This window comes from Rhyacophila brunnea, unplaced genomic scaffold, assembly GCF_057557595.1.
Source record: "Rhyacophila brunnea isolate RB1 unplaced genomic scaffold, BYU_Rbru_1.0 scaffold_4, whole genome shotgun sequence".
Taxonomy (NCBI): Eukaryota; Metazoa; Arthropoda; class Insecta; order Trichoptera; family Rhyacophilidae; genus Rhyacophila; species Rhyacophila brunnea.
Window position 1 is genome coordinate 55,275,041 of NW_028233068.1, and position 72,089 is coordinate 55,347,129.

The following is a 72,089-nucleotide window of genomic DNA, read 5'->3' on the forward strand; positions in this document are numbered from 1 at the left end:
ATTTGATGATGACATCGATTTGATTTAAAATATTGTTTCCCTACAAATAGTGTTATTAAAACAATAATTGAGCCATTTTTCATGTGGGTATGTCATTTGAAAAAAAGAGACGTAGACACCCGCTCTGAATGTGGGTCGACCCGATAGAGAAACGATTTTTATATGCCTGACCCACACAATACATAAAACCTTGGAAAACACCTACGTGCCGAACGGGCGCCGAAAATACACGAAGATATCCGACCTTAGCAGGGGAGGACGAGAAAATTTAGGTGGAAAACTAAACTAAATTAAAAATAATTACAAGATAAAAATAACTTTTTATATACAACGTTTTTCAATTTTCTGTTCAATCATATAAACTTGACTTTACTAGCTTAAACGATCCAAAAAATTTGTACTTGATAGAAATAATACTGAAATGTCACATTGATTTCCATAGTAACGCAAGTATATATTAATAATTTAGTTGCTAGGACCCCAGACCCCTAGCTACCAATAATGGTGTCGAAATAACTTTTCATACACAACAGAATTAACTGAAAATGAATTCAATTCTACTTAAAGATGGCTAAAAGTATTAAAAAAATGCATTGGCATTGTGTCCTGATATATTCTAAAAGTTTCAAATGTCTAGCTAGTCGGGAAGTTAGTTAAAAATCGATTGCAAGATTTGTAACCACCGGACAAATAAGAATACGAGCTATGAAAAACGTTGTAAAATACATACTCTAGTTACGAACTGGTGTTATGAAGGATCTTTTAACAATATTATTTACACGTGTATTTCATTATTATGAGTATTTATCAGGATGTTTCTGATATTATCCCACTACATAAAAAAGCTACGCAAATATTTAATAATAAATACATTTAAAAAGTTTGCTTATGTAACTTCGAATAATAGCCACATGATAAATATTTACGTAGGTACCTATAGTAAAAATAAATATTTCCTGTAGGTATCTACTTATACATACACACTAACCTCGCTAAAGGGTGATTTTTTTTATAAATTGAATGCTCGATGATCGGGTTTTAAAAATATGTATTAGGATTTATGAATCTTTATTATTTTACTTTGTTGTTCTTTAGCTGCTTTCATAATATATTTCTAAGTTAGGTACACTTGGATTATATGAAGTATCGTCTGCTACGTCAAAGAATAGTAGCATAAAAAAACAAAACTTCATTTAACCAATCATTTTAAATATGGTATAATAATATGACATGACATCAAAGGTTGGTTAGTGTATATCGTAAATTTATACGAAAGTAAGATGTAGTCAGACTATAGATGATGTAGTAGCTTAAAAGCAAAATGAAATAATTTTTTAGACATAATTCATAGGAATATTATATTTTAAATGTTTTTCATTCACAGTCTATGGCTTTGTCAAATTAACTAGAGTAAAAAAATAGAAATAGCATTTAGATACCTACGTAACACCATACAATACCTTTGTTCATTGGTATATTTAAAATTGATTTTTTAAGTATATATGAATGCCATATTAATAATTACAAGATAAAAAGAACTGTTTATATACCACGTTTTTAAATTTTCTGTTGAATCATATAAACTTGAAAATTCTATCTATTAATAAAAACTTTCTATTGTACTTGATAGAGATACAGAATAAATAATATAGAATATTGAAATGTCATATTGATTTCCATAGTAACGTACGTATATATTAATAATTTAGTTGCTAGGACCCCCTTAGCAACCAAAAATAGTAATTTTCCATACAAAACAGAATTTACAGAAAATGAATTCAATTCTGCTTAAAAATGGCTATACATATTAAAAGAATGCATTGTCGTCGTGTTCTGATATATTCTAAAAGTTTTAAATGTCTAGCTAGTCGGGAAGTTAGTTAAAAATCTTCAATCGTCTAATACAAATCTTGGACAAACAAGAAAAAATGTGTACTGGACACACAAGAAAAAATCTGTACCGGACAAACAAGAATACGAATTAATAAAAACGTGGTAAAAAGTCAGTGTTTATGAGCTATGGGAGCAATTAACTGAGAGTGGAGAACGGAATAGATTGCAGGAGTTCACTTGAAGCGACTATCTAGCCTACGACTAGCTGTAGCATTAAAGTAGAAGATTAATTTATTATTATCATGGTTAAAAATATTCTAGAACAAATCTGACAATATTATTTATCACCCATTATTAATTGTGTTTAACTTATTTAACTTATGCAGTGTTTTATTTTTCAGACTTCTCTGCAAGTTTTAAATTAATAATAAAGATAAGCGAATGGTTAATAGCTGCAGCTTGTGAAAAACAACATTGATGTGCAACAGAAATATAGTGAAAACGGCAATATTCGCAAACAGTGTACGGGTTATTGATGATAATATTAATACTATCGACCGAAGGTACTTGAATTTAAATTCTAATGGATTTAAGTTTTGTACTATTCCATTTGAGTCGTTTATAATAGTTTTTACCTGCTTTGTATTGATTTAGTATATAAGTTAGAGTTAAGCGTGCTCGTTGTCAGTGTGTATTTGCCTTTGGTGAGAGTAAACTGCGCCTGAAGATGCCGAAAGGCGAAACCCGGGTCGCAAAAACGACTCAAATCGAATAGTACAAAACTTAAATCCATTAGAATTTTTATTGATGATAGATGAAAAGTTTATTATTAATATAAAAGCGTTCGTGTTTTTCAGGAAATTTTCTCCGGACGCCTTTTTTTCAAGCGCCGCCGCACCAATACTACCTCGAATTTTTATGTTTTTCCATATATCTAAAAATATATTTTATTTTCATAGCCCCGAACGACGCGGCGCACAGTGGGTACATACAGGATATATATGGCCATAAAGTAATAGCTAAGGTTTTATTCAGACATATAAAAGAATCGTCCCATTTGAAGTGATTTATTCTTACTTTGCGCATTTTTATTAGAGAATTTTTAAAAATAACGAGCATTTGAAAAAAGACACGACGTCTTATTTGAAAGAACTCGTTAAATCGAATTTACACAGCGAATAAAATTATTGATTGAATACAGAGGAATGATTAAACGCATTTTTCATATATTATAACGATTACGTATATAATATATATTATATATAATATGTCCGTAGTAATGCAATTAATAACGTATTCAAAAAAATATTTTCTCTCACTGCTGTATTGAAGAAAATTAAAAATCACTGCGATTTTACAAAATAATAAATGTGTAAAACCATTTTGGTTAACCACAAATAATATGTAAAAATAAGGGATATTAATTCTAATGGATTTAAGTTTCGTACTATTCCATTTGAGTCTTTTTTTGCGACCCGGGTTTCGCCTTTCGATATCTTCAGGCACTGTGTACACTCACCTAAAGACAATTAATATACACTGATAACGATTACTGTTAAATCTAACTTATATAACAAATCAATACAATAAAGTACATAAGTAAAAACTTTATCACCTACCTATTAAATCAATAAAAAAATATATAACAGGTATATATTTAGTGCTTGAAGATGCCGAAAGGCGAAACCCGGGTCGCAAAAAACGACTCAAATGGAATACTACAAAACTTAAATCCACTAGAATTTAAATTCAAATTCTATCAAGTATCTTCGTTCGACAGTATTAATATAATAATTAGGGATATAGTGTTAGCCTCGTTATATATTACATATAGCCAATTCAATTAGGCACAACAGTGAATGTTGCTTGTTATCAATTCCTGAACAATGCAGTACCTAACCATAGAAAGTTCTATTAAATGTAACGATGTTTTACGTTTGTAATGAAATTATTGTCCGGGCGACAAATTTACCAGTATGTTATATGGCGTATATTTCGTCGTTTAGTGTTTGTTGGGTACCATTGTAATATGGGTACCTAATCAATCGTTAAACAACATGCCAGCCCATCGCCATTTCACCAGTTTGGTGACAACTGTAATTTGGCTTATATTTAGGTTTCTGATCTGATCTTACACATACCTTTAGATGCCATATAACGCTGTGATTAATTTTATAGACTGATACAACTTTAACAAGACCAGTGGTGGCAGTGAATTGCAATAATTTTAGTTCTCCAAACTATCGGCTTTATATAATTCAAGTTGTCACAGTTCAAATCTGTATTACAATAACTAATATTAAATTAACAACATGCATAGATAAGAACTATTTCATCACCGGTTGAACCAATAGATAGAATAGACGATACTAAATGTGGTAGTAATGAGTATATATTTAACTTATAACTTTTACTATGATCATTTAATTAACAAGATAACAGCTATATGGACATGTATGACAAAATATGTAATAAGTATCTATCGACTTATAATGCTTTCTATGTTTCAATAATAATTTTAGCATAATTTAAGAACTCGTTTGAAAAGAGTATTCTAGTATCCGATACTAGATACATATTCGATGTTAAAGGGTAATGTATAATATTTCTAAAATGATTCTTGTTGAACATGTAATTATTCTGCTGTATGTACGAACCCATCGTTAAGTATTAATTGGTTGCGGAGTTACGTTTCTGATCAGCAGATTGCGGGTTTGAATTAGAAGTAAAATTGATCATAACTGAGTTTTTAAATCGAGGATTATCTTTTTGTATCCGGTGTACTTGATAATATATGTAACACTGAGATATTACAATTTAATACATAATAAAAAAAGCTGCTGTTTATTTCCATATATTATGATTTTATTTCACAACATCGTTGTGTAAAGCAGTACGCCTTTACTATCCAGTTTTATTTTCGGAGAAGTTCTAAACATCGACTGGCAGTACTATAATATTATGAAGTTATGTTATACGATAATATATTATTATCATCCCTTACGATTCACTGTCGAGGAAGTGTAAAAATTGGCTTCTCTCACTGTGGTGAAAATTTTGAGGGTTGTAATTCAGTAAGGGTGAATGGACGATTTGTCCAAACCTGTATAACTTACTTAGGGGTGTAAGTATTTTTTTCCGTCTAGGGTTCAAAGTAAGTGGACGGTGCTTTACAAATCGCATCCCTTAGAAGGGTGTATTTATGAAAAAATACAACGTATTTAAAAATTAACCACCCTCTTTAAATTCTGCGTTTTTATTATTTATAGATACATATATTTGTTTCACATTATGAATTTAATGAAAATATCACAACATTATTATCAGATTACATCAAAATTGATGCGTGAGATAAACAGTAACCCTCATCTATGATGATGATTCATTTACGCTAGCTTAATCATTTGAATTTTTATGCGCCCGTCAATTAAATGCGTGGTCGCACATAACCTATTTTGGGTGAAAGCTGTGTATCAAGCTCACCAGGTTCCTCATGTACGGCTGGTCAATGATGCACTTCCTAGAGATGTAGACATTTTTAGCGACGCATTATGTATTCTGTTTTTAAAATTCTATTTTATTGTTTAATTTTTTTTTTTTGAATTACTGTTGTTTTTTTAATTTTATTTCTTTTTCTCATAAAAACAAAATCTGTTAATACAAAACCTTCACTCTGTGGAGACCCATATAATCCTATTAGGATCAGACATGGTCGAAAAAAAAAGAAAAAAAAATGTATCCAAAAATACTGATTCAATGAGGAAAGCTGTCTTTCGGAGTAATAGCTTCTTGATTTTAAGACAGATTAAGGTTTGTTTTCAAATTTCATGATATGGACAGCATAATACTTTTGAAAGTATTAAGCATAAACTGTCGTAGATTAGGTTATAGTCGGGTCGGAAATTTTTTCAAAAATGTTGAAATAAGGAGATGTTGACATCATTTTCAAGCAATGGATGGATGGGCGGACCGCCCTGCAGCGGACAGTGACTGATGGATCGGTAGGCGGGATGATGACTTTTCCAAAGTGCAACGAGCCCCTTTGTGCATCCGAATTTATTATAGTACAGTAACTCACGAACACTGTATAATATACTTTACAGTCTTTACACGGTGGTGTCATCACTTGGTGACAGTAAATATTACGATTTCTTAGCATCTCATAATAATTAATTCATCTATTATTATTTATTCGAAGCGAGAATTTTTTTATCAAAATTATGATATTGTTACGAAAATTTGTGTAGGTACCTACACTATTTTTTATGCTTTCACATTATGATTAGATACTATATATATATATTTTTTTAAATTAATATATAAGGAATCGTTTAGATACTCTAATATTTTTATCGTTGTTATGTTAAGTTTTATAAATGAATATTGCCTCCCGTATTTTATAGATTTCTGGGGTTTCATCGTAATTTTCATCGGTAATCGCTATTATTATATTTCAATCTTCGTCTTCTTTATTGCAACTCTACCTTATGCAGGTGTATTGTATTTTTTTATTTATCGATAACGACCATAGATTTTTTTTAAATAATTTTAAATAACAATTAAGTAAGTATATACAACTTAATAATTAAAAAATACGTAACTAAACATTTATATAGTAGAAAAATTAACCACCTAGTTTTCTGCCTAATTTTCAATCATTATGCTTCAATATTACCCTACCCTATTTAGTAAATTCACCTAGGTTAATTTTAGAAGGGGCCATTTTTGTAGCAATTTTCTTAGCATGTTTCACAAACCATTCCGACCATTAGAAGGACGCGCTCTGGATTATGTACATTCTGGGCAGTGAAGTACTGATTTTAAAAAAATAGAACGTTTTATAATGTTTAAGAAAAAAAAATATACCCACGCTTTACACATTATAATATCAATTTTGTTTCTACGAACTATTGTAACGAAAGAATTATTATAAAATTTTCTTTTCCGCTGCTAAACTGACAATACAACTATTAAAATAGGGATTACTAACATTTTTCATCCTCTGCATCTCATAAAAAGGTATATTTACCCACAAAAATAAGTAATAAATAAATAAGTTTTTTAAAACCACATACATCACAGAACTGCGGGTGAATAAATAGAGATAAAAAATATGCCTTTATCGATCAATTAGGAAAAAATTTTTTACTGTAAAACAATTCAAATTTGTACTTCTTTGTGATTTGTAATGAGTAAGAATTAACGATTTTAAGAAAACATGAGAAAATCTTACTGATGTGACTGAAAAAAGAACTGCATCTACATTTACACAAATATATCGTCGCAAATGGAATGCTTTATATAATTTGGGAAGATATTAAAACTCTTCCTAAGCCTACTAATCACGATTCAGTCATTTATATTGTATTATAAATTCCTTATAAGAAACCAGAATTTTTATTTTGAAAAATTTTCAGATTATTATAATGAGATCACATACTTTATTTACATTCTTTTTGCACCTCTCAAAAATAGCTGCGCTAAAATAATAAAATTGGACATTTAAGTTGTTTTTTTCTTCTAATAAGAAAATATTTAAATACATTATAAAAATATTTCCCAAAAGAAACATTATAATTTTGGCAGTTACCTACGATTATAACTCGACGATTCCTTGTTGCTCAAAAAAACCCTTTGCTACCAGCGGTAATCTACGCTACTGATATATATTCTTTATACATACCCACAACCCTCAGTAAGTATAGGAATAGCTGTTAATTAGTTGAAAATTAACTACGTATCACATGAAGATAGATTAAAAATGCTATAATTATTATTTAATATAAAATATTATGCAAGAAAAAACTTTCATATGAAAGGATAAAAAAAAAATCAAATGTATGTACTCCAATGGTTATATCGGTTATATAGGTATCTACGTAATATGATTTTAATCTATAATAGAAAATCGTAGACGCAACCATAATAAACTGTTTAACTTACCCAAAGGCGAAGTCTATCAATGGTATTCTACTTGTGAGTATCCCTTTTGGACAATGAATGTTCGTTGACAAAATGCATATAATATCACTGAATATAATGCATTCTGAGACTTGGGTAGTGGGTATCTTAAAAAGTGATCACGTTTTATGCCTAAAGGGCGAATTCTTAAACTAATGTCTGCTACCAGTACTGACGTATGAGTGTTAAACATTGACCCATTAATGTTAGATCAATTCAAATATTAAGATTAGCGTAAAAACGGCAGTGAAATTTTAATTAGGTAGGTATTTGCACTATATAATGATAAAAATATAACTTCAATAGTTCAAAATACCGTTTTTAATGACCTCCATGGCCGCAGGTTGCACAGCCTAGTTTTGATCCTTTTACAGTATTGAATAAAAGATGTAGTTAAGTTATATTAGAAATTATTTCTTATTGTCTTCTGGTTTAAATACAAAAAAAACCATTCATTGCATTTAGATATAACCGGCAGATATACGGTCGTGGTGGGGTTTCTGGGACCCCATAGGTTCGCCCAACGTCGCGCGAGAGGGAAAATAACGCCACAGTGTCTTGTAAGATAAATGAAGCGTCAGTTCTAATGACTCAAGATCCTGGCAATCCAAAGATAACATGAGGGTGGAATACGCCGCCCTTGAAATAATCAAACCGACTGGAATAACTTTCGATTAGTACAAAGACAATGCATGACATTCATTTCCATGTTTGTTAAGTGGTCTGTATTATATTATCATTAGAGTGCAAATAACTAATTAATTAATATGTATTAGTTATAGGCCCAGAATAATAAAATTATTCAGTGTCTTGAACTAGTGCAAGAATATTTTGAATAAAAGGTAAGTAATAGTATACTTATATTTAAATTCATAATTTATTGTTATCATAGTATTAATATATACCTTTTATACCTGACTTTAACTCATCGGTAGTTTAATGAAAAGATATTCATAAAGTCCAATTGAATTGAACAGAATATTAAAAAAAAACATATGTAGATTAGAGTTATCTCAACAGAGTTTACGAGTAATCGTCATTAGCTATTCTCTTATCCCAATATATTTATATCCATGTTACGGACGCAAACATCCATTGAAAATACCACGTAACAAGCCCATTTATTTTTTTATATTATGTTAGCGTTTTTTGCAGTAATTTTCATTTGGGGTTGATACATAACAATGCATTAAATACCAATAATTTCCCGACAAGTGTTTAAAATGGATGAAACAATATAATATTAAATCTATTTTGAGAAATATAAAAAAATATAATTGACCTACTTATATTATTTAAAAATAACATGACTGCCTAACTGCCTATAGTATTAATGACAGATAATTTTGGGTGGACACGTAGAAAGTATAGACGGAATTAGAATCTTAATATACAAATTGATCCAAGTTTACGATTACTATCCACTGAAAAGATGAAAGAATACCAGGGACTCATCTTCGCAAAAATATAAATAAAATTGACCTACGGTATATAACCAGACAAAGAAAAGAACAGATTAAATTAATTACAAAATAACCAACGAATAACTTATTTAATATACATTTAATGCATCTCAATGATCTCTTAAAAATTTTCTATGATAAAATAAGATAATTTAATTTAGAAAACTTTGGCAGTAAAATACAGCATGTTATGAAAATGATTACGGTTGCGGTAGAAAATGGCGATCAAATTATGATTGTATGAGACATCTTAACGTGTCGAAACGGAACCGAAAAAAACCTTTTGGCCCGAACCTAGGGTACAGAGTAGGGGTGGTGGTGGGTGTTGGGTGGTAGGTGGGGGTGTTGGGGCGCACACGTCATGTCTGAACGAAAAAAATCAATAGCCTCAGACGGGGTGGCGGGAAATCCTGCGTCGACTATGTCTGGCAATCGCAAAAAAATTTTAATAGTCGATTTATTTATTGGATTAATTAATGGAAGTATTTTAAGTCTAGTTATAGGTATTAGTACATACATTTATTAGACAAAGCATCTTGAAACAGAAAATAATATTCGCTGCCTGTGAAACGGGGGTAAACGAGATGATGTTATTGTGTATACTTATTAGTATATTATATTTTAATAATACCATACTTTGAATAAATAAACGCATAATCGAAGAAACATTAATTATTATTATTTTTCGTATTTTAATTTATATAGAAATAAAACAAAGCGATTTATTTTATATTTCATAACTAAATATAAATTAATACTATCCCAATACCATTGGCAAAAACATAAAATTAAATAAAAATGTTTTGTAATCAAATCAAAATTAACTGAACCTAAAAACTATTAATAAAGACTACGGTTTACGTTTTTAAGCGTCATGGCTTTTGGGTCAATCAATGGGTAAAATCTAATGTCGAGTATGCTTTTAATTTAAACATTCTACTGAGACCAACGTTCGATGTCATGTATTTTCTTGAACAGTTGTCGCATTCACACGTAACAGTTTAATTTAGTAGATTAAATCTTGCGAATGGTCTTCAAATGTGTCTGAAACGTCAAAACCGAAAGTAAAAAAAATAATATAGATACGGTTGCAATAATAGGAAAGATAAGGTGAGGACGTCTGCTTCAATTACTCTTTTATAAGAATAAATCTAAGCATTGATTTCAATAGTATAGATATAAAAATATAATTGTTATTTATTCAATTCTGTCATCGACGCACGGTTCATCCGAGCAGACAGACACGCGACAAGACGTTCGCTCGCTCTAACTCAAGCATTTTTATACGCGCTTTTCCATACAAAAAAATATACCCCTCCCATTCGCACATTGCCAAAACTACTTCGTGTATGAAATAAGTTTTCATATGAAAAATACATCAATACACGTGTAAAACTTAAACACACACTGGTGTGCGTCACTTATACATGTAGGTACTAAAATTACACTAGCATAATATAGGAAACTGTAACGTCGATAACACACATTCAACTATAATAACATACATACATGTGGTTATAAAATTATATGTATTTGAAATTGGAAGATAACATTTTAATGATACAAGTACCTTCATATAGCTAGTTAATTATTTAATGGGAAGCTTCAACTTGCTCGTAGGCACACGTTTAAGTAGACATAATAAATGAAAAATTTAGCGTAACATCTGCCAAATTATTAGTTTGTCGATCATTTAGAATTTAGATGGCCCACAAAGTATGAATCCATTTAAAAAAAAAAACACTTCATTGACTGCTAATATCCAGTTGGTAACGTAATTATACTAACTATAAATGTACCGCATTGCCAGTAACATTCATTGATTTGGGCAGAAAATAAGAGAGTAGGATGGATACCAAGGCAAGACAGAGCGATACAACAGGCGCGATCTTAACAAACCAGAAATGATAACATATTAGCCATGTCTACTTCCTGCGGATGGGAAGTATCGTATATGTGCATATTAATTATTGTTCAGTGGGTTCACTATTGTAGTACTACGCGCCCATAGAGAAGATAGCATACTAGAGTCGGTTTTTTTTGTAATAGAATCAAATAAAGTGAATCTGAAAAATATATTCAAATTGTGAAAACTGTTTATGGATTATTTTTTACTACAATAATCGAGTTAAATAATAATGATTTAGGTAAGTACCTAGTATTTCTTTTATTGTGTTAACTGTCAATAGGTAGGTACATGGTGGAACTGCATTGTATTATTGATTAATATGATTAATAACAATAATATTAGTAGTACATATTCCACTTTTTTATTTATTAAATTTGGACCGGTTTCGTCCGCCGATGTTGAAAATGTCCCTTTGAGACGGACGAAACGGTTCAAATGTATTAAATGAAAAAGTGGAAGAAGTACAATTTTTTTTTGCGTTTTATTAATATTTATCAATAATATCTAGTATTTATTAAAAAGTCGCATAAACAGTACTTAGAACTACGAGGGCGTAGTGATGCAGTGTATTTTGTGTTTCATTTAAGACGACCTCTTCATGTCCACCTTCAAAATTAATGATGAAAGTTTTTACGAGGGAAATGCTTGGTAATAAATACTAAGTATATTAAGTTTGTTTAAATACCATTCACTATTTAGGGTTCATATGCTCCACCTGGGTTGGTAATTTAGAGAAATGAAAAAGTTTTTTCAATATCTTCAAGGTTTTGGGTATGCCAGAGATATTCTTAAGCTTCCGATATGTAGACATGTATAATACTATATTGACGAACAACTTTCTGAAAGAAAAGCTGCTTGAGTTAAGACTAGTTTTATGACGCGACACTTTATGGTACGAAAGCTACTTCTATGGAATCTTCGGATCAAAACTTTTAGAACACCCTGTGATTCGTAAATATTCAGAACTTCTCAAACTTGCACTTCAAGAAGTGAATTCATAAATTGAACCATATTTTTTTTACCATGTCCGATCCAAATTGTATGGGCTTCCACAGAGTAGAGGTTTGTATTAATAGTTTTATGAGAAATGGATGTTAAACACTTGCCCAACCTCTTAGGTCCATAGTATTACTCTGAGGTTCATACTCAAACACACATTGAAAAAAACATGTATAGTTGCCAGAGCACGAATTCGACCCTGGGATCCACGACTTTATAAGCCGACGTGTTAGCTGCTCGGCCATCGTGCTCTCTTCTTTAAAAAAAAAAGAAACAGGAATTTGAAGTAGTTGGGGTAGAACTGTGTAAACTAGGGTAACGTGGGTGGTTTAATTTCTGAAATCCGCACTGTCAGACGGCAGCACCCGCCTTTGTAGAGATGGACATCGGTATATTGTCGAGAAAGAGCAACACGGTTTATATGAGCTTTCCATGACCTTTTTTCTTTTAAATGCCTTTGAAAGTCTTTCCTGTTATAGTTTGTCATGTGTCATGAACTCTAGGGAAAAAAAGTCCTTCGTCACACGAGAAAAAAAATTGCCATTTCCTTACTAGCAGATTTATCCACTTTGACCTTTTTAGGCCACCCACGGTGGCCGGGCAGCTTAAGCGTTGGACTGTAACGCTGTGGGTCCCAGGTTCGAATCCTAGGTCTGGCACATAGTACACGTATTGTTACACACAAGTACACATGTTGTTTTTCAATTTGTGTGTGAGTCAGGGAATGGACATAATAGGTTGAGCAAGTGGCTGACATCCATTTCTCCTAAAAACAAATTCTGTTAATACAAACCTCTACTCTGTGGAGGCCCATATGATCCTATTTGGATCGGACATGGTCGGGAAAAGTATTTTGCTTTCACCGAATATGCTCAATTTTTGACTCAGAATTTCTGAAATTCTGTCTTATATTTTCTAGTCATTGATTAAATTATGGGCAGATAGATAGTCTTCAGCTCCAAGTTTTCCTCGCAGCATTGGTTGGTGCCTAGTATCCATCTGAGAAGGTTTCAGTATTCATGTGACAAATCTCTCGCTAACTTTGGATATGACCAAGATTTCATGAATTATTAATTTTCAATTTTTACTTGCCGAGATGCCGATTTTTTCAGCTCCAGTCGTTTGTTTGCTAAAAGTAAACTTATAACTTTTTTGCACATTTCTTCGGATGGTGCTTCTATAGATTAACCAGTGTAAAGGTCGACTATAATGAATACTCCACTCTTATTACTTCCTGTTCCAAAATATGACTTTTTAGTTTGAAGCAAAATATTACATAACTAAAGAAACTACTAACGTGCCTTCATGGAGATTCTTCAGCTTCTTCCCTTCCCTTTTATCGCCGAATGGTAAAATCGACCAACTTTAGTAGGTTCGCACCAGGGTCTGTTTATCATATTGTTACTTTAAATGCCAGAATCACATTGAAGTGAACCTGTGCATGAATTACCCCAAGACAAGTCTCTGTACGTAGAAACTTGTTCCAATACGCTTAATATTTTCATTCATATTAAGGTACCTATAATGTATAATAAACTTTTAATAAATTTTTAATAACTGCTATCGCATTGTATTCCTATTTAATCGATACCAACCGCAAAAGTAAAGAAATAAGTTCAATCTGTCAACATAGCGATTTTATAATGATTTAATTTTTTTACATTCAAAATATATATTTTACTTGTGTCCACAATCTGGTCTAGATCTAGGCCCCTTGTAAAAATCACTTAATATTTTTTTTAATAGGAATACGTATTATGTATTGGGTATTTATTCACTGACAACGAAATTTTTAAGTAAATTCTAGATTACAATTTTTTTAGTGATCGACTGACAACAACTAAGATATTAACTGCGTCGTCCATGTTTGCATTTTATATACTATTTATTTAAAAATAATCTCAGGATAAGCGTAGAAAAATATATATTTCTTAATTAATACCGTAGGTACCTTTGTATTCTGTATGATCATGGTTATAGACATTATTATTATTATTATTATGGAAAGGGGTAAAAAAATGTTATTTATATATAATGATTTTTAAAAATCAGCCCCTGGATTTGAACCTGACGACACATAATTAAGTACAATTATTGTGTGAAGATGACGTGTACGGTTGAATTTTTATTTTTTATGCAGTCATACTAAAATTAGGGTTGCCAAAATAGATGTTGAGTAGATATATTAATACTGTACCTAATAAAATAAAGAAGCAGTTCAGTATTTTTATCATTTCTTGATATTATAATTAAATAATTCACCCAAAACTGTTACACATTTTAAGCTTATTTAAATGTTATATTTAATGTAAAGCAGTAGGTATTGTTTTAGTTAAAAATATTATTATTGGATTCTTTATTTATATTATTTCTGGTTCACTTAGCATTTATTACACAAAGTAAGTATTGTTAATGTCAATATCAATATACTTATACAACAATAAACATAATTAAATAAAAAGTAGTTGAAATGAATTGAAATTGGTACAGGTTGAAATCCTATGAGTAGACTATAATTAAATTTACCTAAGTCATGAAATTATCGGATTGAATGACTGGTTTTCAACTATTCCGCATAGACAAAAAAATAAATCGTAGCATAACTTAGATTCCTTGAAGGTGAATATTATAATACTCTGCTTTAGTAATTTACCTTTTATATAAAAATATCCTTTACTGAAATCGAGGTTTAAGATGAGCTGAGCTGTGATTTCCACTGAACGAAATTTTTGATAACCCTAATATAAGTAAGTGTGCACCGTAAGGAAGGTTGACAAAAAATCAACATAAAAAACTGCATCACAATAAGGAGGTACAAAGAAAAGGTAAAAACCGCGACACATTAGGCGTTAGGGTTTCCGTATTAATACATAAATAAGGTCATATCCCACAATCGTCAACCCCTTAATGTTGCAATGTAAATAAACCATTATAGATAATATCTTTAAACCTAACTGTAAGGGTGGATATTTCTTTTAATGCATATTTTATACATTCAAACATACTATACATTACTATATTTTCAATATACTTTATAGTCATATATATTATTAAAAGCAATTTATATATGTACACAGCTTGAAGAAAACACCATTATGAGTTAGAATATACTATATTATACAAACTATAGGTTAATCACTCTATGTACCATCATCAGTGGGTAGGTACAAGAGGTGCGGCAAAAATGACTCGTAGTTGTATTGGTAATGATTGTTATCATAGAAAAAAACACCCGTAGCACACGATATTAATACACATGCGAACCGTCCATAGTGCCACTGTAGAATGATTTACCTATACCAAATTTCTAAAATCATACAAAGACAATATTATAGGTAGGTATATGTAATAGTTATCTTAAATTTATTCATGGCGTTTGAAGATAATGTTTGCTATCTCTATCATCTGTTTTATAAATTAGCAATGACTTAGATAGAAACCGAACTACGAGTATCTTGTGAAATGAATTAGTAGGTACGGAAAGAATTTAGATTTATAGAAATTATTACAAAAAAATATATAAGTAAATGTACTTAAATAAAATGAGAAATATTCACATTGTATTAGAAAAATAAAATATTTTACTAGGCCCATTTCTCATTTAAATTACACACTAAAAATGTAGGTCCCTAATATATTCAGTAGTATATACCTAAACCTTTTTATAATAACGGGTGTACAAACAATGTGGTTAACGGAAATTAAAAATATTTTTAGCAACCACTCTTGTGGTAATAAAAGAATACACTCTTACATATTCAATAGGATTATAAAACTATTCAATATTATAATATACTCACGGATTAGCGGATTTTTTTCCTTCTTATAAGTATCATGGTGAAAGTCGTAAGCAATTTTGCATTATTTTTGTACAATATCTATTGATATGCAAGTAAAATTATAATAATCCACATCAGTAGGTAGCACTATTCAGTGGTGGATATAATAATGGACGTGTTATCAAGTTCTTCATATGTTTACTCATTATTGCTTTTAATCACACGTATTTCAAATACGCAATATTAATTTATGATCACATATATACATGGGTCTGGCAAGTACACATATTATTTTTCAATTTGTGTATGAGTCAGAGTATGGATCTAATAGGTTGAGCAAGTGGCTGACATCCATTTCTCCTAAAAACAAATTCTGTTAATACAAACCTACACTCTGTGGAGGCCCATATGATCCTATTAGGATCGGACATGGTCGAAAGAAGAAAGATACATAATAAATCGTTTCTTGATACTCAAGTTATTGGATAACTCTCAAAATCTAAATCAAGGGTCTTTAAATGGAAGAGTCTTTTCGCATGTAAGATAATACAGGATTCACATAATTTGAAGATTTAAAACTACAAGTTAATTTTATCGTAATTAGATAAGGAGCACTTAAATTGTTAGGCACATTGACACAAATCCAGTGGATGCGGGTTCGAGTCCCTCTGGACGTCGTATTGTTTTCAAAAATATTTATATTGATAGGAGTAAGAATGTTACATTCTCAAATCTTGTAAATTAATCGTTGAATAAAAAAACAGTTTATTTAACGGCCCACGTGCTCGTCGTAGGTCAAAATTGAGTTTTTATCGTATTTTCAAACCATGATCCTGGACACTCCTTAAACGTTGTAGATAATCTATTTATATAATTTTGAAGCCTTATTATCCTTTATAGTTATTTTAAACATTTAATGACTGCATAAATTATTTTTGTTACATAAAATAGTATTCTTTTAAACCTCTCGCTCTAATGTTTTAGAATATAGTCATATTTCGGTACATAACTGTGCAGTGGTGTTAAGATTTTTTACATTTATTAATTTTTAAATGCATTTATAAAACCATTAGTATAATTTATTACGAGATAATTTTTGTAAAATATTCACGATAAAAAATTATAATGATAATCTCTGTGATCCCAAATTTGACAAGAATTAGGCATTTTACTATTCAAAAAATCGGCAAGATTAACACATTTGAAGATGATTCTAAAGATACTTATTATAAGCTATGTCTTTGACCATTCAAGTGTGATAAACATCTTATGAATAATGATTGCTTTATAATAATTATTGACCTAAGAATAAGCTAGTGTTTTTTTGAAATACGCCATTTCTTTTGTCATTCCCCAGTGGTTAAGCTACAACATACGGCCGAAGCCATAAATTGACAAACTATAATTAAAGTAGGGAGTAAAATGATATTGACGCGCGTGTTTGAACATGTACCGTTTAAAAAAAAAAATCGGTTAGGTACATGTTCAAACACGCGCGTTAACATAATTTTACTCCCTACTTTAATTATAGTTTGTCAATTTATGGCTACGACCGTATGTTGTAGCTTAACCACTGGGGAATGACAAAAGAAATGGCGTATTTCAAAAAAACACTACCTTATTCTTAGGTCAATAATTATTATAAAGCAATCATTATTCATAAGATGTTTATCACACTTGAATGGTCAAAGAAGCTTATAATAAATATCTTTAGAATCATCTTCAAATGTGTTAATCTTGCCGATTTTTTGAATAATAAAATGCCTAATTCTTGTCAAATTTGGGATCACAGAGATTATCAATATAATTTTTTATCGTGAATATTTTACAAAAATTCGATTTTTTGAATAATAAAATGCCTAATTCTTGTCAAATTTGTGATCACAGAGATTATCAATATAATTTTTTATCGTGAATATTTTACAAAAATTATCTCGTAATAAATTATACTAATGGTTTTATAAATGCGTTTAAAAATTATTACATGTAAAAAATCTTAACACCACTGCACAGTTATGTACCGAAATATGACTATATTCTAAAACATTAGAGCGAGAGGTTTAAAAGAATACTATTTTATGTAACAAAAATACTTTATGCAGTCAGCAAATGTTTAAAATAACTATAAAGGATAATAAGGCTTCAAAATTATATAAATAGATTATCTACAACGTTTAAGGAGTGTCCAGGATCATGGTTTGAAAATACAATATAAACTCAATTTTGACCTTCGACGAGCATGTCCCCCCTTAATACGGGATTACTTTGCATAGTACATAATATATCACATGGAAATACTTGGTTCTTAAATGAGAGATGTTATTAGGAAGTAAGTAGATATTCGATTTGAACAAAACGTTTTACTCATTTATTTTTTTACTATTAGCATATTATATCGCATATATATGTGTAGGTATCTATTTTATTTTAGTCATATACCTATTATATAAATAATATTTGAAAGTATTATTATAGCAATGTTGTAGATATTGCTTGCGCAATCAAACTGACATGGGGCACACTCGACCGGCTGAACTCTGAACAGTCTCTTGAGTGCAAAGTTTTTAATCAATATGTACTACCAGTACTCACGTATATATGAACCTTCAATGTTAGAGAAAACCAACAAGTACGAGTAACGCAACGTAGAATTGAAAGGAGCATGTTGGGCATAACGTAGAGAGATGCGATATAGATGGCCTAACTAATGAACTGGTAGTGGGCCAGAATATCTCTCGATGAATGAAAAACTGATAGACAGATGCAGTCATATAATATTTTTCAAATACAAAATGTATATCTTATATCTTGTATCTTATAAAATTTAGTTTGGTTAGGCCTGTATAATATGATTGCATTTTTTAAATGCAAATTTTCGGAGAATTAACATATTAGACCACTTATATAGGTTAGTTCCGTTGTATTTTCGGTGAATTGATTAAATATGCAGATCTTGCCGTACCTATGAAGTAGTTAATATTGTCATATGAAAAGCTTTGATCGTATTACCCACCTCTATAGTCCACGTTTAATACTAAAATGATTTTTTTCTCAAATTTACCTTCAAAACTTGATATGTGGGTATATTCTATACTTATCGATCGCTACAGTGATAAAGTGATAAATATTATCAAACTTAGGGTAGGTTTGTATCAAAGTATTAGCACTTATTGTAACAATTACAATAAGATGTTTGTAAGTGTTGCAGTAAATGCTATATTTTGACAGCACCTCTCTTGCAGCTGTTAAAATTTAGCACTTATTGCAACAATTACAAACATCTTATTGTAATTGTTACAATAAGTGCTAATAGTTTGATACAAAACTACCCTAAGTTTGATAATATTTATCACTTTCTCACTAGACCGGTCGATAAGTATAGAATAGACCCAATGATCAATTTAATAATTAAACGTATGAATTGAATTGCACTTGGTTCTAAATAATACCTAAAGAATGATTTCCTAAATATGTACATAGTCTCACATTCTCACTATCCCATCTATCCCAAATTGCCCAGAAAACTTGAGAATAAACCAACTTATTAATGAAATTTCACGCATTTATAAACATAAAAAACGGTACATATTAAATTATTATTTAAAACTAAACACACAAAATAGATTCTTATTTTTAAATAGAATATATTAACATAGCGGTAAAGATGTGAGCTCGAATTAAATGGCTCTGTAATTAAAATTATGTATGATAATATTAATAATAGTAAGAAAAAATCCTACGACATCAGAATATTATAATACAATGCAAAGTTATTTTGCTGAAAACGAATTCGATGATGACATCTTTTTTTACCCGAGTGATTGTACGCAATAATTAACAAGCTTATTGAAAACTATTAACTACTCACAAAGCAATAATTGTCCGTCTATCACTTTATTTAGTGACAATTAACGTTTAATAATGTAGGTTGGCGTCTGTCCTAATTTCCAATAATCTGCGATACCATTGTTTACAGCCAGTAAAATCAGTTATGCAAGTGAATTTTCTTTGTTATATATTCCTATAATATAATGCAGCAATCATAAAGTATAAATAATTATACAAAATATCATATTGCCTATGGTCAATTATGCGTTCAGCCTAGTTTCCGTAAACCCATTCAAAAGTGTTTACATTTTTGCTATCGTCTCACGTAGTTTGTAAGCAAAATAATATAAGTATGTTGAATATTATTCAGAGAATATAACATGAAAAAATCGCTTTGTACATAGGTAGCTACTTCACCATACAATTTTTCTATTGACAATAATATCAAAATATATATAAGGTGAATTAGAATATTCGAGAGTTTTGGGGCGAACAATAAATTTATAATTGTATGCATTTATCTTTGTGCGCGTGATACCCTACATGCATGCACGATGACATTAGCACCGTCACGCATTGTGTTCGGGAATTCGGTGAGAGGCATTCTCAAAGAAGTGCATCTTTCCGTTTCACTAATGACTGCGTTTAGCATTCAACGGCATGTATATGTCATTTATGTTTGCTTTGATATGCATATAAAATACAGAGTGTTCATTATATAACGTAACATAAAAATAAATATTGTATTGTATCTATGAAACAAAAGAATAAGTTCATGATTTTAATCATATTGAAGTGAAGTTTACACATTGACGAAGAATGGTAATGTAATAAAATGTAAAAAATAACACACTTTTAAAATAAATATCGTGCACTTATTTGGATATAGGCAGGTAGGTATGGGTTTGTTTTGTAGTTTGGATTTTTAAGATTTGGAGAAACATACATACCTATTCGAAAAAATCCCCGAAAACATTTATTTCCAAATGGCACTTGAAACCAAATAAATCGTAATCTGGGCGAATAAATGACGAGGCGGAATGTTTCATTCTTAAATTTTATGTTTTGTTCATATTCGGCATGCAATAAAAATAATTTATATCAAAAATTTGTTTAATTTGTGAATTTATCTACAGGTTCGATTATAAGAAATCTTTGACTGTTGATGATCTGAAACTTACATCACGTGTGGTGTGAACCAAACAACATTCGATTATACGATATACAATTAGAAAAGCTCGATAAATTTATTTGACCGATACTCATCTACAACGATTAGATAATATTTAAAATCGACTTATCGATGATGATGATGATGATATTTTTGATGTCATGACACTCGGTATCCTTGTGGCATAGCGGCACGAGTCCACCGTAGCTGACCCTTCCTTGCCTGAAATGCTACAAAAGCGATCTACGTGCTGCAGGTGGTACCTATATGGCAAGAAGCTCGAGACAAATTGTGCGAGCTCATGCTAGCTCTATGCTCCGATGTTGGAGTATTATATTATAGTGAAATAATTAGCTTATCTTAATTTTTATTAACCTCATTATGATATTGTAATCGTACCATATTTCCAGCTTGAAACATTCTGTTTTTTTATCCCAATATAAGTTTTTTAGAAATTTGTTATAAACTTTCTGTTGCGATTGTATCCGAAAGGTATCATATTATGCAAATATTATCCCATTCTTATATTCTTTAAACAAATAGCTCCAGGCCTCAAATGCAGTGGGGAATTTGAATACAGGAAGACAGCATTAACAATTTGAATACGGGAAGACAATCCGTCCTTTGCTAATGTGACGTAGCATCGACGTAAGTGATTATTCTTTGCGAAAACGGTGAGAAAGTTTTGCATCAAAAGCAAATCAGTATTCTAAACTAGTTTGGCAACCGGCAGATAATAATGCAGTTGAATATTATTTTGTTAGGTATCGTTCAAGTGATAAAACTCATCTTGAATTAATATGCATTTCCATAGAAACACATCGTGAGATAGAAAGATGGTGAGAAAAAATGAAACGTATAGCTATCAAATAATTATCATTATTTTTATCCGAATATAAGTACGAATGAAACTTAAAAAGAAACAATACACTCTTGATATATATTTTTTTTAATTTTGTTAGCATTTTATTCTTTAGTATTAACGATATTTCTTCGATAGTATGTAATAAATATTTTTTATTATAATAATATACTTCTTTATTTACTGTACAGACTATAAGTGAAAGATTTAAGATTCTATTAATTGAAAATACATAATTTTGAAAAACTTGAGAAACATATCCAAGAGAATAATTATAAATTGATTTAAGTTTTGTACTATTCAATTGAGTATTTCTTTGCGATTCGGGTTTCGCCTTTCGGCATCTACAGGCACTATGCGCACTCGTCAATGACAAATACACATGTACTCGTAGTAATGTATTCCAATAAAAGAAGGTTTACACTTTATTACATAGCTACTAAGTAAAGGATTATGTATAAAAATAAATTTAGAATAATTTGAAAACCCGTATCCATTAGAAAAAGTAGACCGAGTGGAATTTACTGAATTATATATTAGTAATTATATAACTATTACATAATTACTAATATCTTTGCTATCTAGGGTGTTATAAATTACACTAGTATTAATTACTAACATGATATTTTACTAATCGAAATTATTATATACTTTGTACTTTAATTATTGTGACGTCACAGTTATGTCATAATACAAATATGTGAGATTTTTCTGGTCGTTTGTACTCACTCAAGGGAACGGCCGCTGCAACGATTCCGAAACGTCAAAGAAAGAAGAAGGAAGAACACGCGGTAACAACCCGAAAATATATTATTTTTCTTTGTGTTACTCCTAACACCAACAATTATGAGAGGATCGTTTGGCAGTAGCTATTGTTTAAATTGGTAAGTAGTGCAGAATTTAAAGATACAATATATTATTATTAATTTAACAAAAAAAAAAAAAAAACAACAGCAACATGGATTTGACCCACGGAACAAGAGCGTTGTTTTTGTATTTACTCCACTGTGGCCGCAGCGAAAACATGGTAAGTATATGATGGTAAAATTATTAGTCATCTATAATTTATTAACTCAAAAGATAATACAAAATTACCGAGCGTGATTCCTAGTCTAAAACCGATTTGATTCATAACTTACTCAATTTTGTGACCAGTACGCCACGGATCGAATTCATTTTTTTAAATGTCACCAAAACCGTGAAAATTTTGACGAAAAAATGTTATATTGAAAATCAAAGTAGGTAATAGGTATTCATAGACGAATTTACTCTGCCAGATGAATTATAGCAATTCTAAGCGTATGAGAGTTATGAACTGCATTCTAATATTTTTAAGTGCTACAAAATAAATTTCAAATAATATATCAGTTGATAAAAGATAATGACAGTATATTTATTTTTTCTCAATGCAAATGTTTTAACGTATAACTTTCCTAATTTAATAATATCTAATTTAATATTCTTTTAAATTGAGAGACACTTCTCGATTACCATCAAGTCCAATTTTGAGCAAGTACATAGGCAAAAGTTCATCCATTTTTTACTGACCAATAATCTAGGTATATTTCGAATCAACAGGTAATTGAATGAGTCAATTATAATAATAAAGCTATTTTATTAACAACTCATCTCTAATTATTGTCAAATGCAAAAAAAAAAGTTTTACAATTTTAATCGACATGGGTTCGACTCCCACTGGCTGGATAAAAATTTCTATCAGCATCTGTGTAGCTGTACCAGGCACAGTCCAAATTTGTTAATCGAACAACTAATTCTCGAAAAATTCTCTAAACTCTAAAACTACTCCTGTCATATATTCGGAAATTACATGTACATTGTACGTAAAACATTTCACCGTGGCACAGTTTGTCATGAGCTTTCAATCGGAAAATTTAATTAGATTCAATATGAATATTAATTCAATTTTCATAGCTGATTTTGGCAAAATTTATGAATTCAAGAATGAAAACCTAACCTAACCTAACTTAACAAATAATCCAGTGGCTATTTTAAAAAATTGTTTGCCGCTGGCTTCCTGTAAACCGACAACAACTGTGTTTTATTTATACATCAATTTTATGCCAGTACTATACGACCCAAAGAGGTTGGATGGTCCTTTAAATACGAACATTTATATTTCCGATACAACATTTTACGGTGAAGTGTGAAACAAATTTTCGGACACTAGTTTCGGAATCAAAATTACCTCAAACTTCTAGATCGAAAATCTATTATACATTAACACCGTGCAGAAAAGAATGATCTTAAAAATAATTAAGTCATTTTCATAATGATTTGTATAGCTTAGTTTGTGTGTTGAACTATAATAAGACACCTTAAAGTGAATTTCCATACCGAATCGATTCGCATTTGAGATAACCGGGTTCATATCCCAAATGGGGCGTTCATAATTGGATTTAATTTGAAGAAAGAAAGAGTCACTGTTGCACGATTTAGTCACCGGATGCCGGTCGCGGATTGATCGATCGATATACACGTTAACTCAGCTTTATAAAATTGTGGTGAAATAATGATATTTTACCCTTTAATATTGTGTGACAAGCTTGAACAGTTGAAAAATTAATTCCGGTTTAAGATGATTTTAATATAAGGCATCTTCTAAAATAGAAATCAGATACCAAAGAACTGTATAGGTTGTCTGCTTCGAAGAATGGTAATAATTTAAAGTTGTTATTTGTTATCATAGTATTATTTAAATGTTGTAGTAGGCATTATAATCATTGTTGATCTGGACTGGATGAAGAGCACCCATAGCTCCTTCCACTCTTCTCGGCTTCTAGTTCTTCGTTGCAACATACATCCGCTGTACTTAATGAGTTCACCAATCCAACGGGATTTAGGGCATTTATGTGGTCATTGAGTGGGCCTTGGTTATGACTGAATTGCCCGATATATTATTATCCTTCTTATTTCATCTTAGCGACCTCTATCACATGGCGCAATTTATTTATCGGTGTCTTTTGTGATCTTTCTTCATTATACCCTACATACACCTTTCCATTCCACATTACGCTACGTTTTTTTATTTCTCTTATATCGATCATATTTCACATACATATGCGAATGCCGGTAGTACCTACTCACTTTTGAAAATACTATTCAGGCACCCAAATGCGCTTCATAGTTGTTTGGTTCTGCTAGAAATCTCGTTAATATACCCTCCATCAATAATTATTGATATTTGTTGGCCGATACATATATAGTAAGTTATGGATCCACTCAATTTGAGTGACATAGATGACGATTGGATTTTTGGGTCACTGAAGCTTTTTATCATTGTAGGTATGTGAAATAATTTAAGCATGGTATATTTTTCAGATATTATATACCTATGTATTTTTAATAGTTTCATATACATTTACGTAAAATATTAAGTCTTATAAATATATTATAGAGATAATTATTATTATGACCAATATTCTATGTATATAACTGTAGGTAGGTACTACATTTCAGAAGCATCACGTAGGGTTTATGTTTAAATAGATAAATGAAAATAATGTTAACGGACGGTGAATTCATATTATGTTTTAATAGTATTCCAGCCACAAACTAGACATAGAATTTTTAATCACAAAAAGTGTATTGATTTTAATCGGTGATTTATTATGAACATACATGAGGTTGATGCACGATATTCTTCTATAAAAAGACACCCATCTGACCCATCAAACCAATTATTGTTGTGATAAATAAATAAATAAATAAAATAAAACATGGGATTCAATTTATTGTCAATTTATTAAAATGACGGTGCACTTTTGTAATATAGAATACAGTAATTGAGGAATTTACCAGAAAATACAGACTTGAAAATGTTAAACGAATGTTATAAAAATGTGCGATATTGTAACATCAATACAGAGTAGTTTAATACGATATTATTGAAAATAAAATCCATATGTATAAACTTATTTTTCTTTTATTTTGTTAACTGTCAATTTATTCATGGTGGAACTGCATTGTATTTTTGTTTAATTTAATAAAACGCAATTTTTTGTTATTGTAAGTGTTGATTATTTCATATTTTGTGTTTTGTTAATATTTTAAAATAATTTGTTTTAGTGCCCCTGATGTAGTATGAAATATTAATGTCCAACCTCATTAATTTTAAATTAATTTGTTATTGGAAAGGTATTATTGGACGGAAAATTTATGTACCTATCGTTATATTGTTTCTGTTGCTTTGGATTTTGTTTGATAAATATTGTTTTTAAAAAATATATATTCAGTTGAAATTGTCTCTCTGAGGCGGACGAAACCGGTCCTAATTTATTGATTAAATGTAGAATAAGCACTACAAAAAGTGCGTTTTAATAAATTAAACTACAATATATATAAACAATATTTTATTATAATGTTTGAAAATTATTTTATATATTTATAAAAATTCTAAATTAATGTAATATTACTGTGGTTTCAAGTTGAGATGCCTCCCTATGATTATATTTTTTCTAACTATTAACGGTAGTAAGCATGCGAAAGTTTCGATTTACTCATATTTATTTCCTTGACGCCATCAAATTATTTGAAATGCGAAGTTATTCGTAATTATATTAAAAATGGTACATACTTTCATCTTCAATTAAAATATATATTTACCTGCAAACATTTTTTTCCACATAACAAATACAGTAAATGTGTAAACTAGAGAGCATTTAAATAAAGTTTTTTTAAATATTAATACAACACAAAGATGGTGTATTTATTGTGGAAATCATTTGTTTTCACTCTTTATTAAACATAAGATGATGTCGTTATAGCCAACTACTGTTTCAATATAAATAAAAATCTTTTATGTAGAATCTTAAATTTTTTCTAAAATTGTTTTTTTTTGGTTTTGAAAACTATTTTTTATTTCATTATTTTAATTCTATTTGTAAGTAAATATTTATATTCACTAAGCAAAACTATTATTATAGAACATGATATTTATCTACCCCTAAGTTTGTTGATGGAATTTTATTCGATACATAAAATAATATACTAGTAAATAAAATTGCAATTACTGTAGCGGATCTCTGGGCGAAGTAAAGTAGTCGTACGTAATTGAATTCTTTCGAAGATTTTTACTGAAAAACGTTGACATTTTAAAGTGAAACTAATACTGTCAATTGGTCACCAAAATTCGTCGCATGCAAGCGTGTTGTCAAACTTGGTACTTATACATATTATCAGTTCAAAGCTTTCTCGATATTTTTTAAATTGATAAAAAAACGGTTTTATTATTAACTATATTTTATAATATTTTTTAATAGCAAGATTTTTTGAGGTATATTAAAATAAATCATCAATCTTTCTTCACCCTGCAGCGATACTACAAAGTAATGTAAGACCTCTATGGTGATAGCTTATTTATCACTGCCTAGGTGTGTTAAGTTGTGTTATTATTATAATGAATAACTGATAATAATAATAATTATCAAAATATTTAAATATACATGCAGATTAAAAACTAAATCATACTATTATGTACTTTCGAAATAAAAATGTATGTGATAATAAATTTAGATAATCTCACTAATATCAGTTGTATTAATATATATTTTGGGATAAATGCCAAAAGAACTCGGGTATCAAAAATAGTTATTTTGAAAGTTAAAAAATACATAATATTAGATAAATTGTGTTATTTAAAATTCCACGTTATTTCATCCAATAGGTAATAAATACATCCATAATCATTATAATGCCGTAATAATAAACAATCGGTTAAACCAAATATTAATTTTTTTACTCGACCGGTTAACAAACCTCAGGAGACATTTTAAAATTCTTTATTGCATCGTTACTCAATTCAACAAAATAATTTCACACCACCAACTGCCATTTAATTGTTTTGGGTATCTTCGAACAAGCATAATCCATACAAAGCATTTTATGTATTTTTATTATTTCATATTCATTTTAGTGGGTACTGAATTTGTGCACGTATTTTCAAGTTAACACTTATGCTGCTACGTTTCGCAAAAGCTTATTTACGTGTATATTATTAATCATTACTATAAGCATAAGCTATATAAAACTATTTTTTTTAATCAATAGAGTTTTTATGGTTGAACATTTATCCTGTCCATTAATTTTTTTTAATTACACGTCATGAAAATAATTTGAAAACCTGTTAAATTTAAAAAAAAAATATTGTGCCTGACAGGATTTGAACAAACAATCACTGGATTGCAGCGAATATGCTTTACCAATTATTCAGCCACACGTCTCTACCTGACGATGAAATTAGCTATAAGTTATGCAACTGAAGCGTTCCTCAAAGATTTTTTAATATTGACTACCGGGCTTTGTGGTTTGAATCAAGGTACTAATAATATGTAGGATTTCTAGATTCATAGTTAACGTGAGGATCTCTCATATGGTGCTAAATCTAAATAATTAATTGACAATCAGAACTAGGGCTTATGAATCTTGTGATTGCCTGACTCATTTTTTTGTTGAGATTCGAGAATTCAAGAATATTGATTTCTTGTGAAATATCTTTATTTCGTTTTTTAACTCTTTCGGCTAAATTTTTCTGCCAGTTGAATCCATATGAGCTATTCTTGTCACAAAAATGTCTTCAAATCCGATGGAATTTTAGTTTGTCTTACCAAAATAATTTTTCAGTTCAATGTCGAGAGATATTATCAGTTTTTTTATCCTGTTTAAATTATACTACCTTTTCTCCTCCAGGTAATTTCTCAGTTCCTATTTGAGACCATGGTCCAGCAGTTTTGTTTTTTCGTTTCAAATTCTCTTTGTTATTATCTCTTACTAAAAATTTCTCGAATTCTCGAGTAGGTATATTGATGAATTCTTGAAATTAAGATTTGAGATCCACCTTTATGATTATTTCTCGAAAATCTATGAGAAGAGATTTAGTAGGCGCTAGTAAGATTTTTTTCAACACGGTTTTAACTATAATATGTTATTCATAAAATATACCATTCAATTAAACTATTATTATCGTATTCTTGTAACGTAACGTATATAACCAACATTAGCACTATTCTTTTAAATCCAAAAGTATCAAGCAATTTAATTGTGTTTGTTTCAAAAGGGCTACTTACCCTTTTTGATGGTACATTGATTTTTTCACACACTGTTTTTTCATTATCAAAATCCTTTACTCCCTTTGTCTTGCATGACTGCAAAGATTCCTTATTTCCTGCTGGTTTATCGCAGGGTTAATAAATTCGTAACCCGCAGAAAAAAATGGGGCTCTCAAGAATTTAGGTTACACTTTCATATTTTAACTGGAAAATCTAAATGAGTCAAATATTAGTTTAATCGTTACGTAGATCTGTTATGTACCTACACAATCTGGAAATTTCGGTAAAATATATTTTATAATTACAATGTTATGTCATTAAAATCGAAGAAAATCTGATAGACAGTATGTAGGTACTATTTGGCAATAATAGAGGTATTTTATAATCCATATTTTGCCGAAAAAACATCACCTGTATTGATTTACAACCCCTTATTTTGATATGAATCATTTCAACCCTTAAACAATAATGAATCGTTAGACAAAAAAAAAACCAACCCCTACTAGATAAAAAAATTAAATATGTAAAAAAGGTTATACTACCAAAGTTAACGGGCATTAAACAATGACTGTCTCAAAAATTATTAAACAGATTTCAAAACACCTTTTGATTTTTTTCTCATAGATCTCGTGCATATATTAAAAAATTAACATTGCCATATTCTAATATCTAGTATAATGGATGTTAGGGGGACGGATGATAAATGAGCTATGAAGAAGAATGACTGAAGAAGTAAAATAATAAAAAATTAAGGATGCAGGTACCGGTAAAAATAATGGATGAAATTAAAGATGCGTGTATGGACGATTTTATGAATAGGGTTGTGTATCTATTAATTCTGGGAGTTTTTTTTCATTTGATATGCAAAAAATGGCCCGCGGTGTATTGCTGATTTTTTTTCATGTGAAATTTCCAGTTTTTCGTTCCACGGTATCAAAAAACCAGTCCCTTGTTTTGGAATGACAATAAAATATATGCGCGATTTTTTTATGTTCTTCGTTGATTGAGTAATTCTTCTTTCCGTTGGATATGTTTTGGTATGATGTTTTGCATATATAATATATATTTTGGATTCTATATATATTACCTACCTATAAATATTAGGGTAAATGTAAAAAATAGCTTCATCTTCGAAACAGTTTTTAGATAGGGGAGTGAAATAAATGACATATTTTTTTAATTATTTTTCACCTCATTTTATTAATGAAAGAATTTTTATGTTGCTGCATATACTTCTTAGAATTACTGCATGAAGTGGATTAATTAATTATTCCTCAATTAAATAAATATATATATATAAAAAAAAATATTAATTATTAATTAAATTATAATTTATTGTAGTTAACAATTTTCGCCAAAAGAGTAGATAAATATTGTGAAAAAAAACAAAATGCGTTGTAAATATCATTTATAAAAAAAATAAGATACCTTATTGGTTTTGTAACCTAAATTAAAGTAAAATGAGAAATGAATACATATTGTAATATAGGCAACAATGAAAAATATTTATATTAAAAGCAGGTTTTCAAAAAAACTAACATTATATAAAAAAAGGTAAATACTAGCTATCTATGCTAAAATGTGCTCGTCGTGCTAAAAAAATAAATATGTGCTCGTCGATACTGTGGAATGATGATATTTGATGGAAATTTCAATAACGCTCATTCAATCTCTAGATACGATTATAAACTACGTACCTTTTAAACGTAAAATAATGATAAAATATTGTAAATACGCCATTGTCATTGTAACAATTTGCTCACTAATTAAGTGTTGACTAAATATTATAATATTATGATGCATCTGAAATTAATAATCATTTATGAATTTATCGAAAATGCCTCAATCTTATTTATTTTCGTATTAGTCGACAGTGATAAATAAACAGGTGAAAAAACCGTAGGGTGTCTATCTATCTATATTATAGAAAACTCCAGAGCCCGAGTAAAAATAATAATATAGTATTAATAGAAATACAATTATTATTAGGGACACCAAAATTAAAAACATTATAAAATATTGTGTTGTAGCTTAACGAAATAATATTAGATGAATAATTTTATGTGATGATTATAGTTTAGTACCTACATACATGTTTATGTGTATTGTATATTTGAAAAAATATGTATGTAGGTATAAAAAAATATAACGACCGAATTCAAAAAAATCTTCGTAAAAAATACTATGGACACCTAATTTTTTCTCACAAAAGAAAGATCCTTTGTGCATTAATAATAAACTTGTTTTAATACAAAGAATAAATAAATTGTAAAAAAAGTGTACACAGATGCCGTATGCAAATCAACAGGTGATCCTACCGGTAGAGACGGGCTATCATTTTTTATTGTTTAAAGCAATGTGAAATGAAAAAATACGTTTTACCTGTCTCTTTTTTCTCATGTCCTTTTTTTCTTAATCATATTGAAAAAATGCAATTCTATGGTTACGTGGGGGGCTTAGCGCATTGGCGTACGCCCTACTTACAAAAAGGGAGTGGAAATATAATAAAATACCACATACCTATGACCGACGATAACCTTTCTATAAATAATTTCCTGATATTTTAAAACCCAATTTAAAAAAATAAAACAATGATACTATAAAATAAATTTGTCAATATTATAACGATGACGTATATTTGATTATCATTTTTATTAGACTATAATGTAATAAAAACAATGATAAGAAGTGTACAAGAAAATTAGTTTAAAAACCACCTCGCATTGTGTCTAAAGCCTTATGTAGTTAGTCAATATGTGTTTACTGGTAATAATAAAGAAAAACATATATCCCTAACCCGAAAGAAATTCATTAGCTCAGTAGTTCAACGTAGCATGATGGAGACTACGTGAATATATTACAAACATGATAATAATATAAGGAGAGTCCTAAAAGTACATGATCAAATAATAGAGGTTGCCAAACTGATAATAGCAATGAGCCGGACATGATGCTTGGAATGTGGTACTAAACAATAACAAGGGTGGTCTTGTTGTGAACCCCCTAGATTATCGAATTCATCAAGATCGGTGTAGCTTACCTAATTCATAATGTATAATGTATGTAGCATACTTATTTATTTATTGTAACACTCCTCATGAATATGTTTCCAGCCGTTACGTCCATATACCAATTGTTTGAAAATAAGTATACCATGGCTTAATGAACGTCTCGACTGGGATATGGTCATGAGTTAAACTCGTGCGCAATATCGTCGCTAGACCATGACGGGACAGTTACGTCACGCGACTAGCTGAAACGAATGAAAAAGCAGCTCTATATCGAGCGAAATTTATTACACGCTACAAAAAAATGCTTTGTTTGTACCTTGTAGCAGTACATAAAGTTAAATGTGTTTTGTGAATAATAACAAAATCACATTGACAGATTCGACGTGCTGCAGTCAAAACGAGTTTCTATGTACGACATGGCTTGGACTTCATTTAAAATTGTGCCAGAAGTATTGTAGTAGGCGGCAAATTACCAAGGCTTTACTCTACTTTAAATTTATAATTATCACTGAGTTCATTATTTATCATTTATTGAAAAAAACTATTCTTCTGTAGTCATGTATTTTTGTTAAACATGCTAATATAATTAATTTGTCCCCCGGAAACGCCACTGAAAAATCATACAATATAGAAGGGTTGACCTGTATGCGAGTTTTTAAATAATAAGGCTTGGTGTATAATTTGAGGGTGCATTATTAAGGGTTTGAAACGTGTGTAATCGATAGTGGTTGTCAAAGTAAGTTAATAAATAATTTCTATTCTGATATTATGGAATTTTCATTGTAGGTAAATGATCCTAAAGGATTATATTTATTATACAGGTAGATATGTATTTTATCAAATGTTGCTGGGACTATGGATGTAGGTACCTACGAGTGGGTACAATACAATTTAAAAAGATTTAAAACAATTGATTTTAAATAAATACCTGTTTTCATAGTTCTAAAACAATTAAATAATGCCTACCAACCAAATTTTCTCCAAATACCTGATTTTAATCGGGCGTATCTCGAGGCACACAGTGAAGTGATATAGAGATCTGAAGTAAAATTGTTGAGGTCTGGAAAATTTTAGCTTGGTCGCACATACAAAATCGTCTGGTCCGCTACATGGCCATAAATGAAAACGACTGCTGACGTATCTGCGGGGGTACATTAAGTAACACGTGTTTTGTGAATGCCAATAAAATTGTATCGACAAATTCGACGTGTTGTATGTGCGACCGGTCTTAGGAAGAACTACCTAAGACATAGGTTGCCATTCAATCGAGTGTGTTATGATAAGTATTTATATAGAACGTAACATCAAGTAAATACATATTTTTATCAAATCGATTATTATTTGGAAAATAATTATGGATATTAATATATCTACAAAATTAATTATTTGTTTATGAAACGCGATCATTTGACTACGCGACCACTAAATATTGAAAATATAGGTTGAAGAGATTGATTTTATAAAATATATGTAATGATAATGACAATGTAGTATTCATTAAAGTTACCTCAACATCAAATACGACAATATTTATAGTTCCTATAAATCATCTTCATATTAGTAAAAATGGGTTATAAAAATAACAAAGCGCGCCACGTATTGACAATTGCTGAACTTCCCTATGATAAGACAATACTTGAGTCGATTGTAAGGATCCTTTTTAGTTCCGGGTAACTTAGCCAACACAATAATAAAATATTTTTACTTCATACATACTGGTTAGTTGTCTTTTGAATAATTTTTAATACGTAATGAATGAATAGAGATAATTTGGAGAATCAAAAGCAAAAGGGCATAAGTAAACTTTTAATACTTGTGTATATTTTTGCATGTTCAAGTCTGACACATAACTGAGTTATGTAACTATTGCCCTCTGTGTTAAGAGTGCATTTACCATAAAACTTTTTGAATGAACTTAAGTCTATATGAAATTAATATAAAATACCGTCTCCTTATTTGAATATGATTCTGGTTATTTTTAAAAAGAGGTTTGAAAACAATAGACGTAGATAAAATAAACGAAGGAATTATTATTCCCTTGTACCTACATAGTGTTCTTGGGTTAGATATATATATATATATATATTTAAAAACCGTTAGCATATGGAAAAACCACCTAAGTACTACCTACATAATGTAGGTACGCTTGTTATAAAAACAATTTATAAGTAACCGTTTTAATGAGTTTTTAAAGGAATGAGTAGGAATCTAGCTATCAAAAAGATAACACTGATATTCAACAAACTTATATTTAAAATCTATTTATTGTTTGTAACTAAAATTATTATGTAATATTATCAAAAGCATATATTTTTGTGACAATATTCCATTCCTATTCACATCCATTAATTAGGGGTGAGGCGAATGGCTAATACTTAATATAGGTATATTTTTTTGTTAAACTACTTACCATTATGAAAAAAAACTAAAATTATTTTCTTTAAATTTTATATAAGTACTTATATAGTTATTTTTCTTCACATACACTCATAATATAATATGTTGACATTACCTAGAGGTCATCCATAGACTGAAACCACATGTGGTTTTGAATATTAATTTGTGATATTATGTAATAATACCTAAGGATGCGTAAAATTTCGGAACTTCATGTCAATTCAGAGTGGTTTTATTTATTGTATTTACATAAAATACAAGATTCTTATATTTTATAATATGTACTACATAATATAATATTATGACTTACCTCTACTCCTCCATTCCATGGTAAGCCGTAGTGGACAGCTGACGGGTCGTGATGACCACTCGCCCCCATGTGCTCCGCCATAACTGACATCCAGTGGACAAGTCCTTGCGTTGGGTTTTGCCCAACTACGGATCCTGAAGAACCTGAGAACAGTTATAATCATTGATTTTTTTTATAAATAATAATAACGTAATACTACTTGAATACAAAAGTATAAGATAGTGTATGGTAGTCAATATTATATTTTTAATAATAAAAAAAATATTATAGGAGAATGCAAGAGTATATATGTCCGGGTCATTAGTGTATGTACGAGTCATAAACTCCAAAAATAACATTTTGAAATTTAGTTGGAAGAAGAACCAACCACATACAGGATATATGGATATTGTGGAATTTGACTATGGAACTAAAGACGATGGGTACTACCTAACATTAAGTGCGTACTTCAGTAAAATGGCAAATAATTTTCAACAGTAGGTGCGACGAAATTTCGCACTTGTCGCCAATCGGAAACCGATAGTCGAGGTGTGCGCACGTCGATTTGTTTTGTCATGGCGTCATTCACGGATGAATATATTCTTAAATCGTGTAAAGATGACTAAAAACTTTACTTATGTACTTGAAAAAGAAAACATGTCGATGAATATACTATTATTATTAGTAATATAACAATAAACATAACATTAAATGGACGCATGTTGAATTTTTATGACAAATTATATTTCGTTCAGCACGCGTCATTTGCATAATCCGCGCATCGCCTAGCCACAATCTTTTTAGACCATGCCTCAACTGAAGTAAAATATTAAGTTTTACATGAGTGTTTTAAAAGGCTAAAAACACACTGGGCTTAAAAATGTGATTATTAAAAATGCTAAAACATAATAACAGAAATTTGGAAAAATATATCTCTGGTCTTTATTAAATTTATCATAGGTGAAACATTAATTTTTATATGATAAACCTTTAATTTATATTTATAAGCCGAGAAAAGAAGCCGAAATGGTAAATTTAAAAAACGATAAAATATTTAAACTGACCAAACTAAAGATCTCACAAAACCTTCAATACACACAATCATCAATATTGACCAAAGATCTCAATTAGCTGACTATTCTGTTTTACCTGGTGGAAGACCTGGTGCTCCCTGGACATCAGATCCTGGAGATAATGAATCAGCAGCTCCACCCTGGCCTCCTCCAACGCCGCCACCTCCACCCCCACCACCGCCACTCCAAACAAAGGCTGATGATGTGGAGGACTTCTGGAACAAAATGCAAAAGCTTTTGGTAGAAACATGGAACATTAATAATTTGTTATTCGTTTTATATTTGCGAAAATGATTGAATAACTCTTGGAAAAAGTTTTGTGGTTTGCTGTATATGCATGGGGAATTGAAAACGAGGGTGCTTCGAATGTAAGGATTATGAAGATACTAATATACTAGTTGAAATTTAATATAGAAAAATCATTTAAAAAAAATTGAGTAAGTATTGAAAATAAGACAAGGAATCCCAAAATTTACAAGTTTTCATCTTTATTTACTTACCAATGATTGATAATGTAAAACCATATTATTTGATTGACTTTTTTTTTCTTTTTTGATAAAATTTTGCAGTTTTTATAATATGTTGTCAATAGATATTTTATAGTAAAGTTGTTAGTTCTTTACACATTTATAAATGGTTTAGTTTAGATTGTATATGTACCAGAATAGCTCTAGCGTACAACTATCATAACACATAATAAAAAAATTAATGTATGTATTTTCAAATAAACGTAAGTAATGCATAAAATATGTAAATTATTAAACAATATGAATTGTTACGTAGTTTCATGTGAAATTTGAATTATTGTAATGGCATTTTTTTGGTCTGTGTGAGTATGTGACCAAAAAATTAATACAGGGAAAACTTTTTCGGTATAAAATGTATACCTCATCCAGCGGAGAATCAGTGGCTCTGTCACAGTTCTCATCATCAGAGCCCCCAAAATAGAACCCTCCATTGGGCCGATTTCCAGTTGAAAACAGCATATTTCTCGGATAAACTTGAAACCCCGCTGCAGGAATATCAGCATCAGGTGTTGCCCGCTTCCGTTTCCCGCCAAAACTGGCGAAAAAGTTTTTATAAAGTTGAGCGGGTAGCAAAAATGGCGGCCTGGTACTCGTACTGGGATAATTGCCATTCTCGTTTTGATACTTTTTGCTAGCCCCGAATCCAAACTCCAGTGGGAATTCGCGTTTCACTATGTCGTGAGCTGGTTGAAACATTGATGCTGTTGTCTCGTCGTGGTTTGTTGTAAGATCGTCATTATTTAATGATCTTTCGTCTGGGACAAGAGTTGGGTGATCGTTGTCGAGATCGCTGTCATTTCCTGTATCAATTGAATTTGAAATGCTAGTCCCACAACTGTTTTGGTCGTCTTCAATGGCGTTGTCTCGTTGTATATCAACGTGCAAATTCATCTTCAAGTTGTTAGGTGGTATCGTTTCTGTTATTTTACAATTTTCATTTGTGTTGTTATCCAGTTTTTGTTGTCTGTCGTTGGATGCTGTAACCCTCCGGTGCGGGCTCGGGAAGTGCATCGATGACGCGGGAGATAGTGTCACCGACATTTAAAGGGTTAAAATTCGATTGTGCGTATTAATAAAATGCATTAGTTTTGGTTCAATTTCTTTGGCAACAGTGATTTTTTAAAAACGTGTTTCGTGATTAAATTTTATAAATATTTATTTCTAATGGTATTATTAGGTGAACGTATAACGCTCGTGTTAAATATAAGAATAGGATTTTTGTTCAATATTTAATTTAAACGGTAACTATTAATATATATCATATTTTATACTAAAGTTTAGTAGGTATTATTATTTGTTGTAAAGGAAAAAATAGTTTTGTCTTAAAACTATTAGGTATTTTAGGAACTTTCGTTGGCAAAATTAAATTAAAATTTTAGTTTCACTTCAGTTCATCGGAGTAGGCGGGTACGTGCTGCGAGCTATGTTTTTTTTTTATAAAAGTAAATATTTTAAAGTTTTAGCACCACTGAAAAATAAACAAGCGATACGATAATTAATATATTATTTTATCGTAGATTTGTTTTTGTGAAAAAGTATACATTTTGCCTACCTACTTCTTACAAATATATTTTAACTACCTAAGTGATACTGATTACTTTTAAATACAGTACATTTATGAAACATGATATAGGTATAATACCTAAGATAAAAAGATAATTTTAATAATATAAAATGCCATAGATTAGTGTTTTTACGATGTTCAACGGATCCAGTGATAGTTTCGATAATTGTGTTTATAACCGAAATACCTAGATATCGACAAATATTATTTGTGTTATACGAATTTAAAGTAAGTACTAAGTAAATGTTTTCTCAATTGATACATTATTACAAATTTACGTTTTGAAAAATCGATGACCACGTAATGTTTGAAATATTAACTTGACAAATATTTCATTTTCTAAGTATTCTTTTCGCAAACCAGCTATCCAAATTGAGACTAAGTAATAAAAGCTCTTTGAAATTCGCTGTGTATTTATATATACCTACTTACATAGAAAGGTTTGATCACTTAAAAACACAATGTACAATGACACAAATTATAAAACCTATTGAAACGCATAAAATAATAAATTGTTATAGACGTAGGTATTGATTTGTAGTCTTTGCCGCTTTTGAGTTTCTTAGCGCCACACTATTTATGACACATTTGCCTTCCAGCACCCCCAAGGGCAAATTATTTCCTCCACTGTGGAATCACTGGTGCAAAATAAAATATAGGTATTTATATAAAAATTGCATTTGGTCATATAAATTATTATATGCTGGCTGATTTCAACATTGGCTCATCAAATACAGCAAATTTACAAAACGTAATAACATACAAGAGCAGAGCCACGCATCATCATTAGCCGTCACAATGCGTGAAATATCGTTTAGTTTAAATGCCTAATGTGACAGAAGCCAACGCAACATGTTTGATGCAATAATTGAAAACTGCCGCGGGAGGATACGTAATGGTTTAATTCTCTGAAATTTCTGCACATTATGATAATAACATCAAACAAGGGTTGGCTAATGAAGTTATCAAGCTACGTAAAATAATGTATTACAATACAAAACCTCAGAGGCGTGCGCACAGAAAAATGTCAGGGGGGTCCTTTCGATAAAATTTAATTACTTACTGAATTTTTAGACCGCGAGAGGGGCAGAGGGGGGGGGGTTCAAAAATCTAGCAGGTGCTACTGAATTTCGCATTTTACCCACTTATTTCTTACATTACCTATACAATCCACACTTTGAATACCTAGTATAGCGACGAAGACTTGGCTTGCAGCTATAACTACTAGTGCACTGATTTATGAGTGCCATCGGCCTTTCAGTGACATAGGCCTAACCGTAGCGTAGAATGCCGAGAGAAAGAGAGACAAGCCGCTGAGAAGACTATTTGAAAGCCAAATCATCTGGATCACAATCCTCGGTCATTAGGTCCTGACGAAGAAGAAGTACATAATATTCTGTTCGCCTAAGCAATTTGTATTTTTTCGTTGTTGGGGGAGGTCCGGACCTACCTCCCTCCCCTTTTATATGCGCCTGTCAGAGGATAGTTATTATTTCAGAGGTTTAAGCATATTTTATGAAAATAGAGCTTTATCTATAGTTTTAAAATAAAAAGATCTAACCTAACACATGTTTCCTTTGAATCAATAGTTAGATGTCTAATACGAAAACTAAATAATAAAATAAAGATTCACGTGGATTTGAAACGTAAATCAATGTTTAACATATCGGTTATACGGTTAGGTACCTCAATAATTATGAATGAGAATTACTTCTTTGTGAATTTTCGTTGAAGTGAAAACGTTAGAAATGATTTTATACTCGTCATCATCTACGATATTGATGTTTGCGTGTGTCGACGCAGTTCTTACTTGATTCCAAATGTATCCGATTAGAATCAAGTAAGACCTACGTTGACGCATGCACACTGCCGTGCCGTGTGTCTGAGCCCTGATAGCCAAGACAAATAATGGCATTGAAATTCGACGCAGATCGAATTTCAAATGTATCCAATTGGAATCAAGGAAGATCCACCACAGTCTGCGCCAATGTGCCCGACGTGTAGAGCGCTAATTATTTGCCTATATTCAATGAAAATTATTTTCAAAATCAGCTTCGAGACCTCTTTGACAGATTTTCTACGCTGCTAATTGTATATTTTTACATTGTATTCATATGCATGATCAACGTATCTATGCATTACACTTTCAGTATCAGTCAGTCGAGGAGTGGCTAACGCTTGCATCGCGAATTATGGACCAATAGCCCACCAGCTGTTTGCTACGGCTAGAATGACGTAAACGCATTGTTTGAACACATATCTTCTATATGATCTGGGACTACAATTATTGACGCAGTACCTATTTGATAAATATTTACAAGCAATCACTTGCGTATTATAATACCATAATTAAAAATAAATCATTGCTAGCAAGTGGATGTTTTCAAAAAGAATTTAATTTTGGCATGTTTTAATACATTCTTCACAATATAGGTGTTTGACAATTTTTCATTAATTAGTTTTGATATACCTTCGATTAGGCATGATAATTTAACATTTTACATTAAGGCATTATATAAACTTACTATACACGACATTTTACCAATTCAATAATTACTAATGCATAAATCAAAAACAGGGAAATAAAAAGCGGGTTCAGATTCGTAAGATTTACTAGTATTGTGCGTGGTCATACACAAAATATTTTTTTATCTATGTCAAATATATTAAACTTAACGTTAAACTTATATAGGTGCGAGTTATATACAACTTAGGTGTACAAAAATGTCACAAAAAAGTACCCGACATTACATTAGTGTAATAATTTCTGTAATTTTGTTAAAATTTTTAATCTGATTAATATTTTGTTGGTTGAAAATTGTACAATGAAATGAGTACGTATATCATGATATAATTTTCTGTGTCATTGTATAGTTCACTATTATCATCTATATATGAAATAATACAATACTTTATGGTCAGCGATTCTCAAACAAGCTAGGATTCTAGGACAAACGACACGGAGCAACAGCTGATCCGCATTCAACGTGACATCATTCAATCACTAGTTATTATTATTAAAAACCAGTGTTTTTTTATTGTCAAAATTTTATAGGTCATATATAATTATGAATATTCTTATTGGATTCTAGTACAATAGTAGAGATATGAAAATCGGTGGCGTGCGTTGCATACTTTCTGTAGGTAGATTCTTCACATTCCCAGAAATAATAGAAATACCTAGTACAATGTAAACGAATGACGCAAGCTTTTTTAGTGAAATCGTAAGCTAAATTTTACCTAGCGTACAGTTTCTTTGTTATTAATATTAAGTAAATATTTTTCAAATACATCGGACTCATAAGGCTCCAAAACCACTTATCAGACTACTTTATCGGTTTCTCGTCAAGATTTAATTGATTGAAAAGTAAATAATATGTATATCAAATGGTAAGTAGGTATATGAGTATTTTTTAATATAATCCCTACAAGAAAAGGTCACCGCACGCCACAGATAAACATGTTTTAAAACATGTTGCTACCTACCTAATAGCTAATAAATTACAGTGCAGAATACTATATTTGGTAAAATGAGAGACCCGTTTAAACCTCTAAGAACCGTTAAATACTTAAAAGTTAAAAAATAAAAATAAGAGAATGATTTATTTCCAAAGCTTTTTGTAATTGTTTTTCAATTATTGTATACATGTTATTATAAAAAAATATCTACCGACTAATCAAATTTCGTTAGTAGTATTTTTGTATTAGGTACATTGCGAAACACAGTTTGGAATCACTATGTTTATAATTAATTGGCCGTGGAAAATGCCGCCGCTGCAGTTAAAAAACTGCATTAAAAATATGCGGTAATGCAATTTTTGAAATGTATATGTGTTTTTATTTAAGTACTATATCCGCAGGGCAAATTTAATGATAATGGAGCGACGCGGCAATGTCTCGCTTCGACACTTTGCAAATGCAATTCTCATAAAGAATAACGAAATCGGATTAGATTTTATCATCATGATAGTTTCTAGTTTGTACGAATATAGTTTGAATCAGTCATTCTAAAAAGAAAGAGTTTATGTAAAATGAACAGGATAATAATTGAAGCTCGTAGGTCATTTCTGCTCTTAAAGCATTTTTCCTTGCTCTCAGGTGGTATCGTTTTCAATCCCGATATTCTAGAAAATTTGAATTTTTATGCACCCGTCAATTACATGCGTGGTCGCAGCCATGCCCTATTTTGGGTGAAAGCTGTTTCATCATGTCAGGCTCACCAGGCACCAATTGCAAGGAATGTGCGGCTGGTCAATGCACTCCCTAGAGATATAGATATTTTTGTCGATCCATAATAGATATATTCTGTTTTTTAAATTCTATTTTATTGTTTAATTTGTATGTTTTTTGAATTATTGTTTTTTTTTTTAAATTTATTTCCATTATTTTTTGCTTTATTTTTTTTCTCCACCTTGTTTTTTCTCCAACTGATTTTACTTTTCGACCTTTATATTATAGCAACAAATAATATATTTACAAAGAGGTTTTATTTTCTTCCTGGAACTTTCCAGTAGCCCGATTGAAAATATACCACCTTCCGAAAAAAAATCTAAAGTGATTTCTTGAATACATAGTTTTATTTTATATAAAAAATCTCTTATTGAAAACAAAAATCAGATAATTGAACTATACTACTGTTGAACTATAAAGTGAAAATATAATAGTTGGAAATGTTTATTTCAAAAAGAATCCCCCCCTTGCGCAATGTAGTTCTGCTACAGTGCAGAGCCTGTATTGCTGACTCTTCACAATTATCCAAGTAGGCGAATGTACGTGGTCACGTGATGTTCACCATTGTGAATAAGGCGAAATAAGCATTCAATATTCATCTTGCTTGGACCACTGTGAAGACGAGCATAATAATGATTACAGTGGTTTAATATGTTACGTATGTAGGTACTATGAAAAATGTTCAAAACTGTGAACAAGAAAAAATAAACAGATACAAAGAAAAATATGTATATATATTCTTTTTAATAATACAACAGACCATAGGGTCATAGTTGTGTAGTTAAACAGTAGCGTAATTTGTAATATAATAGTGGAACACCCAGGATTTGAGAAAATCACATAAATATATTGACCTCGAAAAATGTAACTATGTAAGTAAAATAAAGATAAAATTATGTATTTGGTCAGCGCCATCTTTAGATTAATAAAGCCTGAGCATATCTTTTTGCACAAGCAACCTGTGGTCCACTGTTCAGCTGTCAAAATCAGATTCCAGATTGCTTGACATATTGATTCGCCCTTTCTCGTTTCAAATTGAATTATAAAAAAATCTCAAATCAATTATATTAACTATCAGTGTTATTAATAAATATTATATATTCCTGTTATTCATCAGCTGTCAAAGTCAGACTAGTCCTTCACACAAAAACCGGTGATAATATCGATTTAAAAAAATATATGTAGCATTACATTATTGTAGAAGGTGTGTTAATGCTAGTGTATTATTTAGCATGTAACTCATCTATCCAAATCAAACCATTCCCTGTGTGAACACGACAGACGCGTCAGAACAATGACAGGTCATCCATAGACAACAACGGGAGGGGCGAAAAAGATAAGACCACTCGTTGTGAATGTATCGGCTTTCTACTTGAGTCGGCAATGATTTGGTAAATTGTTAATAATTCAGTATTTTTACTGGTTGATAATATTATTATGTTTAATAAAAATGTAAGATTAGAGGTACGGTATATAATAGAAATAAAAAAAATTGAAACCTTATCGCTTTTTTATAACCACAACAAATAAAAGCGACATCGCTAAGCATTACTTCGATATTTAAAAAAAAGAATCCATGTCTAAGCTTGACCAGGGATAATAATATAACAAGCCGTTCACGCGTGTTTACGGAAAGTACCGAGATGAAACTTACACCAAGGAAGGTTTTTACCAAAAAAATGTTTTTTTCGAATTTCCATACTGCATCTAACAAATTAGCCGCCGTGGCGCGGATTAAAGAAGATGCCTTTGTGATGGTGCGCCGGGCCCTTTGTCGCAAGCCCAAGATACTTTTGTGAGGTGACCGTGTGAAGAATCGATTTAATCTATGCATAACTTGTTTACAGCGAGCTTCAAATCAAAAAGTGTAATGGCGTATCATTGATCAACGAAGTAATTATTTTATTAGCGGAAGCCAGTGAATAAATTGGTAAAGCCAACAGTGGCGGAACTAAAAATTCTGATCCCCTTCAAAAGAAATATCAGCATCACTCCTAATGTATGTTTTCCATATAATTTTATTTGGTGTTAATAATATTATTACAAATCAATATACTTAAAACAAAAAAACCATGTTTGGTGTAAAAAAGTAATAATTATTGATTGATCGTTCGGTGAGATCAACATTGTCCTATTTACATCAGTGAAAGGTATCATCAGATCTTGAAAAACAATGTCTACTTGTATAAATGACGTACAAGATAAAAAATGTCACTAAACGTGAAAAAATCATATAATATATCTAAATTCTAATGGATTTAAGTTTATTTAAATTCAAATTTCACCAAGTACCTTCGGTCGATAGTATTAATATCATATATATTTGTTTTTTATTGTCTGTATAATATCATATTCAAATAAAAATACTGTTTTTGTCGAAATTTCTCGGAAACGTCATTGGGAGTAGACATACGAATCCCGAGATTTAAAACTCAAAAAATCACATTTATGATATACCTAATGCAGATTTTATCTGTAGGATATTTATTATCTATAAGTTGGTTTAAAGCTCTTTCGAATAGGTGCATTAAGAATATCAAAAATAGTATCTTCATAATTATTATCATTGTGTATATTATTAAATAACAAAAATTTTGAAAGTATTTTTGATATATTTTTTCTGCAAAAAAGTAATAAGATTAAACTATTCAAATGGTCCATTTTCAGCGTGACTGCAGACTCTCTAACAGTCTAACCTAATTTTCATTTGAAAGTTTAAAAAAATCTCATACATTTTAAATGTTCATTTAATTTTAAATAATACTAATTATTATATTTGTTGATATACCGATGGCTTTTTAGGACATACCTATTATTTCTAATCTAATTAACTATCAAACTATTATCAAAAATATAATTCTGCTGTTATAACATTGATGATCATATTTTCGATATATCATTATTTTGGATAGCACAATATGTATATTTTAATTTAATTATTTCTGAAAAAAAAATATTTTTACTTTATTATACAATTCTATAAAAGAGAGAAAATAGAATTTTACAAAACATGACTAATGTAATAACAAAATGGCAACAAAAAAATATAAAGTGAAAATATATAAAATATTTATCGAGTAAAATTAAAAGTATAAATTATTTAATATTTAAATAATAAATGCCAATTTTTATCATTTATTATTTTTTTTTAATTAGGTACGTTGACTAGTGAATAAAGAAAATATATAATTATTCAACTATTACAAAATTATGACGATTATGAAGTCTGTAATTTAATTTTGAATCCTGTTATAATAATTTGAGGTATTAGTTATTATAATATGCTTCTTCTTCTTCATTGTAAACTAATGACTTTTATATTAGAGTGTTAAATATTTACTTATAATATAACTGCAAAAGGTAATTTGTTTCAAGATTATCCGCAAACTAGATAGACATTTTTAACATATTCACTGGTAATTTTAAATTGAAATATTATTAAACCACTGTATAGCATATTAAAAAAAACACCAAACATTAATTTGATAAAGGAACAATAAAACTATATCACTGTGTCAAACAATTAAAGTCGTTTACGAATGCAACCGGACAAAGGAAAAAGACGCACGTCAAACAAAAGCGGAAATAGATCAAGCACTGGCGCCGCGACGCCTCACATCCGCCAACTATTTAACTTAGATTTCCATATACAACCTTCCCACACTACTAATGTCTTCCCACACAGCTGCAATGGTCTGTAATTAGCGGCAGTGCACGAGATTGCAACCTGCACCGAGTCCGCTAGCGACTGTAGAATTTCCCCCAAAAACCTACCCCGTAGAAAATGCATCGGATTCATTCAACACATACAGAGAAATATCTGACACAGACACAGAAAAAATCTATTCAACACGACACTGATGGGAAAACACATTTGTGTGGGTTATTCTGAAACTTATATATGAGTTTTAAAATTATTTTACCGCCAAATTAGTAGAACACTGTACTTTTTAACGAAAGCTCAAAGGCATCAATAAAAACGTGAATTATGTACGGAATCAATTTTAAATACACCGAATGCCGTAAAAAGTCTAAAATATACTTTAATAAATAATAATTATGTATTTTTGATTGTGTTCTAATATTTGATTAATTTTCACTGCGCAGGAAAAGCTCGGTTCTTTTTGTACTTAGGCTTTATATCGAGTAACTGTAGTGGGAATATCGACTTTTGCGGTATTTTTTCAGGTTTCAGGAAAATGCGATCTTGCAAGAAAACTCCGCGTCGCCCGACGGTTGGTTCCAAGCTGAATTTTCGCAGACTGGTTTTCTTCCCGGTGCCACACATCTATACGCAATCGGGCTGTGTGTGTGCACATGCAGGCCGCGATATTGCACACGTGCACACGTGCACGCTGGCGGTGCATATGAGGTATAACCACCCGCACACACGCGAAGAATAAGGCTGTACGTCTTCCACTATAAGTGCATTTGTAAGACGCTGGAAAATGCAATGGCCAGGGCTGTATTGGTACAGGGGTACTAACATTTTTATTTTGGATGCATTTACGGGCGTCGTAAAAAGAACTATCAATACTTTAATTGCGTTTTTGTACCTAAATGAATTCCATTGAACGTGATACAGTCACATGATTCTGACATATTTTAGTCCCGAAAATAAACTTGCTTGCATTTAAAAATGCATGTTTGATAATAAAGTTTTCAATATGCATATTGAATTAGTATGTGGGTATTTTTTTGGTTATTCATTACTATTTTATCTTTGTATGTTACGTAAGTACATTAAAACTTCATTTTAGTAAAAAAAATGACCATATAATAAACTACTCGTATGTTTAAATGATGAAATGCACTAAGTATATAAATAAATACTATGTCCACTTTTATAGTACTGGGTAATTTGATAATAATAACTCTATAATTTTATTTCTTGATCTATAGCTTTTGTGGCTTTCACATCATTATCAAAACTGACAGATTCAATTAAACACTATGGTGTTGTAACAACAAAATTTTAATAATTCATTAATTTAGAATTCGCCAACTTGAAGTAGATATAACATAATAATATTTTAACAAAACATTAACCAGCTTATCAAAATTCCCTGACTAAAATGGACTGATTATGAATGATTCTGCGTCTACCAGCCCGGAAAGTTTTGAGTGCGAATACATTTGGACGGAGAAGTGTTGGGATACTCAAATTGCGGTGGTTATATGACGTGGCCCAAAATATGCAAGCGACAGGCTTTGAATTCTAATGGATTTAAGTTCTGTTACTGTTCTATTCCATTTAAGTCGTTTTTTGTGACCCAGGTTTCGCCTTTCGGCATCTTCAGGCGCCGTGTACACTCATCAAAGGTAAACACACACTGACAACAAACACTCCTAACTCTAGCTTATATAATAAATCAATACAATAAAGTAGGTAAAAACTCCATTACCTACTTATCAAGTCAAAAGTCACAAAAAATACAACAAACAAATAATGAATAGTTGAAGTGTCAGTAAAAAACGTAATTAGTAAAAACCCTATCTTATTAATAACAATACACTCGATAGCATATTATAATAAATCGTCAAAGCCTAATAATAGATCATTATTCTTTATAAACAATAAAAATACTACACTCAAGAGGTGTAAATCGTCAATTCTAAGAAAAATGGTCATATATTGGAAAATAATTGAGATTGGAAGTGAATTGTGGAAGTCAAGACTCATCTCTAGATATTGCGCCACGAGCGATGTTGGAATGTGTGTGATACGAAATAGTTCGTTAAAAAATTCGAATAAACTGGCTAACATTTGTTCATATTAATTTTATAGCGTGGAGATGAAATCTATAAAATTTGTTAGAGAAAAAAACAATATTATAGATTTATGTGAATGCGTTAAAAATAAATAATTGGAGATAAGTGTAGAAAAAATACTTCAACGAATATTGTATAATCCATTAGAATTTAAATTCAAATTCCATCAAGTACCTTCGGTCGATAGTATTAATAGTATAATTACTAGTTATATACGACTGTGTTATGTTTGCGAAGTAACCCTGGCTGCAATGCACGACAGAAAGAGATAAGCATGCGGTTCATACCCCGTGCTATTTTTCTCTCTGTGAGAAACACAAATATTTAAAAATACAAAACACAGGTGAGATCTTAGGTAGTTTACTTACCTTTAGCGTGTTTCCATGGCATGCAAGTGTTTTGCCTTAGGTATTTTGATGTTGAAGTAGAAAGCTACATATATATATATATTTTTTTTTTTTAACTACCTATGTTATGATTTTGTCAAAATATATAATTATTTTATTTGATATCAATTATATTTATGGCATTACGACTTTTGACGGGTCTTGGACTCTTCCAAAAACTTTTCCATCTTGGACTATCTAGCACCGACGCTTTTAAGTTGTAATAAATTTAGGTAGGTAGTATCATTAGACAAAACCACATGTTATTTAAATATTATATTTTGATGGTTATTTTACTGATTTATTTTATTGATACTACAATTATTATTATTGATACTATTACGATTGCAATGAGATTGAAATTAATTTTTTCTAAAAGTTTACCGGTAGTATTGTAATAAATAATAATTTATAGTATTCAATAATAGAATATACTAAGTATAGTAAATATTAAAACAATTTAGTGCCTTAGTACAATAAAGTGTTTATTATTATTATTTAGTATAAACAGGAAAAAAGAAAAATATATTTGCGAACGGGGAGAAAGATTAAATAAAGCATAATATAATTACTAGTAACTATTCTAAAAGAATGGATAAAATTATCGTCGATAAATAAGAGTAACATTTTGTATTATATAGTTTTGCGTACCTACTGCTATTAATATAACTATGAACCACAGGTAAATAGTAACTAAAGCACCTGTTGATTCATACTACGGTTTTGATTACGTAAAGTGACTGTTGCTTGCGCTAATTAAGTTAGTCCCCGAGACAAAAAAGGAGGATACAATACAATACATTTTACTAATTAAGCGCTCTTGTTATAAGAATTAAAAAGGCATGACAACTACTAACATTGCATAATATATTTTTAATTAATATATTTTTAATTCATTTCATACACAATAATAATGAACGTAGCTTTATTTACTTGAACTAGGTATAATTTGAAAAGCCTAAAAACATACATAACGTTTAAACACACGTCGTTCGCTTATGAGAGTTTACTTCAACCAATTAAACTACCGAATCAAATAGCATTCTTGCATTGATGACCTCCCAATAATTACGTTTTCCGAAATATTTTCAAAAGTACCCAAAAAATGGCCACAATTTCTATACATAATATATATGTCTGATATTTTTATTTATTATTTAGGCATCTAGATAGACGTTTATATTACACTGTTAGTGAAACTTTTAATTTAAAAATATTTATTTATAGTATATTATGTATAAACTGTGATATTAAAACACTAGTATTGTTGAAAAAATGAAGGCATAGGAGACATACAATAAACATAATTCTTTTCAAGACGTTCAGTCTGTATTTTGTAGTAGGTAACATGACAACATAATATTGTAGAAATAATTATTTAATGCGACACAATATCACATTATTAATACATTTTTGCGCTAATAGCAAATAATTGTAAAAGTCTCAAACATTACATAGCGATACAATATCTTTTTCTCATCGTAAACTTTATTATGTTTCAATATTTCTTTACTATATGAACGAAATACTTGGTGAATTGATTATTTTTATATAGTAAGTGATTTACAACAAATAAATATCGGTGTAAATCCATAATAATAGATAGCATCACTTGGTGGAAAGATATGATAGTAAAACAAACGCTAGGTTATTATTATGTCAATTTGACATTTTTACAATAATTTCAGTATTTTTTCTTTGATGATAATATTTCGTATGATAACATCGTAAAATGAAATAAGTCTACTATGTATTATGTAATTAATTTTTCATACGTAAATATAGAATTTGGTGAATTAATTAATACCTGCGTATGTTGCAATCATTTTACTTACTTAAATGACATATGACACATACATAATATCAATGGTCTAAGATTGACACCTCGTATCTGATATTCAACATTTTTGACAGTGGGCGTTTTAAAATTATTATAAAAAATCACATAATCAAATTTAAATAATACAAAAAAACACTTTACCTAAAAAAATAAACAGCTATTTTATCACAAAGCGTATTTTTGTTTTTTTAATTTCATTTATTATTTTTTTATAACGTTTACTCCTGTCAAAAATGCTGAATGTCAGCTACGAGGTGTCAATGTTAGAACATCGATATGCAAATTAAAGAAACAAATGAATTTATAACCTGCTCATTACAAAATATTAGAGAAAAATAAAAAAAAAAAAGAATTTCGAAGATTTTATAAAAAATATCGATATAATGTCGATAGCGGAAACATTTTAGTTGGGAGACACTTTTTGCATAGTAAACGTCTAAGTAATAAAATCAAATATGATTTTTTTGAAAGATTTATCCATCATATATTTTTATAAACAGAAGCTACACATTTCTTCGGTTCTTAGTTTAGGGAGTAATTAAAGTGGTAATCGCATGTTTTTTTTATGCCCACTATATTTTAATAATATTTAGAAATTTATAAAGCTATTTCGTGTTTGATTGATTACAAAATTAAATCGCTGATACACTAATGATTGAAATATAACTGCAATATTTTCATCTTTGCATACATGATTAGGTACGTAATTTCACAGTGAAAACACGTATTTCTGGCCCTTATTGATCGAAAAATTTATTGTTTATTTCAAATAAAATACTTTTAAAATCCCTATGATTGTGTTCGAAATAGAAATCAGTATAAATAATAGTTAGATTAACACGAAAGTGACAATGAAAAATTACGTTTAGTTTAGATTTGTGATATTTTATTGTAATATGTAATTCAATAGAAATAATATTATAAGATTTTCCAAAAAGTCAATTGAAAAACGAAACGTACCAAAACTTAAATGGAAAAACACAATCTCTTTTCCAACACACCACGAAAAAATGAAATTCATTTTTCCTTTTATTGCAAAAAAATATACACACATACATTCATATCTACACACACGTCCAAATGAGCAGTAATAAAACATGCACCAAGAAAAGCGAGGCTGAAACAGAGCTATACAAAAGCCTTCGAATCCATTCTGTAAGAATGAGATAGGTACAACGTCTCAAAATGCATCGGCAAACACATGTATATATTGTATTATAGACACACACGTGGGAAACTTACATTAAAGTATAAAGTTCACACAAATACCATGACGTTTGTAACTAATACAGCGAAAAAAGCCATAAGAAGTCTGCACTAGTTTTATTATTATTTTTATATGTGTGGGTATTAAAATACATCGGCAGACGGATGGAAAGAAACTTTTTACGGTTTATGAAAGCTCGCGGTTGAGGTTCGATTCCTGAAGTAAAACTTAGAAATACTTACGTGGTAAATATAGGTAACCTTAAAAATATAAAAATATAATGGTTTCAACAAAAATCTCAGGCATAATTAATGTTTCTTTATTCAATTCAACGCTGAAAACCTGTAAGTAATGGTGAAAATAATTGTATTGAATAAAACATAACAGCATCTTATGACTTAAATAGTCCGTCCAAATAATTTAATATAATAAGACCAGGATCCGTTTGAAACGTGATGAAACGAGTCCTGATCATTACCTATATTCAAATTGTCCAATTTCAATAATACTTTTGGAAAATCATTAACTCGAAGAGATTTTAGTGGTACCTACTAAGGACATCTAGTGACGGCATGCAAAACACTCAATTAAATAAAATTAATTGAAAATTCACATTAGTAGTGTTTTATGAATTAACACGTTTTTAAACATGTTACGTGGTATCTGATTATATAATATATATTTTAATTCAAAGATCGATTTACAATTTTAAAATATTTGTGTAAAATGGGTGTTAGTTGAAGGTATTCATTTTATAACATTTTTTGTTTGTTTTGTTTGTACATAAACTAAATTAGATATAAGTAAATAAAAAAAAAATCAGAAATTTTTCTTGAAGAATTGATGTTTTTTTTCAAAATAAATAAAAAATAATATTAAAACTATGTTATTCTAATTATTGAAAAATCTATTTTACACCTTCGACGAAAATCACAAAAAATGCAACACCACCACTAATGCTTCAATGAATACTGATTGTAAATTTGTCTTTGAGTGAAAATTGTATTTATTTTTATTTTGTTTTTAGATACTAAGTACCTATGTACTGTTAAAAAAGTAAATAATACTTATCATTTAAAAATTGTTTGAAGGCCACAGTAGCGTAGTTGGCCGAGCGCCCGTCAGAAGTACCTTAATCTAGTAAGTTCGATCCTTAATCTAGAAACAGTTGGGTATACATGTGTTGTTTTTTCACTGTGTGATTGATCTAGAGTAAGAACCTAACAGATTTGGCGAATTCCTAACAACTCTTTTTCAAAAGTATATTTATATAATATAATATCCACTTTGTGGAGGTCCACTGAGAAAACTTGATTCAGTTTTTAAGCTTGTTTTATACATTGCATTATTACCTATTATAATAAGGTTGTTACATTTCAAAGAAAATACTGAAGTACTCGCACAGTGCCATTGTAATTCCAAATTAGCGGGTATGGACTTGGATCCATGACAATTTCCGATGAAACCATCATGATTTTTTATGTATACTATCGTCTTATATAGATGAATAGAAAAATAAACCAGTGTATATCATATTATACAGGCAATTTCAGGCGCGCGTGTGCGGTAGCCATCATGTTGCGGAAATGAGAAGTGGGAGCCACGACGACTCTCTGTCATGGCACCATGATGTTACATGTATACTATGGTCTCAGTTAGACGAATCACGAAAGAAACTGTGTCTGACATATTATGTAGACGAATCTGAGCCACGCGCACGGTGCCCACCAAGTACAAAGTTACAAAGATGAGGAGTGGGAGCCACGACTACTTTTCAGCCTAGCATCATATCTTTCCGTGTAAAATATGGTCTCAAGTAGACGAATACCAAAAGAAAGTGTGTGTTTCTTATTGCATATTTGGGCACCTCTTCTCTTCCAAGCGACTTATGGGAATACTCCCAGAGGGTGTGATTAGTGTCCTGAGATTTTCTACACAAGCATGTTTGGTATTATATTAGACCAAGCCGCCATGACCTGTTAAGAATAACCTTTATTTACTGCAAATATTTTTATTCACTTAAATAATCATCAGTTATTTTATATATCTATAAATAAATATGGTTATCAAACCGTTTTGATCTCAGCACTATGCTTAATCTATAAACCATAAGAGATGAATGCATCTGAAGCTATTACAAAAAAGTAATGACTGACATTTTGATTTAACCCTGGTGAAATATCGACCACATAATAGTGGGTAGTTTGGGTTTCGGCATGGGTTACATTTACATGAATAATTTTATCTAGTTCGTGGACATAATTAGTGTAACGAATCGATAACATCAAATCCTTGTAAAAATTGTTAATACATCTCTATACTGTGTTAGCGTATATACTGCTTGTATGAAAATGCTAATATTTTACCAGTTTACCTTCGTATAATTAGACTTAACCTAAACTTTTTAAAAATGTTTTTTTTTTAATTTGCAAAAAGAGTTCAAATCGTGTTGGTGAAAATGGAGTGAAGGCAGTTTATACAGGCTGTCGAGAAATATAAAAACTCGACGTATAGGTATGCAACCGTATATTTTTATTACAGGGAAAGAGATAAAAATGGGTAGTGCAGTTTTCTGTTATATCGACATAAAGGGGTCATACGTCCATTAAACTATTCCTAGTTCGATTTCGGTTTTGGTATGAATTGAAAAAAAAACTTTAAAACCGACACATTAAAAAATAAATGCATTGATTTATAACGTTACATAAAATAGGATAGACCAGAAATAATCATAAAAATATAATTGCGTTCTAAATAATTACAAAATAAAAAGAACTTTTTATATACAACGTTTTTAAATTTTCTGTTGAATCATATAAACTTGACTTGACTAGCTTAAACGATCAAAATTTTTTTTACTTGATAGAAATACTGAATAATGAAATGTCATTTCATATTGATTTCCATAGTAACGCACGTATATATTATTTAATAATTTAGTTGCTAGGACTCCCTAGCAACCAATACTGGTGTTGAAATAACTTTTCATACAAAAAAGAATTAACTAAAAATGAATTCAATTCTACTTAAAGATGGCTAAAAGTAATAAAAAAAGCATTGGCGTCGTGTTCTGATATATTCTAAAAGTTTGAAATGTCTAGCTAGTCAGGAAGTTAGTTAAAAATCGATTGCAAGATTTGTACCGGACAAACAACCACCGGACAAATAAGAATACGACCTAAGAAAAACGTTGTAAAATCAAAATAAAAAAAATTAACAAATAATAAAATATGTATAAACACACTAGAAGTACTGAATTACGTATTAAATTAAATAACACACAATATAACATAATACTAACTCTACTATGTATTCATAAATAATGATCATGACCGGTTTCGTATGCTGTAACACAACATTGGGGGTATTAAGGATAATATATTGTTAATAAAAAATATAAGGAGTTTGTCATCGGAGATACGTAAAAAAGTAAACTAAAAATGTAAAAGTCTGTCTTTATGATCCCATTTATAATGTCATCCAATATCGATCACTAAAAAAATAATATGAAAAATGCATTTAAAATTCTTTTCACCCAAACGTAAAACAACCAATAAGCGAAAACAGCCCCTGCGAAAAGCCCCAATACAGTGCAAAATCGCCTGAAAAACTGAAAACTTTCAGGACTTTCTCAAAATTGGCGTCTTGAAAAAATATACGACTCATATTCTTTCCTTACGTGATGCAAGTAAAACGTCGGGCAGAGCGGGACAGGTATATGTGTCTAAGACATATTTTTTCATATAAAATGTTCAAGGTATGAAAGAGCGCGAGATATACGATACTCGTGTGTTTGGTGTATTTTTTAGTCGTACTGGCTCTACATTTTTACCTATATCCGGGATTTTAAAGTTGCACACACGGTCGCAGTTTTTCTAAAAGGAGCCAACTATTGTCAGATATTTATTATTATAATATGGTAGCTACATAGTTCAACATTATAACATTATATTGATGGCTCCCATGTTCCTTTAATCAATCGTTTCTATGTTGAAATCGACCACGACGAGACAATATTTATGATGGTTTCAGATCGATAGCAAGTTAGTTTTTTCATTTTTTTTTAAAGGAACACTGGACCGCCCCCAAATGCAAATCGAATGTAATATTAATTACCGTATTGTTAAATTATTTATACTTAATTTCAAGTTTTCTCTCTCTTCTTGCTCGTGCACTCATGGCTGAGGATCGTGACCACATTTAAATTTCACCATCCTTTGAGCGACCAAGACTTTCCATCCTTCTCGATCTTCCGCTTCTCAGGGCAGAATGGATGGTGCCCCCAGTCAGCTCTTTCACTTGGTCGCTCCATATCGCGCAGACGCTCTTTCTCTGCTTCACCTTCCCTGGAGGCTATCCAAAACTACCAGTCTCTCCAGGTTGTCCGGTCCGCGCCTGACAATATGTCCAAAAACTGCAATTCTTTCTTCTCAGACATATCGTTCCTTTATCTTCCTTCCTCTCAGACTTACCGTTCCTTTATCTTCAGTCTCTGGATGATTAACTGGTTCGTTTTGTACTCCGTCCAAGAAATGCAAAGCATTCGGCGCCAACACCTTATCTCAAAGGCATCAATTGCCTTCCGTTCTGTTGCCTTCAGGGTCCACGACTCGACTCCGTATAGAAATATCGAGAACACTAATGTTTGCATAAGCATCATTTTTTTTTCTTTCAAGTTTTAAGGAGAGGGAAATGCATGTAAAAACCGTTAAAACCCATACATAGTTATTATTAGTGGTTTATTAAGAGGATACTATTTATTATTTTATAATTAATAATAATTATTATTTCAGTGTCAATTAGAACCGAAATGATCAGGTAAATTAAGATAAAAATAAAAATTATAAAAGCCTCAAATGCAATATGCGAGCGGTGTAGGACAGAAGTTAGTGTAGATCTGTCGTAGAGGAGGTCCAAGCCCCATCCGCTACCGTAAGGAAAGAGAGAGTAGGAACCTAATATATAGTGTGCTGTGTAGTGTGCATTGGCATACCTATGATATCATACTATGTACCTATAGTAATTTTCCTATGAAATATTAATTATGATTAAATCATTAGTTTTTTTTTATAGTAAAATTAATGCAATAAATAATTATCGAAGTGTGTGAAAAATATAGCGTCCCTCATAATGATCATTCGAATACATATCCGGAGTTTGCTTTTATTTGTTCATTAAGAGATTAGTTTAATTATAAGTGTTGGTGATTGCTTCACTTCTAAAACTACCTATACTACTGTTTCACTACACTAATATAATTAAATCTCATGGTCGGTTATATTGTTAAAAAGAATAAATATGAATATATATATTTTAAATTAGATAATTTTTATTATCGTTGAAATGAATTGTACCTATATTGAAATAATCGACAGTTTACATATTGCTATATAGTTAATTTGTAAACGATAATATTATAATCTGCTAATGTATCTATATAATATAATTTACTTACCCCGAGATGTTAAATAATTTTAAAAGCAACACTACCAAAAAGTAGTCTTAAAAGTAAAATATGTCCATTTTAGTTGTTTGAGATGGTGTAGGTACTTTGTATTTCATTTTATATAGAGGAAAATTATTATTCGCACTACTATCGACTCTTTATCGAACCTTAATCTATACAAATTAAATACCTAGGTACTTTGGTAAATTAAAGTCGAGAAGGTACCTACTTTAATATGAATAATAAAATAAGCGTCTTTTTAAGTATGTACAATATACATAACATATGTAAAGATGGTTTTAACAAGGAAAAAAATGATAAAACTATGCTGTTGTGAATAATTAGTAATTGAAGAAAAGAGATTGAATATTGTCATACTAATAGTTAATAAATATATTTAATTTAAAATTGGGACTTGGAACGTTTTGTATAAGATGAATTTTCATCCAATATGATTGCATGTATGCACAAAACTTGGGGGACTATATTTCAGTCGAAATTGAAAACTATCGTGAATCCGTATTTTATAAGAGTGTTTATGTTCACAACAGGAAGGTTTTAATAAAAGAAAAGATTTTTAAAACTATTAAACTTTTTGGCTCAGTATAGAACTTAGGTACAGGTACCTAGGTAAAGAATTTAAAAAAATGGGTCAGTGACGATAAAATGTAGTTTAATTTAAAAGGAGAGTGGAAGACTGGTCGGAGCCGCATAGGAACCCATGATGAAGAGAGTAGTAAGTGACAGGAGACAGTGGAGAGCTGTAGTGGAAAAATCTGAATTCCACCCCAAGGAATAGAGTGTGTCAGATGAGTAAAGATAATATAACTCATGATATGATATGTGTAGGTACCCAATTGGATCGATATTATAATATACAGTTATTCAATACTAACTAACGTGGCTTTTGATAAAATATGGAACATTTAATAATTTTTATATTCTGTTAAATTATTAATTTCAAAGAAAACTCGACGTATGCTCAGAATATAATCTCGACGCAGAGCAGAGACCCAAGTCCCATGCAGTTTTCTTCAGTTGGAAAATACGGCGCGGAAGAAAAAATAAAAAATATAAAAAAAAACAAAATTCACGTATATGAAAGGAAAAAATGTATAAATAAAATATGGAATACGAAGCACAAAAAACATATGAAAAACCCAACAAAACACACGACAGAGACGAATAGAATGGCATACGGTGGGAGTGGGAGGCAAAATGTGTATGAGGGGGGTAAAGGGTGAGTAATGTGGATAAGTGGGTAGTGGGGAGGTATTTCTCTTTGTCAGATGGTTGATCAATGCATTTTGATACATTATTCATTTATTAGATTTTAAGTGTATGTTTATTTTTTACAGTTTACAAACAAATTTGAATTTCATTTTCCAACAGACAAATGATTGATAAATTAATAATTTATTTTAATTTCCATGTTACTTTGAGATTTATTGACGATTATAAACTCATTATTTTCTGATTTAAAGACCAATAATACATACTTTTAAAACCATTTTAAGGTAGATGGCTACATTTAATTTATAATTAATTACGTATGTAGACTGTCTATAACGTACATAGATTAATAAAATAATACAGTGTTGAAGTAGGAAGGCTTCGTTATGTAGGACATTTTTAAAAAATTAATATTGTTTACGTCGCGATATTATTTCATAAAAATTTTCACAGGTAAGGAGTGAGTGTAAGTGAGTATGTTTGGAGTGGCATTGTTGGGGAAAATGATAAAAACTTTTGCCAAAAAAGAAAAACGAAGGACGCCACTGAAAAATAGAACAGACAGCTCGGTCCGAACGATCGATCCATAGCAGTGAAGGACTATCGAAAAAGGGGTACCATAGTCATTTATATATTTTCTTAAAAACTGATAGAAATGGTTGTGGTAGGTATTCTCTTTTTATATCAGAAGCAGTGATTTTATTTTATAATACCTAATGGTCATATACTTTTAGAATGCATGAATGCAATTACAATTTATTAAATGCTCAAGTCTTAGTATCTCGATACTACTGAACCACTGAAGAAGTAATAAATCTTTCTTTTCGTTAGTTATTTTATTTTATACTTAGAAGCATTTACATATTATTATTGTTTATTTACTCTAAGACCGGTTACATCTTTCACATACCTTCAGTAGATATTCAATAATACGAAACTGGCCATGGAATAAATAAAAAATGTGAAAATAGAAATGAAATAACTGATAAAATTCAATATTTATTATTCCATGGCTTTTCACCAAGAAATAACGGTGAACAAATAATAATATAACTGAAAGTAATTTTCAGCAAATTTTCAAATAATGGTATTTACATAGATGCTTAGATAAGTATTGTATTTTTCAAGATAGTTAGTCGGTAGTACCTTGCCATATATTTTTTTAGTATTTTAACATCGTATGTTGCACAGTGCGTTGGTAAATTTATTATTATCTATATTATACGCAATTTTACATATAAATAATTGTATAGGTTTCGTACATATACTTTCACCAACGCCTTATCAAAAAGCTATAAATTCATTACTGAATGGGTAACTCTTGCTAACGGGACTTTTGTTCACTGAAAATGAATGAAAACCATTTTAAGTAGGGATGTCAAAAATGTATCGATACTTTCATTCGATCTTTTAAGATATTTTAAAAAAGCTCTTACCGACAAAATTCAGTCTATACTTGCAAGAATCAACACTTTATGACGTAGCACACGCGCATCAAAAGATTATCATCATCATCATATTAGATTTTCTTTGAAGCATTACGTCAATGTCAGTAGTGAAGGGTGGAAGTAGGCTGTTAAGATCCGCCACAAATAGTGCACATTAAACTTTGTTAGTCGTACGTATTTGTTTTTATTGAACTAAGACTACTATTTACAGATGGGTTCTGATGGCTTCTGACTTGATGGATTCATTAATTTTTAGTTGGATTGATAATACATATTACACATATTATTGGTTCATTTTTTAAATTCATTAAGTCCTGCTGAAACCAAACTATAATAGATAAAAATAGTATTCAATCTATAAAATATTCAAAGTTTTGTATGATTTTATTGCATAATTTTAGATATTTTATAGATAGCCGAGTACTTTTTTTACTATTATCTATTATGGCATGGTTTTTGCAGGGTTCATTCGAGATTTAAAAACTAACCAACACCATCTGTAAATTGCAGTCTTATTTCAATGAAAACAAATACGTTTGACTGAAAAAGCTTAGTGTGCACTATTTATGGCGGATCTTAACAGTCTACCTCCACCCTTCGGCACTGGTCAATGTAGACATGTAATCATAATGTATGTAATTGTTGTGACGTTGTCACATTGTCGCATTTTTATTCAATCAGTATTGATGAAAAAAAAATCCACAACCTCGTTTTATATTATGTCGATACAGATGCAATGCGCAATGAAACAACTCTCATCTATACCGATAGGTCTATATTCTACCTACCCTTAAATGACAATTCAATGTGAAAACTTGCGAATGTTGAAAATTGCTTGCAGGAGCTTTCTGTCTTTGATTACCGGGATTATTTTGTATCGCCACTTTGTTAATATAATCGAGTTTCCACTAGGAAGGGTCTCGATTAGACGCCACTGTGCCGTTTTACGATCAGGAATGTCTTTCTTAGAGCATAAACATTATTTTTCGCGCTCGGTTTTCTTTTTTATGGCCCCATTTTATTTTTAAAAAGATCGAAATTGTTATTTTCCCAAGAAATGGAGGAAAAACTTCAATGCGGATATGGAGGAAATGCATCAGCCATAAATAAAAAGAAAACTACCGACTGAATGTTATTGTTGTTGAACTGCGCTTTTATAGTACCTACCTATAAGTTTTAGATCAATAAAATTGACGGCATTTTCCACATTTTTTAATGTATGCACTGCTGTATGGGGTGGCGAAGAGTCGATACTAAACAATTAGGTAATATAACATTTACCTTGACCTTTAAAGAAAAAAAACAAAATTACAGAGCTAATTTACTACAATATTTTATTTCTGACACATATAATAATATAATATTATGATTTTTATATTATCTCCGAATTTATTTTAAGCACGGCCTGAGCAAATTAACAATGATCTATTTGATTTCAATAGCCTTTTCTATGAAATTATTCGTCGGTAATCGTTACTTTAAATTGTTTGATTTTTTTAGTGTTGTCAGGAATAATTTAAAAATAATTATTTACTAATCTTTAGCACACTGAAGACGGCGGTACGTGTGTTTGAAGTGCACCAAGATATTCCTAAGGCCCCGTCCATGGTGGGCGCGTTCAGCGGAGTGTTGAGCGGCGTGCGCAACTCAAACGTATAACCGTGTGTGAAAATGTTCGTAGACAATGTCTATTTTTGGTTATACGGTTATACGTTTGAGTTGCGCACGCAGCTCAACGCTCCGCAGAACGCGCCCACCATGGACGGGCCTAACGAACTCTATTTGTTCGGAATACACTATTTAACGTAGCGTTGACACTCATGTAAGTACTAGGTATGTGGGCTTAAATACTTACTTTTTTGAAATCTGTTGACGAAATTATTTTGGGCTTATGTCACATAAGTATATTTATTAAAAAAAAAAAAAAAAGTAAACTTTGCAATCCATTTAGTGTTTCGTCTTCTTCTCTGTAATAATTCATTACAAATGATGAAATGTACGAGTATTATTTATCTGTATGTGTATTAACAGACACCACATACGTTACATATTGTTGTTGTTATTATTATTATTTCGACTGTTCTTAAGGCGAAGTCTTCACTGAGCCTTTTTTAAAGAGGCACCTAGCGGAAAAATACGAAGCTTGCAATTTGAGATATTTTTTTGATAATTTACAATTTCAACTGTATTAATGAATAAATATGTATCTGAAAACATTAAAAATAAAAATATTTTTTATTTTAAGTCAAAGACAAACTTACAATTGTAAAAAATGTAATAAAATGTGAATTTGTTCTATCGGTCCGCACTCTATTATTACATATATTTTATGGTCATATTTATTATTAAAATTTAGTTTATTAAGTTTTCTAAGCAGCACTTAAGCGATTTTTGACAAATTCATAGTTTTAATATTTTTTATATCTATTTTAAAAAACATCGATTTTTATAAAAAATATAAATGTGTATAACTTGAAATTGAAATAAATAAAAAGGATTTCAAGTTATACACATTTATATTTTTTATAAAAATCGATGTTTTTTAAAATAGATATAAAAAATATTAAAACTATGAATTTGTCAAAAATCGCTTAAGTGATGCTTAGAAAACTTAATAAACTAAATTTTAATAATAAATATGACCATAAAATATATGTAATAATAGAGTGCGGACCGATAGAACAAATTCACATTTTATTACATTTTTTACAATTGTAAGTTTGTCTTTGACTTAAAATAAAAAATATTTTTATTTTTAATGTTTTCAGATACATATTTATTCATTAATACAGTTGAAATTGTAAATTATCAAAAAAATGTCTCAAATTGCAAGCTTCGTATTTTTCCGCTAGGTGCCTCTTTAAAAAAGGCTCAGTGAAGAATTCGCCTTAATGAAGAGCGGTATGCTACTAGTGGTAACTATCGACAGAATGCAAAACATGTAATTTAATACAATTTGATTTTATAATAAATTAAATTTTAAAATAGTCTCAAAACATTAAACACGTAAATGAATAATAATAATAATAAATATAGTAATAAAATGTTCATTCGTTGAAATTCATATTATTAGTATAAGTACCGTATTGTATGGATATTTTCTATGATTACAAGACTTTTGTATACTTAATTCATAGTCATAATGTATTTTATGTTCTATTAAAAAAAAATTGTCCGCGAAACAAGAATGCATAAACATGAAAAGTATGGTCACAGTAGTTATTTAAGATAAATAAAAAACGTTTCAAGTTATACACATTTATTATTCGATAATTTTTAAATTAAATTTAAAATACATTCAAACTATGAATTATGTAGGTTATCTAAAATCTTTATTACATAATGAAAAAAAAAGTAGACATAATGTTATATATACGAAACATCATAAGCAAAATTTAGTGGCATTTTTACGATTTTATCGTGTGATTCTTGTTTATAGCCATAATTTGATATCTGATCTTGTCGATAATACAATATTAATAAAGGGTTCGTGTGATCCTTTCCAGTACTTAATTTTAATACGTGTAGTGTTACCTTCTTTTATAAAGATGTTTAGATGTGTAGCGAAAAGTATGGTCGATTATTTACTGTATGAAAGAATGTCATTATTCTTATTCTGCTTAAAAGAACCAGAACTTCCATTACGTACGTGATATTATACGTTTGATACGATTGTAATAATTACGTTTTAGAGTTTCCTGTTCGGAGCGCCATCTCGGTATTAAGCCATTAAGGTGATCCGAAATGGTTTTTGAATCAAATAATAATAATACAAAATAAATAAATAGGATGATGGTAGAGCGCTTCTATTTGTACAAGAGATCTTTACAAAATACTTAATGGAAAATGATCCACGACTACTTAGTTACACGGATTCAAATCTACAGTGTCACTGCAAAGCGTATTGACTATATTTTAAAATTGTATGCAAATACAATACTTAATATACTGGTGGGTCAGAAAAGAAGTAATTATATTAAAATATATCGATATTAACAACGGTGCTGCATAAACATAAATTGGTTATCGAGTAGCCGATTGACTTTAGTTTTCGGATATATTTTAGAATTCGTAGAACTTGGATACTTTATTGGTTAGTTTGAATAGTTCACTAACAAAGTCATAAGTTAGTCGTGACTTCCTTAGATATTTTGGGTCATTTGTGTGTTATTGTTAAATAATCGTTACATATTAAATGTTATTAATTTTTTTTATATATACATACCGTGAACATTACAAATTATAAATTTAAGATGTCCACAATATGACATTTAAAAATAAAGAAACAATGTAAAAAAGAAATAAACATATGGAGTATCACAAAAAAGCGGTATGAAAAGTAAAGTAAAATGTACAAAAATTAAAAAAAATATAAATTATAAAGCATGGAAGCACGCCGAATGAGCTAAGTGGACCCTATTTTAAGAATTTATAAAACAACGTCCACCTATACTAATTCTCGCGTATGTGGAATATATCAACATCCGAAGCGATTTGGTTGAACAGAGTTCTTGCTCTCCCAATTGGTATCACCAATGGCAGGTTAGTTCTGCTCCTCGGGAGAACAAACAACTGATACTCCCGAATTCTAAGATAGTTATCAGGGATACAGAAGTCAATACTACCAAGAATGGCAGAGTTATGTTACCATATTGTCAAAATTTGACAATTGTGTAAAATATTGATAACTACTTACATTTTACTATCATCTCTCTATCCTAATATGGATTTAGCCATTGTCTGTGGAGGTTTCTTGATCTCAATTTTTTGATCCACTGTGCATAAAAACCAAACACGAATTGAAAAGAATATCATGAAATATATACATAGCAGCATTTTTTTACTTAGTCGTTTTGTCATTGCTTCACTGCGAGCGTTATCAACTACAAATAAAATTATATATGCATATTAGTTTCATGATGATACAGAAAAACAAGGTTTTGTCTTCATATTTGCACGCACAGTGATATAGTTTTAATACGCTATATTGAATTTGGCAGTGAAAGCAGCTGAGATGGTTGCATATGACAGGAAAAAAAAAGTTTCTAGTTGAGTTGTCGCCATCGTAAAAATAAGTTAATAATTAAATTATATTGCAAATTTGGCATTAAAAAAAGTTGTGTATCTAAGCATAATAATATTTAATGATCATGTTTAATCTATTAATACTACTAGATACAGACCACCTATACCTAGACTACTAACTAAGTAGTACCTATCAGTATTCATATAGAATTAAATAAGTTATATTCATTTTTTAAATACCCAGTTTGTGCGTACGGCATGCGTGTGCCGGCGCGTTTGTTGGTTACCAAACCAAATTACAGGATGTTCCAACCGTGACTCCATGAAAAAAAAGAAAAAGAAGAAAACTTCAGATCAGAAACCGCTCCGGAGTTTGCTGGGCGCGTGACGCATTTGTACAGTAGCCGGTGGTAATTTCTTTTCGGTTACAACTCTACTCTTTTTACTCTGAATAAATAATATCGAATGATGGAGTAAGAATGGCTTAGAAGTATCTAGGAAGACTGATTTTACAGTTAAACGAGTTAAATTTAAAATATACTTAAAAATCATTCTTGTCTTATGTTTTATCTCAGACATTTTTTGCATTAAACGAAAATATTCTGATTAGGTAGTGGTGTCTACTAATTAATTTAGTCTGAAAACGTGAAAAAGCAAAACTTTACACTCAAATAAGCGTATATATTGAAGCGTAAAAAGTTTATATATTTTGAATTCAAAAACAATTTTCATCTAGTTTCTCCCAGTTTGAATAGTAAAAAAGAGGGAAATTGTGTTTTTGCTAATTGCTTTTCAAATGCAAATAACACGTTAATTACAAAATTAATTAAAAGGGCCCGTAAGCTTTGGGTTAAGATCCACGTATTATCCGCAATATATATTCAGTATTATATGTGCAAAAAATATTTCGTAAAATACCACACATTTCCTGTTACGTTTAGTTATTTGTATGCGTAGCAGTAATATTCATAATAATTATAATATAAAATCGTAGGTATAACAACTAAATTTTCGTTGAATGATTTCAGTTTAAATTATTACATTTTCAATTGGCAATAACATTTATAAATAATTTACACGAAGTTTTATGATGGACCATATTTTTTGAAGTGGAATCAATTGATTTTTGTATGTATATTATAAATAAAATATTGCAAAATAAAGTTTCCCTGTGTTATTTATAAACATATCGCTAAGTTTTATTTAGAGTAAGTATAGTAGTGTCCGTATTTGGTAGTTTCTGACAAAAATCATAATAATCAGTTAGTTGTTTTCAATGTATTTTTGATTTCAGAGCAAGGATATAAATGAGCTAAGTGAATGACTATCAATTCTACATAAAAAATCTGTCAACGCAACTACCATTTTACAAAGCTCAATATCCTACATTTAAGAGTAAACAATAATAATTTATGTACTTATTTTATATAAAGTAAAAACTGTTGTAAAAAATGAAGTAAAAACAATTTATTATTAGCAAAATGGTTAATATAAATGATTCCTCGTCAAACATCACCAACGGATACATAATATTTACAGATTAATTTGTTTCTCATGGATGACTGCGATGACAGTCTAGTAACTAGTCGTAAACGGATTGCTCAATAAGTGAAGAATTAATATGTAATTATTGTCAAGTTTACCATGACAGTGACCGTCGCCATGTAAAAAGGTGAAACTATTATAGGAGATTTATGTTTGTCACACTAATTTTAAGCGCAGTCATGATGCTTGGAAAACATTTTGATAATCCGTGAAAACGAAATAACTATTGTAAAGCGTTGCTCTTTGAAATGACACTGGAGTGAGGTCGAAAATTGATAGTTTTTGACAATTCAATTAAAAAAATGCTATACATACATACTTATCTCCATGGTAGATATAATATTTAAAAAAAATATAGTGTATGTGTCGTACATATTTTTTTTTTTGATATCCTTTCTCTGTCTTGTTAATTACTAGTCACAGATGGCCGTCGTCCCAGGTTCGAATCCTGGGTGTGGCAAATACACATATTGTTTTTCAATTTGTGTATGAGTCAGAGTATGGACCTAATAGGTTGAGCAAGTGGCTGACATCCATTTCTCGTAAAAACAAAATCTGTTAATACAAACCTCCAGTCTGTGGAGGCTCATATGATCCTATTAGGATCGGACACGGTCAGAGTCACAGTGGATTGCATAGTGCAAACTATATATTGGTATTTTTGATTAATAATTAATATTTGATTAATTCAAATTGGAATGTAAAAATACTGGCATTTGTAAGTTTTCAAACAAATATAATAAAAATTATATATTGTCATCTCAAATTAGTCGTTTAAGAAATGATGATTTATTGGTTTGCTTCTACAATAATAGTTTTCTTTTACATACATTATTAAAATTATCACTCATCCGATGGCCGAAATAACGCAATAGATAACGTACGCGCTTGATATTCCGTTTTTTTTTCGGCAGGATTCAGTCTCTCGGATATTTTATCGGAATCGGATACCGCGCGTAAAAATGTATCACTTCATTATAAAGACAAGAAACAATTACAAAAACTCGAGAAAGTACGAGTAATTAATTATTTAAATTCAGAACCTACTTAGTTTAATACCAAGAACGAATATTATAAAATATTATGAATGCTAAGAATCCGTTCTGAACGAAATAAATGTTAAGAACCGGATCTCTAAAAAATATCTTCAGAGAGTCCTGCAGTTTTTTTGCAAACACGATAAATCGGAAATGCTCGTCGTCTGCGTGTAAGAGGAAGATGGCCTACCTATATGATGGTCCGACAAAGACGCAAAGGACGCTTAGTTCATGTCAATACCATCAGCAATACGGCCAGCGAAACGCAGCATGGCCAGAACCGGAGAACACGAAAATAACGGGAAGTGCGCTACCTTATGGGTGCGGTAGTAAAAAGTAGGTATCTATTATTTAAGTTTGTTTCATATTCAACATTCTGGACATTCCTGAAGTTTTGTATTTATTGCATTTTATGACATGACCGTCATTAAGTAATAAACAAAGACATCTTGGTCTATGGCGACTGGCTATGCATTTCTATCTTGTTAATCTGTTCTGTGGCCAACAAATTTAAACGATTCACGATAAGCAATAGTGAAGGATAGGAAAATGTATAAAATGATGCAAAATGACTGCTTGCTACATTTGTTTAACATTGTCGTGTATCTACCAGTGACGAAGGGTGGAGGTAGGCTGTTAAGATCCGCCATAAATAGTGCACACTAAACTTTCTCAGTCATACGTATGTGTTTTCATTGAAATAAGACTACAATTAATTTACAGATGGTATTGGTTAGTTTTTAAAATTCAATTAAACCCTGCGAAACCAAGCCATAATATAGATAATAGTAAAAAAATACCCGTCTATCTATAAAATATCTAAAATTATGCAATTAAATCATATATAACTTTGAGTATTTTAAGATAAAATAATATTTTTTTTTATCTATTATATTTTGCTTTTGGCAGGGCTTAATGAATTAAAAAAATGAACCAACAATATGTGTAATATGTATTCTTAATCCAACGAAAACAAATAAGTATGAATGAAAAAGTGTGCACAATTTTGTCGTATCGCCCAAAACATATAAAAACTAGTATGGTTTGGTTTATTCAGGGTTTAATTGATTTTTAAAAATTAACCAATACCATCTGTAAATTGTAATCTTAGTTCAATAAAAACAAATACGTATGACTAACAAAGCTTAATGTGCACTTTTTATGGCGGATCGTAACAGCTTCTCTCCACCCTTTGCTACTGGTATCTATCTGCCAACTAAATCTTGCATAAAGTTCGGGTGCCTTTTATAATATTATAAAACTTTGTTAATCCTCAGGCAATTGGAGTACCTAACCTGCAAATTACGCAAGCAATATTAAAATGAACAAGGCTTTTCAAACGAGAGGATGTTTCGTATCCAGGGAAACACTTGTTTCAAAATAATTGCGTCATTATTCTTGTGCATTTTTGTCGAACTTTTTATGCATGTGTATTACCTAATTGTATTTTATTTATTTACAACTTAAAAAGCGAAAAAATCGCATCGTATAATATTAAACCATTTATTTTAAGTAGATACGTAGATAGTTTTAAACGCACAGTTTGACGATATTGTACATACATTTCTATCAGCTACTATAATATAATATATTATAAGTAATTTGAATAAAATCTATTCAGGTGAGTGACTGAGGAAACTGGATGAGAATAGTGGCAGAAATATTTTAATAGTTATATTACATTCTATATTATTCTTACGGTCTATAGAGCAGTGATGCACATACCTCGGCCCGTGAACCACATTCGGCCTAAAATAACAAATACTTATCACCAAATTTTTCATTGAATACGACGAAATTCTAATTTCCTATATACTAAGTTCTATCGTGCACAAATATATTATGCAGAGTGGAGAGTGATTGGAGTAGCTAATATAGAAATATTGAATGCAATAAAATGTACGTCTCGACTAGTATAATACAATATAACATTATTTTATTAACACTTATACCCATTGCGGCCCGTGACAAATTAGAAAACGGATAAATTGGCCTTTCTTTCAAATAGGTCGTGCACCACTGTTATAGAGTAATGGAATATTTGCAGGCTAAATGTATAAACGTCGTAACACATAGTAACGACATAGTAAAATGACAGGATCAAAAATATTTTAAAACAATTTAACAAATAAAGTATTTGAACGTACCTACATACATCAGGACACCTCAGAAACTTAGTAAAACTTTAAGTATTCACCGATTTCCACTATAAAGAGTAAACCCAATTTTAGTTTTACCATTACAATTTCGGAGTTTTTCAGAAGATCTGAGAAACGAAATAACAATTTCTCGGGATTTAAGACATTCACAAGAAAATCATTCCATAGAGACAATGTTATAAAAATACAGTATCTTGGTGAACATTTGGATGAAGGTCTTTTTGATGTCACCAATCTTCATGGTTCTTGGCCGTTTCCTTACCACGCTCTTCCAATTATATACCAGTGGCGAAGGGTGGAGGTAGGCTGTTAAGATCCGCCATAAATAGTGCACATTAAACTTTTTCAGACATACATATTTGTTTTCATTGAAATAAGACTACAATTTACAGATAGTGTTGGTTAGTTTTCAAAATTCAATTAAACCCTGAGAAACCAAGCCATAATAAATAATAGTCAAAAAATACATGTCTATTTATAAAATATCTAAAATTATGCAATTAAATCATACATAACTTTGAATATTTTATAAATAGAATAATATTTTTTATTTATTATAGTTTGGTTTAGTCAGGGCTTAATGAATTAAAAAAAATAACCAACAATATGTGTAATATGTATTTTTAATCCAACGAAAACAAATAACTATGAATGAAAAAGTATACACAATTTTGTCGTATTCACCAAATTAGACCAAAACTATTATGGTTTCGTTTAGGCATGGCTTAATCGATTTTTAAAAACTAACTAACACCAAAAAAGTTTAGTGTGCACTATTTATAGCGAATCTTAACAGCCTACCTCCACCCTTCGCCACTGTTATATACCACATATGATTATCGTATAGTCGCCATTTGGATGATGTGATTTGCATGTTGATAATCTGTATACGAGATCAATAAGGGATGTAACCTGCCCACCTCCACCTATTCACATTATATTATTAATAATTATATTCGTCATGTTTTCTACATTGTGTTGTGTATTGCGTATTTTGTTTGTTGCCTTACTCATTTATTTATTTTCAGATCGTCGAATATTTTGCCCAACATGCAGTATCGTAATACCGCGTTGCGTTACTATTCGTTTTCATGGTATTTTTAAGCCTTTTTGCAATTATGAAAAAAACACGATCATTATAATATTAATTTTTGTATTATTTGCGCACTCGTTGTTGGAATGAGTAAATATGACCGTGTTCATTAAATAGGCCAATCTGTTGTATTATAGTCAACCGATGACAAATGATGACATTATTATATTCCATACTAACATAAATTAAGTTTAATTAAATTACATAGCCCAAATGAAATTATCAGTTAAAATGCCAAATCACTCTAAACATTTTACTTAGATTTACTTACATTTTAAGGTAGCGGATAATAAACTATCACGTTGTTGAAAGCTTAACAGAGCGTGTGTGATTAGGAAACTTTCTGTGTTGATCGAAACCTCCGCGGTGACAGTTTATTGTCATCTTCGCGTTACGTTTCGTTCATTGTGTGTATATTTTTTGTTCGGTAAACATGGTCTGGGTAACATGAGCTTTAATAGTAAAAAGCTCCGCATTTTTAACAGAACTTTTTTTAAAAGTTTACAAAAACTTAATCGGTCATTAATATCTCTTAGGGACATCCTAGAGTGACTAGACTCTAGACTAGTGTATCACTAAAAAATCGTGTGATTGGCGTGAATATTATTTAGAGGTTTGTACCTATGCAAAATCTCGTATAATTCACTTTTCGTATATCAGATCGTTAGTTTGTGTAAATACGTTATTTTGGGGCTTCAGGAAATAATAAAAAATATTCTGGAATCAAAGATAGGTACTACATATTAAAATTGTTTTTATTATCATATTAAATTCGATAATTTTAATGCATGTTGCGTCGGCCATCCTGACAGGAAAAATATAATATCCCTTCATCAATTTATACTACATATATATAGATATATATAGAATTTTCTTATAGCGAATTTTATTGTGTGCAATTCCGCTGATAAGCTAAAAAGCGTCAAAGGAAAGTTGTGACAACTTACAAAATTACCAAACGAGACCCACCCGCCCATGACGTGTGCAATGCATTTCATGTTAATAGCATTTCCCCATGAGAAATAATGTTTTCTGTTGAGTATTGAGTTTCGCCTTCTTAATTATAACGAAATCTGCCGCACAACGACCAAAAGAATATTGCGCGACAGCATGTCTATGAATGGAGAGTAAAACGAGAAGTTAATTTTTTTGTTTTCTTCTGTGAAATTAAATTAATTTGTTTTTTAATTGACTATTTTTTTTATTCAACGAATAATTCACAAGATTTAAGAATGTAACATTCTAATTATTGAACATACATAATTCTGAAAACACTTCTGAGAAAATATATTATAACCAATAGAAAAAATCTTTTTGACCTACTTTGATTTAAAAAACAAAAGCTGATCGCCAATAGTAGCTCAATTTGAAAAACGCTTCAGAGAGTATTAAAAGCCATTAGTTAAAATGTGTCGCAATTAAGTATGACTCCTTTAGGATAGTGGTCTTTGTGCGTGGGCGCGATACCCGAGAGATGCAGGTTCGATTCCTAATTATATCGAATGGGTTATCGTATCTTATTGAATTAAATACATAGTGTGCTATATTTATAATTTATATAATATTTAAATATGCTTAAATCTAGGTAAAATGTAAGTATTATTTTACGTGTTGGGGATCAAAATTATAATTCTGTATGTATTTATTGCTTGTCGATGCACTCATTAACACGGCCGCGTCACCGCAACCGAGAGTGAAATCATTGTTATAAGTTATTTACTACAAAATGTATGCTAGGTTTAATTACTACAACCTGTTCGCGGTGCATATTCTCCATAAAATTGATTACCTTCCATCGAAGAAAACTGAAGTGTGTCTAAAGTGACTTTACCATTTTACGACTGACCGAGCGCAAGGTGATAGAGAATCACTTTGGTTAAAATCAGGGTCACTATTCTGTACAGACATTGTTATTTTTACGAGTAAGTATATAAATAT